A 60,456-nucleotide genomic window follows, 5' to 3' on the forward strand; every position below is an offset into this window, starting at 1 on the left:
AAGATAAAGATATAAAAATTGTCTCATAAAGAAACGAATATGTAAAAAGAAAACAATCCTTGTGTTGGTGGTGGGAATTGTAAATGTTTTGTATGTCTACGGTATGTATTTTTTGTGTTTTAAAAAATAAAAATGTATTTTTAAAAAAAACAGAATATTGTCCAATATTCATTCATTACCTTGGAAAATCAGATGAAAGCTCATATTCAGTCAAAGCTCATAAACAAAATTAGTAACATTTACTAAGATAAAAATTACCCAAGATCCCAGAAAAGACCATAATACTTGTTATATACACAAATGGCAGAGCACACATTTATAGGGACACTGGTAGGCATCATGCATAAGTACCCTAAAGGCACCAGATCCTGTCTGATCCTGGAGGCTAGCAATGCTGAGACCTGTCTAGCACTTGGGTGAGTGACCATCAATGAATACCAGGTACTGCAAGCTACATTTATGAGGAGGAAGGAACTGGTAAAACTGCCTCTGAGTATTCCTTGCCTAAGAAACTACTAGGAAATCGATAGAGTTGCCATTAAACAACAAGAGATGTGAAGGCACACATACACAACTTCAAGAGGCTTGGGAGGTGCAGTCATTTTCTTGAAGAAATCAATCTCCAATTTGCTTCCTTATTCATGTTCTTTTGTAGCCTGAGCAATGGGCAAAACATGTATGTGAACTATTCTGAACTTTCAAAACAAAGGACACATGAGGGGGGCACATGAGGCCTTCATGATGCATGGCCCTTCCCTCTGATTTGTAGAAATGTATCAGGCAAGTTCTTATTCAAATAATATACTTTCAGAAGTTCGCATCCATAATTTCTAAGCCACACTAGGACTTGAAATGATTATAACTTATACATTTCAGATTTGTTAATGTTGTGCAAATGGTTTACTCTATTATAAACATTAATTCCTTACACACAATATGAATTTCCATATAAAAAGTATATGTATAAAAAGCACTTATGTACAAACACTTTATATGATACAAAAGATAATCAGAAGGCAATCATGGCTCAAGTTTGTTAGGAATACTACTTGCTTCAGACAGCTGTACCAACTATCAAAACAAGTTGTAAAAGCAAATGCAAAAGATAACAGCTGCCTCTTAAAAATGAGTAAGAGATTACTAGATAGCAATCACCCATTTCTCTTTCATTAATGGCAGTTGTTTTTAGAAAAACAGTAGGATAGCTGTGCACTCACAAAATGTAACAATAATACAGTCAACCCAATTTATCCATTGATTCTCTATTGATGGAGTCAATCATCCACAGCTTGAAAATATTTTTTATAAATAATTTCAAAAAATAAACATTTATTTTACCATTTCATGCAAATGAAAGAATTTCATTTCATCATTGTATAAAATAAGACTTGAGCATCCATGGATTTTAGTACCGGGGGTGTTTTCTGGAACCAAACCCCAGCAGATACCAAATGACTTTTGCATGAAAAGGGACTTGGTAAAGCACTGACTACACAAATTTCCTCTCACATTTTTATTCAGTGATTATTCCTAGTTCTCCTGCTTCCAGAGAATGGAAAACCCCTAGTTTTCAAAATTGCTTTTGAAAGAGACTGTAATAAATACTATTTAATTCTACCAAATGATTAACCATAGACATTGATAGGAAGAGAATATTTAGAATGGTGTGAATTTCTACAGACCTAGTAAAATTACATAATCTAACAAACAGTTGATCAATTAAATGAGATGCTTTGTTCCTGCATGGCAGAGGGTTGGACTGGATGGCCCTTGTAGTCCCTTCCAACGCTATGATTCTATGTATTTCGAAAGGGAGAGTGTCTCTATTTGAGCCTACCTACAAATCAATATGGTTAGACAAGACTGGTGTTTTACTGGCTCTTTGAATAAGTCCAAAGAACCAACTTAGAAATTAGATACTACTTTTTAAAGTAGTAACATTAGAAATAAAAATGTATTGTCACATACATGCATTTATGTATCAGTAATTATACTAAAAGTGATGAACCTAAGATAGGTACAAGATAGGTGTCCTACAGCATAATGTCATATGTCAGAACTGAATTCAATGGGATTTATTCCCAGGTGTGTGCAGCATGGTACTGCATCTTTAGTCACAGTCTGCTCTCATGACAACTTTCTAAGGACAGTCATTACTGTCCTCATTTTACAGCAACATTTCCTCAACCAAGCCAGGTTGTCATACACATTATTAACTGAGGTGACATCATAATTGGCAGTTGCTCATTCATTCCAAAATCATCTGCCCCAAATAAACAATACTTGACAAATGAAGCAGTAAGTACACGTAGAAGAATAGTTGTAACAGAGGTAATAGAAAAAAAATTGAAATGCATTGAGTGTTATCAGTGTCATTACTGAAAAAAAGCTTCATCTGTATCATCGTCAATCATAAAATTAACATAACAGTTGTATGAAAATATGGTTGAAGAGTTGATTCCTTGTCCTAATAGTCAGAATAAAATGTTTACTGATGTGTAAGCCACGTATCCAAGGCTTCTTGAAAATGTAAATTCTATGCATCAGTCCAAAGATTTCACACCTTCTGGGATGCCTAATGTTGCCAGGCTTGTGACAGAATAAGATCTACAGCTTTTGTGCTTCCCATGAGCATGTAACATAATGAGTCAGATAGATTTGTCACCATCCTACTTCATTTGTACCACAGCAAAGAAAGTACTTTCCAAATTCCATTAATAGACAGAGGCTTATAAAAATGAAATAAATGCCATCGTCAGTCTGCTGAGTGTGTTGGTGTGAACGAGAAATGACGTAAATCTTGTAAATGTATGTTATTATCTCACAAATCATTTATTTTCAAAGAAGTAAATGAAAGGTTTTCATGAGACACGTTGTGCCACCATATATTTTGTTATTACAATTTATGTGTCTCTTATAAGGTTTAACTTCCAGGTTACTAGTAAAACTGAATAATAATAATATTAACCATTTTATTTCTATTCCGCCTCTCCTCACAGCTCAAAGCGGGTTACAGCATTACTAAAACATAAACAAATACATAATCATTTTAAAACACTCCATAAAATATGTATCAAAATACACAAAACAAAAACAAGGCATAGAGTGGAGTTTAAAATTCACCATTAAAGCTGTCTGGGTAGGCCTGCCGGAAGAGATAGGTCTTTACTTGTATCTTAAATTCCAACAGCTGATCCAGTTGTTGGAGCTCTACGGGCAGATCATTCCACAGTTGTGAAGCAGCCTATGAAAAGGTCCTCTGTGTGGTGGTTGTCAGTCAGGTTTTAGGTGATTACACTAGCACTCACTCTGTCCGCCTTCCGCAGGGACCTCAAACCTGGATGTTCCAGTGTGCGTTTGATAATATTAGGCTCCTGTCTATGAATGGCTAGACCAAACTGACCATGATAGTAAACTCAACACTTTACTCAAGCCCTATAAGCTGCTGCACAAGCCCATGCCCAGCCCTCTTCAATTTCTGATTTTGTCCATCTTATTCCTTGTTCTGGTTAAAGGTCATTGAGGTTTAGTTTCATTAAAATAGGTTGTTTTCATACTCTGCTGTTTTTAACCGTTTTAATCAGATTGCTATATGTTTATTGTGTTTTTTTAAAAAATATGTTTTTTAGTTTGTAAACTTTGTTGAGCTAGGCTTGGTCCCCCTTGTAAGCCACCCCGAGTCCCTCCAGGGAGATATAAAAATAGAGTTAGTATTACAGTAGAGTCTCGCTTATCCAACGTAAACGGGCCGGCAGAATGTTGGATAAGCGAATATGTTGGATAATAAGGAGAGATTAAGGAAAAGCCTATTAAACATCAAATTAGGTTATGATTTTACAAATTAAGCACCAAAACATCATGTTATACAACAAATTTTACAGAAAAAGTAGTTCAATACACAGTAATGCTATGTAATGCTATGTTGGATAAGTGAGACTCTACTGTATTATTGTTTGGAGTAACTGCCCCCCCCCCCCAGGACCTAAGTGTGTGGGGCAGATTGTAGGGGAGAAGCAGCACTGGGTCATTTTTTTTCGTGTCAGGAGCAACCAGAGTTGCTTCTGGAGTGAGAGAATTGGCCGTCTGGCAAAGACGTTGCCCAGGGGACGCCCGGATGTTTTGATGTTTTTACCATCCTTGTGGGAGGCTTCTCTCATGTCCCTGCATGGAGCTGGAGCTGATAGAGGGAGCTCATCCGCGCTCTCCCAGGGTGGGATTCGAACCTGGCAGCTTTCAGGTCAGCAACCCAACCTTCAAGTCACGAGGCTTTTATCCCCTAGGCCACCGGAGGCTCCAAGCACTGGGTCATGAAACGATGCATGCCCCAAAAGTGTGCAGCCAACATGAAATGCTTGGAAATCTCTGGATTAGGGACACAAGGAATGGAAACCTAGACAAGTTTGGTAAATTAAAAAAAAACCTCTCCATACACCTAAATGAAACAGCAGCTGAAAGAACAGAAGGGGGAAGAGAGAAAGTTTCATTCTACTGAAAAAGTGAAAGTGAGCGTCCCAGAAATAACCCCGCCCCCTGACGTCACCAGCCCGGAATGAATCCAGGAAGAGAACTGAGAAAACCCAGAACTCAAGTAATAAACATGAAGGGAAAGGGGGGGGGGGTACGGGATTCAAGTTAAAATACGTGAAAATGACAGCAACAAGCCAAACTGTAGGGATAACTCCCCCCCTTTCCAGAATGGTCTCGCCCTGGAGGCCCACTCCCACGCAGCCCCAGTTGCAGGAGGGCTCCAGGCCCCGCCCCCTCCAAAGCCCCGCCCCCGCGCACCAATGGTTCCTGCCCAGGCCCAGCGCTCCCCTCCCCCCGCCCCGCAGAATGGTTCCTTCCGCGCCAGGCCCAGCCGCCAGCCCGCCCGCTCACTCTCCCCTCAGCCAGGAGGACGACGCCTGCCTGCCTTCCTTCCTCTCTCTCTCTCTCGCCTTCCCCCGCCCGGGACAATAATACGCGGGCCCAAACATGGCGCCCGCCCAACACTACTCTCACCGCCTCCGAGCCTCCTGTGCTCTCACCTGAGGGAGCCGCAGAGACGCGGCTGACAGGCCCTCCTCCTCCTTTCGTGCGGAGACTAATGGCGGCGGCGGCGCTGCTGGGTCCGGGGAGAGAGAGGAGGAGGCGGTGGCGAAGGAGGAGACCGCTCCCGGCGGAGGTGGCGGTTGCTGGGTCCGGTCGCGGCGCATTCGGCAGAGCGCGTCGCGAAGGCCCGCAGTCCGGCTGCGGAGGCTCCTTCCCGTGGCCGAGAGCCTTCCCCCCCTTCCTCCTCCTCCTCCTCCTCGGCAACACACAAACAATGCGGCGGCCTCGGCACAGCGCTCGCGCCGGCAGGGGAGGGGTGGTGGGTGAGAGGGAAGGAAGGAGGGAGGGAGGGAGCGAACGCGCAGGAGGGGAGGGGGAGGGCGGGAGGAATCAGGCTGAGGCAGGCAGGCACCTCCCAGCCCCGGCGACGAGCACGAGCGCCTGGCCAGGACTCCCTCCGCGCGTTCTGTGGGCGGTGCCAGCGCGGGCTCCCCACAGGCCCCGCCCACTCGCTTTCGTAACCCACCCGCCAGCCAATCTCCGCCCAGGGACGCTCCTCCGCGGACCTGCCTCCCCGCCGGCTGTATAAGCTGCCGGTCAAGTTCGGGGAGAGTTTTGTTTGCTTCCTGCCCGAGATGGAGAGAGATCCGTCTTTATCTCTCACCGCTGGGATGAAAAGGAAGAGCCTTACGCTGCCATTTTAAGGCTTTCAAAACACCAGCCCGGAAACGGCGGCTTCCACAGCGCCTTGCTGGGAGATTGAATGGAACTTCTCTGTCTGTAAAGCGTTCCTACAGATAGTTCTCGCTCCTGTGTGTTCGGAGTTCGGTGGAACCCAAGGGACCACGATTCCAAGTTGGGATCCTGGGGCAATGGAATCATAAGAGGCACTGTCGGCCCCCTCCTTACTGGCCTTTCCTGCGCAAATTAAAACCTTTTTGGGTTGTTGTGTTTTCCGGGCTGTATGGCTATGTTCCAGAATCATTCTCTCCTGACGTTTCGCCCGCATCTTCAAAGGTTGTGCCCAGGGCCGGTTGTTACTAGGCGGCCGCTGACGCGGCCGCCTCGGGCGCTGGCTGCTAGGGGCGCTGTCGAGGCGTCGACAGCGACCCGTAGCGCCACCGACGCCTCCGGTGTTGGCGCGGGCCCGCGGGGCTTCAATCCCCGCGCCCGCGCCAAGCACCTAGGCCATTTTGCCCTTAGTAACAAACTAAGGGCAAAAATGGCCTATCTGTGCTGTGCGCATGCCATTCGGGCCTTACTTCCTGGTCGCGGCCAGGGCACGCTGGGCGGGGGGCGGGGCCAACTCTGGCCCCGCCCCCCGCACTATTCGCCCTGGCCCCGCCTCCCACACAGCGTGGGAGGCGGGGCCAGGGCACGCTGGGCGGGGCCAGGGCGTCGGTGGCGGGGGCGCTTTTTAGCACCCCCGCTTAACATTTAAAAATATCTCCGGCCGGCCCTGGTTGTGCCATAGATGTAACGAAACGCTTGGAGAGAATACTTCTGGAACGTGGAACCTTGTGACTCCGGCCATGTAAGCCTTCAACAACACATAAAACCTTTCTGTGAAGTCAGGCCTTCCCAGATGGATAATAGGCACTGCCAGTCTGATAAATATTTTGATATTTGACAAATCACTTCAGTGGCTGGAGGTTAGGGATATCTTGAAATGGTGCTTGATGTACATTTTTAATTGTTTTATTTGATATGTTAATTGGGTTTTTTATATCAGGCCAACCTAGCAGTTTGAAAACATGCCAATGTAAGTAGATCAGTAGGTACCGCTCTGGTGGGAAGGTAACGGCGCTCCATGCAGTCATGCCGGCCACATGACCTTGGAGGTGTCTACAGACCGTGCTGGCTCTTCGGCTTAGAAATGGAGATGAGCACCAATCCCCAGAGTCAGTCACGACTGGACTTAACATCAGGGGAAAACCTTTACCTTTTCCTTTTACCTATATCAGGATATGTTGTTTTAACTGATTATGTATTATGGTCGGCTGTACAGTAGAGTCTCACTTGTCTAAGCTAAACGGGCCGGCAGAAGCTTGGATAAGCAAATATCTTAGATAATAAGGAGGGATTAAGGAAAAGCCTATTAAACATCAAATTAAATTATTTTACAAATTAAGCACCAAAACATCATGTTATACAACAAATTTGACAGAAAAAGTAGTTCAATATGCAGTAATGTTATGTTGTGATTACTGTATTTACGAATTTAGCACCAAAGTATCATGATATATTGAAAACATTGACTACAACAATGGCTTGGATAATCCAGAAGCTTGGATAAGCGAGGCTTGGACAAGTGAGACTCTACTGTATTTGTATGCATTTTATATGTTGTACACTGCTTTGAATCCCACCCACAAGAGAAGTGGGATAGAAATGAAATAACAGCTGGAAGAGACCTCGTTGGCCATCCAGTCCAACCCCCTGCCAAGCAGGAAAGTCTCATCCAAAGAACCCCGACAGATGGCCATCCAGCCTGTTTAAAAGCCTCCAAGGATGACTCCTCCACCACACTATGAGGCAGAGAGTTCCACTGCTGAACAGCTCTGTTAGGAAGTTCTTCCTCATGTTCAGTTTGAATCTCCTTTCCTGTAGTTTGAAGCCATTGTTGCCCCACAAACATGCCCCTCAATATAAGCAAATTTACCAAGAAACTGAGCACTGGATCCCGAGTGACATCCATTTGGAATGCAGCCGTGAAACCAAATTACCAGTTTGGGAAAGGGTAATTGTAGGCTTACTTTTAGATCAGGGTGGAGGGCTGTCGTGTCAGCCCTAGTAAGCACTCATTACGGAAAGAGGGTAAAAGCTGCAGTTCTACATCTCCACATATTGCCTATACATGTACATATTTAATTCACACAGGATATTTATAAGGCAGGAAAAAACAGGTATTGTACAAGAACTGAAGCTAGAACTTCAGCTCCCACAGTTCTTAACAGCTGGTAAGCTGGCTGGGATTTCAGGGAGTTGAAGTCCAAAACACCTGGAGGGCCAAAGGTTGGGAACCACTGGCCTAAGGGGGCATCACTGTAGAATTATTGCAAGTTGACACCAATTTGGCCCATTATCATCATCACAAGCTATCACTCCTGGCCGAGTACGACTGCCTTCCAAGTGTAGGGTCTTGGCGGTGGGTCCATGCTACAGAATCCTGGGACCTGGAATTTGTTGAGGCATCAGTACTACTTGGCAGAGAAGGATAAAACAACTCTACAACTCCCACAGCCCTATAGGGCTGAGCCATGGCAGTTGAAGTGGTGTCAAACTGCAGTAAGTCTACACTGGAGATGCACCCCCTCCTTTCAAAATTGACAGTTATGGAGTGTTCTGAGGGCAGAAACATTTCATTTGCCTAACACTACTAGAACATAAATCATAAAACTGAAGGCAGCAGGATGGTGTAGAATTACTCCGATAATATATACGTACATAGTAAAAGGTAAAGGTTTTCCCCTGACGCTAGGTCATATATACCTTGAAATGGGTTTAGGAGAGGGGTGATGTGAAAATACTACAACATGGTTTAAGTTTGAGTTATGGAACTAACCAATTTCTTGACCTATCATATAATTTTTATTTCACGCTCTGATATAGGTACTTAAAATAAAGATACTTAATATTTATATAAACACCTGCTCTGCAGCATTAAAGGTGACATATGAGTATCATTTCAGATTTGCATGTTTCAATGTTTATTTATGGCTAATAGTGTGCCAGTTTGGCAGTCCTATGGCAACAATCTGCAAAGAATGTAGTGTGACAGACACAACTTAGCAAACACTGGGACTCGTAAGCAGAATGTGGGTATGCAACTACAATGCTATATACACAAATATTTGGTGGTAGATCTCAATAAATCCAGTGGGATTACCTTGTGGAACAAATTACATTGAACATAGCCTATTGGTTCCACTGACGTCACACAATGGCATGAAAAAATGACTTGAAAGCACTAATCACAGTTACTACAAAAGGGTATCAAGATAATGATCTAATCAGTTTGCAGCTCAGGTGTTGAAAACCTGTGGCCCTTCGGGTGTTTTCAGCTTCATTAACTTTCACAGTTCTTCATTTTGGCCTGGCGAATTGGTGCTTCTGGATAAAGCTAAAAGCCCCTAACCCTCCAGTGAAATAGTCACATTCCCATGTGAAGAAGGCATTATCACTAGTGTTGGTTTTCCCCTTCAAATAGTTTGATTTATGCTGACCCTAAAATGTAATACAGTAGGGTGTGTGTATCCATCCAGATGTGTACCCTTTGATCTTTAGGATGTGGTGGCCACTGGAATTGTGCAAGAACTGTTGCAAATGCTTCATAAAATTGCTGTTACCCCACTCATGTGCTTGCCTTTCAGTTATGAAGCAGATAACACCTCTTCATATACAAAGACATTTGTATGCCTGAGATTTTTTGCATACAAGTAAAGGTAAAAAGGTAAAGGTTTCCCCTGACATTAAGTCCAGTCATGTCTGACTCTGGGGTGTGGTACTCATCTCCATTTCTAAGCTGAAGAGCCGCCGTTGTCCGTAGACATCTCCAAGGTCATGTGGCTGGCATGACTGCATGGAGAGTTATATTTTACCTGGGTTATACAACCCAAAGTCATGTAACTAGTTCAGCAACTAAGGCTGCACCTACACAGGAAAATTAATGCAGTCTGACACCATTTGCTGCCATGACACAATGCTATGGAATCACTGAATCATGGCAATTGTAGTTTGACAAGGTCTTGATCCTCCTCTACCAATGAGTGATGGTGCCTCACCAAACTACAAATGCCAGGATAACACTGAGCCATGGCAATTAAAGTACTGTTATAGTGCATTAATATATTGTGGATACAGTCTAAATAAAGGGAGAAAATGTTGTTGAACATTATTTTAAAAAACTGCAGTTGTTAAAAGTTGGGGTTCATAAGTATAATACCCCACACCTCCTACAACAATGATCAGGTGCTGACCTGAGAAAAGTTTGGGAGTCACCAAACTAGCAACCTGTTAATTGCAAGGCTGAATCTAATCTGATGGGAGTCATGTAATATTAAGCCAACGTACAGATTGGAACAGTGAAATAGCTAAAGTTAGAATCGACCAATAATGATATAACATTCAACTGCAATCAAGCCTCCACATTTGTTGAGGTTAGGGACACAAGACCCGCCATGAAAGAGAAGCCATGAATAAAGCAATTGCTATTTGTCTAGGAATGTCTAGCTTTTCCAGTATGACTCTTTGGTTGACATCTGCTGCTAGCTGACAATAATAATAATTCCACTTGACAATAATAGAATCGCATTTGAGGACTAGAGGGATGTTCTCTTTGATGATCGTTATAACCTGGATGGAGAGGACTATAGAGTCACACTGGAAGACCTAGAGATTCCCAGAGATAACATTTTAATAAAATCCATAAATACTCAAATCCACAAAACTCAATACTGCAAATGTGGAGGGAGAACTTCTTACTATTCAAATGCTATGGAAGATATAGTGACATTTCTGCATCCTAGACCTCTGTCAAATACTGAAACTCTAAATATCTATGCAACTTAACACTGTGGAGTACTGATAGGATTTACTCAACAGGATTTTATCTAAAAGTAGGCATAGAAAAGATAACAGAAAACCTATAATAAAAAGTAAATCAATCACTTTTCTAAGGCAAGTTTTGAAGTCTAAATATTTTATTTCATTCATGAATGAGATTTGATTAAAATGGCTACACAGAAATCATATCGAAGTCACTTTTATTTTTCTGGAGATAGTTAATAACCATCAGGGAAAAAAAGGACTCAGAGGAGGAAAGGCTGGCAAACACATCCTATCACATATCCGATGTAACTCAGGGCCCTTCCACACAACCATATGACCTAAAATATCAAGGCAGATAATCCACAATATCTGCTTTGAACTGGTTTACCTGAGTCCACACTGCCAGTTCAATGTGGATTTCATACAGCTGTGTGGAAGGGGCCTCAATGTTCTGTACAACTTGGAGTTTCCAATTTAATGGAAGGGATCTTCATTGCAGTCAATGAACTGGCAACTGCCCACAAATCCTCACCTGTCAAGTGCTACATATAATCCAGATTATCAAATCAAATAATCCAGATTACCTGTTTTGACCTTGATTATATGAGTCTGCACCACCATATAATCGAGTTCAAAGCAGAAAATCTGAATTTCATATGGCAGTGTAGAAGTCGCTGGAAGTGGCCCTTTTCTCTTCCCCTTCTTTGCTGCCACACAGCTGTATAAAAAGCCACATCATCTGCTTTGAACTGGGTTATATGGCAGTGTGGACTCATATAACCCAGGGCTCTTCCACACAGCCATATAACTCAGAATAACAAGGTAGAATAACCCACAATATCTGCTTTGAACTGGGTTAACTAAGGGCCCTTCCAGACATGCCCTATATCCCAGGATCTGATCCCAGATTTTCTGTTTATCCCAGACTATCTGGCAGTGTGGACTCATATAATCCAGTTTAAAGCAGAAAACCTAGGATCAGATCCTGGGAAACAGGACCTGTCTGGAAGGGCCCTGAGTCCACACTGCCATATATTCCAGTTCAAGGCAGATAACATGGGATTTTATTCAGCTGTGTGGAAGGGGCCCCAGTTCAAGGCCAATATTGTGGATTATCTTTGATATTCTGGGTTACATGGCTGTGTGGAAGAGGCCAAGGACAAAAGGGAAAAGAGGGAGGAGAAAGAGTGGGAAATTGTTAAAAGAGCTGAAGCAGTGGGGTGAAAGAAGATGAATCCAGAGTGAACAGCTGAAGGGGGAATGGTGAAGCACTTTCCTTTCATTCTCCGAGATGGGTTTCTTCAATTCCTCCCTATCAAAGGCAAAAACGGGGGAGAGGGGGGAGTGACAGCCGGTTCTAGGGGAAGCAACCATTCCATTGGTGGGTTGCTGTGCATTTTCCGGGCTGTATGGCCATGTTCCAGAAGCATTGTCCTGATGTTTCGCCCACATCTATGGCAGGTATCCTTAGAGGCTGCGAGGTCTGTTGGAAACTAGTTAAGTGGGGTTTATATATCTGTGGAATGTCTAGGGTGGGAGAAAGAACTCTTGTCTGCTTGAGGCACCTGTGAATGATGCAATTGGCCACCTTGATTAGCATTTAATGGCCTGGGGGAATCCTTTGTTGGGAGGTGTTAGCTGGCCCTGATTGATTCTTGTCTGGAATTCCCCTGCTTTTTGAGTCTTGCTCTTTATTTACTATCCTGATTTTAAAGTTTTTTAAATATAGGTAGACAGACAGATTTTGTTCATTTTCATGGTTTCCTCCTTTCTGTTGAAATTGTTTACATGCTTGTGGATTTGTATGGCTTCTCTGTGTAGTCTGACATGGTAGTTGTTAGAGTGGTCCAGCATTTCTGTGCTCTCAAATAATGTGCTGTGTCCAGGCTGATTCATCAAGTGTTCTGCTATGGCTGACTTCTCTGGTTGGATTAGTCTGCAGTGCCTTTCATGTTCCTTGATTCGTGTTTGGGCACTGCAATCAGCCAGGTTTTGAAGCTGAAAGGCTGCAAGGCCATTCAATGCTTCACAGAGAAGCCATTGAAATCCACAAGCATGTAGACAATTTCAACAGAAAGGAGGAAATCATGAAAATGAACACAAACTGGCTACCAGTATTAAAAAAACCCTCTAAAATCAAGACAGTAAATAAAGAACAACACTCAAAAAGCAGAGGAATTCCAGACAAGAATCAATCAGGGCCAGTAACAGGTCCCAACAAAGGATTCCCCCAGGCAGCAACCAGCCAAGCTTTGAAGCTGCAAGGCCATTCAATGCTAATAAAGCTGGCCAATTGCAACATTTACAGGTGCCTCAAGCAGACAAAGGTTCTTTCTCCCACCCTGGACATTTCACAGATACATAAACCCCACCTGCTTAGGGCCCTTCCACACAGCCATATACAGTAGAGTCTCACTTATCCAACGTTCTGGATTATCCAAGCCATTTTTGTAGTCAATGTTTTCAATATATTATGATACTTTCGTGCTAAAATCGTAAATACAGTAATTACTACATAGCATTACTGCGTATTGAACTACTTTTTCTGTCACATTTGTTGTATAACATCATGTTTTGATGCTTAATTTGTAAAATCATAACCTAATTTGATGTTTCATAGGCTTTTCCTAATCCCTCCTTATTATCCAACATATTCGCTTAACCAACGTTCTGCCGGCCTGTTTATGTTGGATAAGTGAGACTCTACTGTAACCCAGAATATCAAGGCAGAAAACCCCACAATATCTGCTTTGAATTGCAATATCTGAGTCCACACTGCCATAATTTCCAACAGAGCTCACAACCTCTGGGCAGGGCCCTAGCCAGAAAAAAAATTCGGGAGGGGTTTTGAAAATTTCGGGGGGGGGGGGGGGTTGAACCCCTGACCCACCCGCCCCTCGGGTTCAGACCTGTCAATATCTGCTTGAGATAGTGCCTGGAGGGACTCTTACGTCTCATAGACTTAGCATGGGGATTTGGTTAACCAGTTAAAATTCATGAGTAAACCCGGTTTTTTTTTAACCTGAAAAATTTCGGTTGGGGGGTTTGAACCCCTAACCCCCCCCCCCCCCCTCGCTACAGGCCTGCCTCTGGGGATGCCTCCCACAGATGTGGGCGAAACGTCAGGATGGAATGCTTCTGGAACATGACCAGACAGACCGGAAAACTCACAGCAACCCAGTGATTCCGGTCATGAAAGCCTTCGACAACAAACCATTCCGTCGTTGCCCCTTAATAAAAACCCTCACTGTTAAACTGAAGGCCGAAACAAGGCAAATGCGAGTCTGTCCTCGAGGATCCTAACTGCGACGCCTCGCCTTGCCGTTTCCCAACTCTCAAAGCGGGCCTTGACCTCCCAGCTTCTCCTCAGCGGCGACCATTTTGTCGCGACGACGTCCTTCGCCTTGGTCGCCCTGAGCTCGCTCTCTCTCTCCCCCGCGGACGACGACGAGGATGGCTCGCGACGTCGCTGATGACGCGGCCCCGCTGCGCCGGCGGCTTGTGCCCGAGGGGGGAGGGTGGGGGCACGTGACCTCCGCGCGGATGTCGTGTCGTCCCACATGCCCTGGCTCCACCTTCCTCCCTCTCACAGTCCAAAGCTTGGCGCATGCGCAGCAAGGACCCGTCGCGCGGCCGAGCCGGGGTAAGTCCGAGCGTCGCGTCGCGGCGGCAGCGGGAGACAAAGCGCCGCCCGAAAGCAATGAATGGGACGGGCCCCTTGCAGCCCTCGCTGTAGCCGCGGACGGGGAGAGCGGGACGCTTCGGCGCCAAGGAGCCCAGAGGTGAGCAGGGAAACGAGTCTGTGTCGGAAGGGAGCGGAGCGGCCGTGTGAGGAGAGGCCAATAGCGTGTGCGTCCCCCCCCCCCCCCAAACAGAAAGAGCGGAGGCTTTCTTGAGCCGGGGCTGTGCTGAGGCGTGCGTGGGGATCCTTCCGCCACAGCCAGACATCCTTCAGGGGTCGCGGTAGGAGGAGAGGCGGCGGAGTCCAATGCACGGGCCTCTTCCTGAAGGGAGACCAAGCTGTATTGAACTCTGAAGAGAAAGTGGGGCTCCTCAGTCTTCCTCTCTCCTCAGTTCTTTCTCTTGTCCCTGTCTGTTTTCCGCCTCAGGAACAAGACCCTTAGAAAGCCGTTGGGCCGCACTTCCCTTCGTGGGAGCAGAACAGCACGCGCTTGGCTTTGTCTGGCTTCGAGGCGCCTGCTCTTCTCGCCCTCTCCCATATATATATATATACACACACACACACACACACACATGTATATCTCTCCCCATAACACACCTTTAGTGCCTCCAGAGTCTGTCACACTTCGCTGGGCTTCCTCACAGACACAGGCTTCAACCCGCCTCCTCCTTCCCCCATATATAATATTAATACAATAATAATAATTTTTGTCCAAGGCTTTCATGGCCAGAATCACAGGTTTGCTGTGTGTTTTCCGGGCTGTATGGCCATGTTCCAGAAGTATCCTCTCCTGACGTTTCGCCCACATCTATGGCAGGCATCGTCAGAGGTTGTGAGGTATATGGGAAAAACTTAATTAGCATTGAAATAATAATTTTTATTTATACCCCGCCCCCTCTCCCCTAAGGGACTCACGGCAGCTTAGAACAAGTAACAAATACAAAAATAATATAGTAAATATACAAAATTTATTTATTTACGACTTTTATATCCCACCCTTCTCGCCGCTCAGAGTGGCATACTAGTTATATGTACAGAAAATAGGTAAAGGTTTTCCCTTGATATTAAGTCCAGTCGTGTCTGATTCTGGGGGTTGATGCTCATCTCCAGTTCTAAGCCGAAGAGCCGGCGTTGTCCGTAGACACCTCCAATGGAGCACCATTATCTTCCCTCCGGACCGGTACCTATTGATCTACTCATATTTGCATGTTTTCGAACTACTAGGTTGGCAGAAGCTGGGGCTAACAGCAGGAGCTCACCCTGCTCCCCACATTCGAACCTGCAACCTTTCAGTCTGCAAGTTCAGCAGCTCAGTGCTTTAACACGCCCCACCAACCTCACCAATTTCGCTTGCGAAGGAAGTGGGACTCCCCAGCAGATGTTAAGGTCCCAGCAGGTTCATAGGGAGAAATGCGATCACATAAATAGGCAGGACCTATATACATACACACTCATATATGTATATCTCTCCCCATAACACACCTTGAGTGCCCCCCAAAGTCAGTCACAGTTCACTGGGCCTCTCCACAGACACAGGCTTTAACCCGCCTCCCTCCTTTTGTCTCCCCATACACATGCATATTTCTCTCACCATAACACACCTTTAGTGCCCCCAAAGTCTGTCACACCTTGTTGGGCCTCCCCACAGACACAGGCTTCGACCTGCCTCCCCCCATTTTGTCCCCCTTCACGCCTTCCTTTTGGCTTTGGGGAAAAGGGGAGGTGGGTTTGAGAGGGAAGGCTAGCCACGGTTGCCCTTTCTCCTCATCATCAACCACATTCCCAGCCAATTGCCCCTTCATTTATTTCATTTTGGAAACCTGTTCCCCCCCTTTCCCAAGGCGAAGAAGGCTGCTTTTACTAAGCATTTAATCCTCTTAAGAGGCAAAGCAGGAGGAGAGGAGGGACGTTTAAAGGATTGTTTCTTCTTGCTCTGTATGTCTTCAAGCCCCCCCCCCCCCCCCGTCAACTTATGACAACCCTATGAATTTCCTAGGCAAGGGCTGGTTTTGCCTGCATTTTCCCCTCTGAAAGGCAATTAGAAGCACTTGATATTGCTGGTAGTCTCCCATCCAAGCCCTAACTAAGGCTGAGATTGCTTCGCTTCCAAAACCAGGGTGGATCTTGTGTCTTTAAGGGATTTAGATGTCTTGTTTCCGCTGTATAGTTGGTATGCTCAAAGCGGTTCATAGAATCATAGAGTTGAAAGAGATCTCGTGGGCAATCAAGTCCAACCCCCCTGCCAAGAAGCAGGAAAATCACATCCAAAGCCCCCCAACAGATGGCCACCCAGCCTCTTTAAACTGCCTCCAAAGAAGGAGCCTCCACCACACTCCAGGGCAGAGAGTTCCAGTGCTGAACAGCTCTCACAGGAAGTTCTTCCTCATGTTCAGGTGCAATATCCTTTTCTGAAGTTTGAAGCCATTGTTCTGGGTCCAAGTCTCCAGGGCAGCAGAAAACAAGCTTGTTCCCATGACTTTGCACGTTTTTATATATGGCCATGATGTCTCCTCTCAGCCTGCTCTTCTGCAGGCTAAACATACCCAGCTCTTTAAGCTGCTCCTCATAGGGCTTCTTTTCCAGACCCTTGATCGTTTCAGTTGCCCTCCTCTGGACACATTCCAGCTTATCAACATCTCGCTTAAATTGCAGTGCCCAGAATTGGACACAGTATTCCAGTTATGGTCTGACCAAGGCAGAATAGCATGACTTTCCTGGATCTAGACACTATACTCCTATTTATGCAGGCCAAAATTCCATTGGCTTTTTTAGCCACTGCATCACGTTATTGGCTCATGTTTAACTTGTTGTCCATGAGGACACCAAAATCTTTTTCACACATATTGCTGTCAAGTCAATTGTCCCCCATTCTGTATCTTTGCATTTCATTTTTTTTCTGCCTAAGTGGAGTATCTTGCATTTGTCCCTGTTGAACTTCATTTTGTTAGTTTTGGCCTATCCTGTTAAGATTGTTTTGAATTCTGCTCCTGTCTTCTAAAGTATTAGCTGTCTCTCCCAATTTGATGTCATCTGCAAACTTGATGATCATGCCTTCTAATCCTTCATCTAAGCAGCACTTAGTATTGTTGGTAGTCTCCCATCCAAGTCCTAACCAGTGCTGACCTTGCTTAGCTTCCAAAACCAGGCTGGATATTCTGCCTTTAGGGGATTTAGGTGTCTTGTTTCAGCTGTGCGGTTGGGACATTGAAAAGTGCTTCATGTTTCTCCATTAAATGTTTCCAACATAGAGTTGTGTAGTATTGGGGAAAAGTCGCTGTCAGTGTGAGGGAAATGAGACATATATTTTTAAAAAAACCTAGTGATGAGAGATCAAAATGTTACTTAGCATTCTGAATTCTAGGCATCAATTCCCAAATTTAGTCCTTGCCGTCTTCAGTTGCAAACATCCAGAGTGTTGGGGGCCTTCCCAAAAGGCCCTATATCCCAGGATCCAGGTTTTCTGCTTTAAACTGGATGATATGAGTCCACGCCGCCAGATAGTTTAGGATAAACAGAAAACCTGGGATCAGATCCAGGGATATAGCGCTTGTCTGGAAGGGCTCTGGGTTGGGAGGAATCGGCTGGAGACCTTGGAAAGCATCTGCCAGTCAAAAGAGTCAGTAGATCGATGATTTGATTAAATGATGAAAGGTAGAAGAAGCATGAGCTGATAGTGTTATATGACTTTATGTGAACGTAGTTCTTTAAAAAAAGGTCAAATCAAATTGCATCTTATGAAGGCTGCCAAGAGACATTTCCCACTCCTAATCCTAGTGTTTGATCTATTTCCTAGCTGGTGGATTAAATACCTGTCGCACATCATGCATCCCACTGAACTCCACTGTCCCTTATCCAGAGTTCTGCAATTCATGGGGTGGAAGCATTATTTGCTTTCTTCATGGCATGTCATAATAGGAAAGTACTTTTTGGCAGCCTTCGTGTAGAGGAGACTGCAGAGATGAGAGTCTTGTTAACCCAGCTTTTGTATAAAACTATTTCTAAACTTTTGAATACAATAGTTTTGAATTTAGGAATTCAAAACAAATGTCAATAACAGCAATCATGATAACGTGTTCATTTTAATGCTAAACTCTCAACCAGAAATTGGTGCTGGATCTAAAATTAAAATGTATATTTTTTCCACAACAGTTTAACCGCATAGACCAGCATAAACCAACTCAGAATTATTTACTCCATTGGGTGGACCTTGGTATTTCAAACTACAGAACAATTTCTAAATTGAAAATTAAAGCATAGTACAGATAGTGTAATTAATGTCTTTTTTCACTTTGTATTCTAGATCATTGATTGTCTTTTCCTCTTTTGTATAATATCAAATGGTTCCAAGCTTGTATTTTGTGAGCTTGTAGAAAGTTTATAAAACCTTGAAATCTCTATTATTTTTTCATTTATTCTTAAGTAATAATATTTGAACGCTTATATGACAATTTCTGTGTTATTCTCATGCAGTACTTGTGTAAATTTCTGTCTAATGTACTGGCTGTGAGGCTCTATGATGTAATTCATAAAAGTGACCAGTGCTAATTGTCAAGGAAAAAAATTACAAGATCCAGGTTTCAGATGTGAATAGAACATTGAAAACAAGTTAAAACTGATTTCATTTAGAATTTGAAAATAACTTGTTTATCAAAATTCTCTCCTATGGATGTTCAAAGAAAGTATTGACTTTATTCTTCATAACTCTGATTCCATCTTACATAGTGAAAAATATCATACAAGTGAAATGCTACTTTTTGTGTTGTTGTTGTTGTTGTTGTTGTTGTTGTTGTATGTCTTGAAGTAATTTGTGAGTTATAGTGACCCTAAGACAAACTCATCATGGGGTTTGATAGGTAAGATTTCCTCATAGGGGCTTTGCTATTGCCTTCCTGAGGTTGAGTGTGACTTGCCCATGGCTGAGTAGAGATTTGAACCCTGATCTCTATAATCATAGTTCACTGCAGCTGTTTTATCAGAAGGACCATGTAGACAGAGGATGACAATGAGAAGAGTACAATTTCTCACTAATGAGCTTTTGCAAATGCTGAACATTCACACAATCCATGACCTCCATACATTTAAGGTTTATTGTCACTCACAGAAGACTGTGTTTACTGGGAAGTAAGCTCCATTGTATCTAGGGAGGTTTATATCCATGTGAGAGTGTAGAATTGAAGCCCAAATCCCACTGAAACTAGTAAAACAAGTTAGCCATGTGTAAATCAGGTCCTATTGTTTTAATATTTACTCAGATGTAAGTCCCAGTAGAACCTACTTCATGCAGCTTTAGTCACATATAATAGTACATAGGATTGAAACCTTGGTTACAGGCATACCCTAGCTGAGTTAGAGCCTTATTGCAATTTCAGAATAATTGAAACAACCCTCCCAGATTTTATATTTACAGTCATTACAACAGAACCCTTGCTTCACCCAAAATACACATTAAATTAAAAACAGCTGTCTATAGACATCACAGACCTATGCTAGTATACTTCAGAGCAGGACAGTTTGGGGAGGGAGAAAGGAACTGGCATCCAGTGTTGCCCCCAAACTGGTTGTGAACTACACAACTTACCCCCAATTTACTTACAGAATTTTAAAAAAGTGTTTTCACTTAAAAAAAAAAGTGTCCCGATGTTATTTAAGAGGAAATCAGCCTGATATTTATAAACAATAACCATAAAAGAGTCTGTTTCCCAGTTATATTCCTATATCCATTTTGTTAGTGACAGCAGTGGCTTCATATTATTTCAAGTGATTTTTGAAAACACTGCATATTATAAAAACATACACCAGTTGTGTGTACTCATCAGTTCTGTCCAAATTATATTGACTTGATTGATTAAAAGGAACCCAGATTTACCTCTTATGAAACTGTTAATCCATGGGTTAATGGACAGGGAAGGGTACCTATAGTGGAACCGCAAGCATATTGGTTGCAGTCGGGTGATACAATAACACATGGTTTATCAGAATGATATACTGTACAAGCCAGAGGAGACTACACTCCTTTCTATCGGAATAGACCCCAGTATGTTGTTGTGGTAAGGAGCCTAGCTTGCACCTATTTCTCATACAGCTGTGACAGAGCAGAAACTTTGTTTTAAAATAAACTACACTTCTATGCATTGTTCAAACCCTAAAGCATAGTTAAGCCAAAGAAATAACTGACAAAAGCTGAAGAAAAACTTTTTGAGCAGAGTGGGCCATATGAACCAGATTGTGGAGATGTTAGCGGAAATGGAAGGCAAGGTTTGTACTTAGTCTCTGAATGTGGTACTGACTGCAAGAAGAATGGTTGATATCTAGTATGCAGTGAGGTCAAAAACAGTGATCATTATTTATTTTAAAAAAATATTTATTTTCTTTTTCTCTCTGCAGTCCTCTTATTTTTCTCACCCTCACCACTCTCAGATCTGGAGATTCTCCCTGAAATGAAGCTAGGTAAAAGATAGTGAGCCAAATCGGTAAGTGAGTATTTTGACAACCATATACAGTAGAGTCTCACTTATCCAAGCCTCGCTTATCCAAGCTTCTGGATTATCCAAGTCATTTTTGTAGTCAGTGTTTTCAATATATTGTGATATTTTGGTGCTAAATTTGTAAATGCAGTAATTACAACATAACATTACTGCGTATTGAACTACTTTTCTGTCAAATTTGTTGTATAACATGATGTTTTGGTGCTTAATTTGTAAAATCATAACCTAATTTGATGTTTAATAGGCTTTTCCTTAATCCTTCCTTATTATCCAAGATATTCGCTTATCCAAGCTTCTGCCGGGCCTGTTTAGCTTGGATAAGTGAGACTCTTAATTTTTTTCCTATTATATATTTTTTCCTATTGTATATTCTTTCCAGTTAAAATTATGGTGATGTTGAAGATTACAACACTAGTGACGATGATTTATATCATATCATACTTGCTCCCAGAGTAGATAATATTCATGAAACAATAAAAATTAGATAATAATTAATTGTCTCATTACAGTTAAAGCCCTAAGATTCAAAAAGGCAGATTTTCCATTTGGGTGCTCTAGAGTTATTTTGTGAACCTTTTACATATTTCTTGCCAGAAAAATAATTGGACTGAAGAAATGACTATTGTTGCTCTAGGAATAGCAGCTCTCCATGTTAACAAGATACAGTTCTACTTTTTTAAAGAGCCTACAAATTGCCCCGAGAAAAGGTAGGACTGTACCTTCTTTGATTCAACTGTACTTTCTTCGTTCCTTTTGGAAAAACCAGAAATGGACAGAAATCTTCCTCCTGGATTTTGTAGTCATTGTGGTCCCTACCTCAGCAATCGGCCCCTTGCCTCCTAGAACTTGTCCATCTCCTTTTTAAAGTGAACACTTTTAGTATGTAATGAGTGAGGCTTTTGTGCTTCTCTTCAATTAACATGGTGTTTAAAAATTATAAGTGTGATAATCAAAATCATATATATGTTTGTGTGTGTATACTGTATATCTATCTATCTATATATAAAATGTAATGTTTGTTTTACTATGGAGTAAACAACAAAGCCACTGAATCAAATCACACCAAATTTGGCCACAAAGGACATAGTCATGCACTATATATCTTGCAATCAAAAAACCCTAGAAAAATAAAGCCCAAATTAGAGGATGAGAAAGAGTTGTTTTCCCCCTTTAGAAACGTCTCAGAAAGGTAGGCCCCATCCCCTTTAGGCCCTGCCCACTTTGTATCCTAGCAATTCCCTCAGTCAAAATGGTGCCCAGGGCACAGGCAGAGTGCACTTAGGCCTCATCCACACTGCCTATAAAATACAGATTATTAGATTTGAACTGGATTATATGGTAGTGTAGACCCAAGTCCCTCCCACACAACTATATAACCCAGAATGCCAAGGCACATAATCCACAGTATCTGGTTTGAACTGGATTATCTTGAGTCCACACTGCCATATAACCCAGTTCAGTGTGGATTTTATACAGCTGTGTAGAAGGGGCCTCATATAATCTAGTTCTAATCAGATAATAGAAGATTATAAATATAATATATAATAATTACTGTGGTATAATAATACAGAACAATATAAGCTCTAAAATCAGGACAGTAAATAAAGAACAACACTCTGAAAACAGGGAAATTCCAGACAGGAAAAAAACAGGGCCAGCTAACACCAACCAACAAAGGATTCCCCCAGGCAGGAAGTATCCAGGCGTTGAAGCTGCAAGGCCATTAAATGCTAATCAAGGTGGCTAATTGCAGCATTCATACTTGCCGCAACAAGACTATTCCCATTCAACCTGGGTAACCAAGGATTCCACAAGGTAGAAAGTGGCCAGGCTTGCAAGCAGCAAGACTATTCAGTGCAATTAAAGCTGGCCAAACAGTGATTCCCCCTACAATGCAAGTAGCCAGGCTTCAAAGTGGCTCTTTGATTGAGGGTGCTACTCCAGCTTGCTAAACAAGAATTCTCTTAGATATAACACAGCCAGGCATTGAAGCTGCAAGGCTATTCAGTTCAATTCAACCAGACCAATAAAGGATTAACCTTGGTAGAAGGCGGCCAGGCTTTGAAGCAGCGATACTACTCTGTACTATTGAAGCTGACCAACCAAAGATTTCCCTAGGTAGCAAGCAGCCAGGCTTTGAAGCAGCGAGGCTATTCATTGCAATTCTAGCAGCCCAAAAAAACAATTCCCCTAGAACGCAAGTACCCAGCCTTCCAAGCAGCAAGCCTATTGCACTGCATTCCAGCTCACCAAACAAGGATTCCCAAAAGAAGAAAACAGCCAGGCTTTGAAACTGCAAGGCTATTCACTGTTATTCCACCTAGCTAACAAATGATTCCCATAAGCCGCAGCAATACATGGCTGGGCACAGCTAGTGTGTATACCCTGTTTCCCTGAAAATAAGACATCCCCGGAAAATAAGACCTAGTAGAGGTTTTGCTGAATTGCTAAATATAAGGCCTCCCCTGAAAGTAAGACCTAGCGAAGTTTTTGTTTGGAAGCATGCCCGCTGAACAGAACACCAGAGCATGTAGGATTGGTAAATGTACGTACCATAGAGTGTTGTACATGGAAATATTGGTAGTAACAAGAAATTCTTGATAGGATTATGCTGGTTTGTGATGACAACTACTGTACAGTATATAATAAGTGTTCATTTTTTGTTCAACAATAAATGTGAATTCTTTTTCATGGAAAAATAAGACATCCCCTGAAAATATGACCTGGCGCATCTTTGGGAGCAAAAATTAATATAAGACACTGTCTTATTTTCGGGGAAACACGGTGTACATACATACATACACATATGTGGAATTATTTAAATTACAGTAGAGTCTCGCATATCCAACATAAATGGTCCAGCAGAAGGTTGGATAATAAGGAGGTATTAAAGAAAAGGTTATTAAATGTCAAATTACGTTATGATTTTACAAATTAAGCATCAAAACATCATGTTTTACAACAAATTGACAGAAAAAGCAGTTCAATACATGGTTACATTATGTAGTACAGTAGAGTCTCACTTATCCAACATAAACAAGCCGGTAGAACGTTGGATAAGTGAATATGTTGGATAATAAGGAGGGATTAAGGAAAAGCCTATTAAACATCAAATTAGGTTATGATTTTACAAATTAAACACCAAAACATCATGTTATACATCAAATTTGACAGAAAAAGTAGTTCAATACGCAGCAATGCTATGAAGTAATTACTGTATTTACGAATTTAGCACCAAAACATCGCATTGTATTGAAAATATTGACTACAAAAACATTGACTACTAAAAGGCAGACTGCCTTGGATAATACAGAACGTTGGATTAGAGAAGGTTGGATAAGTCAGACTACTTGTAAAATAATTGTCGCTGTAGCTTCTTTCTCTATCTGTGCATTGTGAGAGGAGATTTGAACCTTGCAATTTGGGGGAATTAACTGAAGTTTATACTTTCATCTAGACAGAGAATATGTTAATTAGTTGGCAAGCCAACTTATTGACTAGAGTTTAGTATCATTTGTGAAGTATCCAGGATTTCCTGGATGTTGTTGAAATGGAAAATTGTGCCTTGCTCCACTGTACCAAGTTTTATATCTCATCCACTTCCATGTGAAAGTAGGGATTTGTTGTTATATCTGGAAAGGACTATATAATCAGTAGTTGAGTAAACGTTCTTGCGTCAATAGTTGTTCAGCATATTTTTTCAAAGTAAGAAAATAAAGAGAAATTTATAACACTCCAAATAAATTATACTTTCCTTTTACTAGGATTTCAAAGAATGCTGGTTGCTTCAAATCTAGTTCGTGAAATTGCCATGTTTCTTTATTTATGTGGAGCTTCATTGTAAGGTAGGTTAAATACTGATTCTAGGAATTTTACTGAATGCAAGATTGTGTCAGACATGTTTCAAAACATTCCCAGTTTAAAGTTGTATTTCTAATTTGGGGGAAAAGTGTATTTTCTTTTGGTGATCTGAATTTGGTCATGTCAAAGCAGGAGAATGCCATAAGGTTTTCACTGTAGGATGAATGCCTACCTGTTTTGAACCAATTTTCTTTGTCTTATGGTATGCATGCTGCATTTCACCATAATGAACATCCTAGTAAACAGACTTAGGAAATAGAGTAAATGGCCTGCAAAGTCCACAAAACCAGGAACTTTGGCATGAAACAAGGAATTATTTTTTGCAAGAGACAAGACTAATAGCAATAAATCTGGTGCTAGTGAAGCTGTCACTTGCGAAATAGACCATGCCAGGGACAACCCAGCATTTCAAGCTAGGGTTGTCCCTAGGGTTTACAACATCCAACCTTACGTTTATCATTCAAGCCTAAGTTTCTTGTGACATTTAAACAGGAATGCTAAAAGCAAAATGCCTCTGTTGATCTGTATATGAAATGGTTAGTATCAAGGACGAAAAAAATCTCTATCAATAGGTTTGTATTATATGCAATTTTTAGATAAGGTTTGGAAGAGAGAATTCAAAAAATCATGTCAATTATATAAATTAACTGCAAAAAAATAGTTTTAGGGCTAATGAAAGCTCATTACATGTTTTTGCTTGGGATGCATATAGAATCAGATATTCCTTCAGACTTTGTTAGATGTTTAAGTCCCAGACAGCATAGCCAGTGTTGGAACATGCTGGGAGCTGCAACACAACAACATTTGGATAGCCACCTGATTTCCATTCCTGATTTAAGATGTTTGTTTATGTATCCAAGTGCGGATTAAAAACTTAACTTTTTTTATAAGAGCTAATGCCTACTTTGTACATACAGGATTAAATGTATAAATTGTTTCTGTGAATGTCACTTTTTCCATAGTTGCTCTTAACTAGAGACAGAGAATATATTTGATCACATTTTTAAAATTTATACTGTTTATTGATTTAAGTGCATTAACTAGGGGTGTCAAACTCAACGAAAGCCACATCAGCCTTATGGTTGTCTTCAAAGTACTTGTTGTAATAGTAACACTGTATAAGTGTTGTTCTGCCATTGGAAGCCTTGTGGGCCACATAAAACAATGTGGCAGACCAAATTCGGCCCACAGGCCTTGTGTTCAATGTGTGTGGTATAAACTGAACCGTTTTCACATTTTATTGTGCACCCACCTTAAGACATGCTGTACTTGCTAAGAATAAACCTTATTCACCTATCACCCAATTGTAGTTACCAGAGGAGTATGGAGAGAAGGAGTTGGTGTTTTTCTCATTACCTTAAATTAAGGGATGAAGGCTGCGGTGTAAGAGATGAAGATGGAAATGGGGGATAGCTTTTCAGTGAGCTGAGGTGATCAGGTTTATCTTCTGCTGTGGTACAGCTCTATACTGTTTTGTAGAGATGGACTTCCTGAATCTTAGTAACTCTAGTTCTGGTGAATGAGAGAGTATGGAGGAGGAGGGCTGTATGTTTTGCCATGAACTTCACTGAAATCAGAAGGGGAAAATATATATCCAGGAAGCAGACAGCTTAGGATTGGACTGAAATGGAAACAGATTGAATCTTATCCCAGTAACCACAAAAGTAACCTTGCCTGTTCTGCTTTCCCCTCCCACAGAAACTAAACAGATAGTTTAGTACTAATATTAATGTGCAAAAGTGCCTCAAATTATCACGCTTATGTCCCCTTGATGTGAACCTCATCATGGATCTATATTATGTGCTAAAGAAGAGTTTTAAAAAAATTTATTTGGTCTAGGTACAGAATGTTAATGGTGTTACAAGCAAATGATGCTGGGAGTCCAAAAATGTACATTTACTTTTTTTGAGACGAAGGTGACTTTTGGCTTATGTTTCTCAAATGTCAAATCACTTTTGTAAGTAAAAGTACAGTACTTTACATCTAGAAACGGTTTGTAAATTGGCCCAGAAATTTACTGGAAGCAAGGGAAGAGCTAAGGACAGGACTTTAAACAGCCAATATAGTTGTGGCTAAGCCTAAGCCTAAATTAGATAGCTGCATCCTAGGAAATAGAAACAGTATGTAATAATAGCTCTTCAAATGTATTCTCCATGCAGACTTTTGTAGGATCCCTTTTCTTCTGAAAGTTGAATTGCTGTTCCTTTTTTCCTTAATTCAGGGACTGGCAACTACTGGTTGATTTATCACAGTTGTAACCCAAATCACCTAAAGCAGTGGTTCTCAACCTGTGGGTCCCCAGGTGTTTTGGCCTACAACTCCCAGAAATCCTAGCCAGTTTACCAGCTGTTAGGATTTCTGGAGTTGAAAGCAAAAACATCTGGGGACCCACAGATTGAGAACCACTGGTCTAAAGTGTACAAGTAGTGTACCTTGCCTTACTTAAAAGAATTGTGATAATTATAGGCTTTACGTGGAAATATAAAAGGAAAATGTTTGGAAGTACTTTCATTTTAAGGAACTAAAGAAATCTTGCCTGCACTTGTGAATTTACATATTTTGTTTTATCTTGTTTCTAGATGATGCCAAGAGATGCAATACAATTGAGATGAGTATATAATTTATTTGGAAGAAACTCAACTTCTGTCTTCAGGCTTCTTCGCAGAATATGAAACGTTTACCAACAACACCTGTTAGAAATCATATATGATCTGAATATTTCAAAATCCTGGAAAGAAATGGAATTATTAAACAAAATGCTTTTTCATAAGTTTGTATAATATACATTTCCATCCAACTAGAATACAAACTTATGTTCCACACTTATATTCTCCTGCGTAATAGAAGAAAAATAATTTAAATAATTTCTAAATATTCCCTCAATTATGAAGACTCAGCAGGATTAATTCATCAATCATGAATACAAATAGGGCAGATTCTCTACAAATTGGTGATAATTTTATGATGGATAAGATCAGCAGTTTAAAAGTAGAACTCGAAGATGATAGCAATTGTGCTCTGGAAACAATTGATATAAAAACTGAGCCGGAAGACTTAAGACAGACAGACAGTAGTGATGAACAAGATGAGCAAGAAAGGAATTTCATTCATAGCAATTCAAGCAAATATATCTCTGCAGAAAATGAAGATGATTACGGATCTCTGTTTTCCCAGTACAGCAGTACTCTTTATGATGTAGCAATGGAAGCTGTAACACAGAGCCTTCTTTCAAGCAGAAATATAAGCTCCCGTAAAAAGTCACCTGCTTGGAACCATTTCTTTATATCTCCTAGAGACAGCACTAAAGCAATATGTATGTACTGTATGAAAGAATTTAGCAGGGGTAAAAATGAAAAAGATCTAAGTACAAGTTGTCTAATGAGGCATGTGAGGCGAGCTCATCCCACTGTGCTTATTCAAGAAAATGGAAGTATACCAACGATACCTTCTTTTTCTTCACCTCCATTATTAATATCACCTCAGCCTGTAGATGTTGGAGATTTAACCGGTGTGTTGGCCCCTATAAAATTGGTTAAGAAAGCAGCTTCTAAGATTCCATCCCCAGATCAAATAACTGAGGAATCTGTTCCTGTAATTTGTACTGAAGAAATGCCCTCAGATCTGTCACATACTGAAAAGAGCAATAAAGAGGAAGGTGGTGTGGGTTTATCACAACACTTTCCTAACAACCAGTGTGAAGAAACTATGGAGAATGTAGTGGAGAAAACTATTCAGGTACCTAAAGGTACATCTGGCTCCAGAAGAAGATCTGCTGTGTGGAAGCATTTTTATTTGTCTCCTCTGGATAATTCAAAAGCTGTTTGCATCCACTGTATGAATGAATTCAGCAGAGGAAAGAATGGGAAAGATCTTGGAACTAGTTGTCTAATACGACACATGTGGAGAGCCCATCGTTCTATTGTACTACAAGAGAACGGAGGTGGCTCAAGCATACCTCCTTTGTACACTGCTCCTCCAACCTTACTGCCACCTTTATTGCCTTCAGATGGTGATCTAATTTCTGTATCATCCCCTGGAAAAATGGCTAAAGAACCAACTTCCATATGCTCCTCTCCAGACAGAATGACTGAAGAAAACAATTCTAATGTCCCTTTGGGCGATACTCTCATGGAAGACTCCCCATTATTATCATCCTCTGAAGATGTAGCTGAAGCTTCTTTAGTTTCCTCACCCGAAAAAAGCCCTTTGATATTTGAACATGGCTCTGTTTTTCATCAGAATAAACGGATGATGCGAAAACTCAAATCAGAAGTATGGCATCATTTTTCTTTGTCTCCAGGGGATAGTCTAAAAGTTGTGTGTAGACATTGCAATTGTATGATCAATCGTGGAAGGAAAGGTGATTTAGGAACAAGCTGTTTGACAAGACACTTATATAGGCGTCACCCTGAAGTCATTGGGATCCAGAAGAGCTTTATAGATGTTAGTTTAGCAAATTCCCCGTATGCTACCTTGGCTTCTGCAGAATGCTCATCCTCAAAACTGACTGACTTGCCCAGAGTGGTTACTCATGATACTCAAGTTACTCAAGTTATCTTTCCTATCAGTAGCAAAAAGACCTCAAAACTGTGGAATCATTTTTCAATTTGTTCTGCAGATTCAACTAAAGTTATATGTATGCACTGTGGACGTACAATAAGTCGAGGGAAAAAGCCAACCAATTTAGGAACCAGTTGCCTTCTAAGACATTTACAACGGTTTCATAGCAATGTCCTGAAACCAGATGCCTCAGAGCCAGTATTGTCCTCATCTACAAATAGTCATGTACCACTTAACACTGATCTCTTAGGATCGTCATCTTTTGATGAAACCAGTGACAAGTTTTCTGACAGTCACCCTGTTGCCAAAAAAATTACAAGTCTTATAGCTGAAATGATTGCACTTGACCTTCAGCCATTTTCTTTTGTAGACAATATTGGCTTTAATCGACTGCTTGAATACTTGCAGCCTCAGTATTCGTTGCCTTCACCGTCTTATTTTTCTCGTACTGCAATTCCCAATATGTATGATAATGTCAAAGAGATAATTGTTTCACATCTTAAAGAAGCTGAGAGTGGAGTAGTACATTTTACATCTGGAATATGGATGAGCAATCAAACCCGGGAATATTTGACTCTTACTGCTCACTGGGTGACGTTTGAGTCTAGGATTCGACCACAGTGTGAAGATTACCATTGTTCAGCTCTCTTAAATGTATCACAGATTGATTGTGACTACAGTGGTATCAGCATTCAAAAGCAACTAGAATATTGGTGGGAAGCTTGGATAGCATCCATTGGGCTTCAGGTTGGGATTACTGTTACAGATAATCAGACTATAGAAAAAACTTTAAATGAAGGGGATCATTCAAGTGTCCAGTGTTTTGGTCACACCGTTAACCTCATAGTCAATGAAGCTATTAAAAGCCAGAGAATGGTACAGAACTTGCTTAGCATTGCAAGAAAGATATGTGAACGTGTTCATCGGTCAGCAAAGGCCAGAGAGAAACTGGCAGAACTGCAGAAAGAATATCACTTGCCACAGCATCTGCTAATTCAAGATGTTCCATCAAAGTGGGATACATCATTCCATATGCTTGAACGCCTAATTGAACAGAAAAGAGCTATTGATGAAATGTCTATAGAATGCAGCTTCAGGGAGTTAATAAGCTGTGATCAGTGGGAAGTGATGCAGTCTGTTTGTCATGCGCTCAAACCATTTGAAGTTGCAAGCAGGGAGATGAGTACACACATGTCTACTTTAAGCCAAGTAATTCCAATGATTCACATCCTCAACCGGAAAATTGAACTACTGTTTGAAGAAACAATGGGCATAGATACTATGCTGAAGTCCTTAAAGGAAGCAATGGTGAGTAGGCTGTCATCCACTCTTCATGATCCAAGGTATATTTTTGCTACACTCTTGGATCCTCGCTATAAGGCCTCCTTATTCACTGAAGAAGAGGCAGAACAATATAAACTGGACTTAATCAGGGAGCTAGAAATATTAAATGCTACCTCAGATGATGATAAACCTGTTTCCAATGGCTGTGGTATAGGTTCACCATCTAAAAACTCTTATGGGGAGAGTAATCTTTGGTCACTTATGGAAGATATGAAAAAAGCAAAAGTTCCAAAAGAAAAGGCCAAGTTACCCGAAGAAATGGTGCTTACATACTTGGAAGAAGAAGTTCTTGAGCATAACTGTGATCCCTTAACTTACTGGAACTTTAAAAAATCATCTTGGCCAGTACTGTCGAGGTTGGCAGTTCGATTTCTGGGTTGTCCACCGAGTATTGTTCCATTAGATAGATTGTTCAGTACCTCTAATGAGAACATCAACTTCGGTCAGTCAAGACTAGCAATGGAACACTTTGAAAAACTTATATTTCTGAAAGTAAATCTTCCATTGATATACTTCCAGTATTGAAACTAATGAACAAGCTGCCAGTCTAAAATTGTTTTGTTCACTGGACACTTACTGTATATACTCATGTGTAAGTCGCCCTCATGCATAAGTCAAGGCAGGTTTTGGAGCCTAAATTATGGATTTTAACATGACCTGTGGATAAGTTGAGGATATTTCACAAAGAAGGAAAAACAGCAGTGCTGCCAGTCATCCCTAGCAGTCACCACCATTTCCCCACTCAGGTGTTCAAAAAGACCAGAAGGGAACCAAGGCAAAGAGAGTCAAGGGAATCAATGTTTTTTTTAGGTTCTCCTGGAACTGACTAAGCTCTTGCCTTTTGCCACACTATTCCGAGAAGGAGTGGTTCCTTTTTCTTTTAACAAGAATTGGATTTGATTTACTAAAAATTTATAGACTTATACATGAGTATATAGGGTAATTGTATTTTTAACCTTCTATTGTTTAATTGCTCCAGTAGGGGCCATGTATGACAACGAATAAGTGACTGTAGTTCAAAAATTATTTTTCAGCTTTCTATGTGTCTACATGTGCCTTATTAATAGTCCTTCAGGCCAGATAATGTATATACTTGTTTTTTAAAGTTATCGTTAGAATTAGATTTGTGTTTGTTTGGGTGATAAAACAATGTAGCTTTTCCTTGAGAAGTGTAAATGAAGTTTTCAGACAATTTGAATAGAATGGCAAAGAGATGTAAACAATTCTATTATGTAGTTTTTTATTGAATTATGTAAAAATCATAAAGCAGGTACTGTATATTAGTTGATCATTGCTTTAATTGCAAGAACCATTTTGTAGCTGTCAGAAAAAAGCTGTATATAAAGGTGGAATTGAAGCCATCTTTCTACTTAGCAGGTTTTAACTGCAGACTCAACTTACTTAAAGGGTAATGTAATATTCAAGTATAACTTATGTACTGTGGGTGGGTATTGAATTAGTATTGACTGAACTAAACTTAGTGGTATTATGGAATATGAGTTATACAATAACCTATAATCTTGCCATTCAGTGGTTCCTATTCAGGTTTTTTACACTGTAACTGAATTAGAGCTTGAGTATTTATAAGGTTCTTTGGGATGTTTATTTTCAAAACTTTTCCAAGTAATACTTGTTATTTAATGCAGTATATTGAAAGATAAAATGTAAGCATTGGGCTAAAGCCTTTTAAAATTGAGTGGATAAAAACATCCAATATTCTTTGATGTAAAAATTAATTCCTGGTTTCTTATATAATTGAAAATTGTGTATGGCATCATCTTTCATTCCTCTTACAAGAAGCTGCTTCTCAATTTATAACCTTTTTAGATTGGTGTCCTACTAGAATGATACAGTAGGCTTGACATAATGGACAGTGTTTGTCAGGTCAATAAATTATAGAACCCTTCTAAATCTCAAACGGAGGTAAAAAAAAATAGCCAGCATTTTAATTATAGACAGTGCGATCACCACATTTTAAAAAAATCTTGAGATTCATTTCCCCAGTTTTGTGCATTGTTGAGATTCTTCGGGGAAATGAACTGACTGTGACTTTTAGGGAAGATGTAGTTTTGTTAAAATATTGTACCTCTGCTAATTTTTGCATTTACTATGTTTTAGTGTATTTATAAATGGTGAACTCAAGTTTTCTGAAATTAAACATCTTATTTGCAATTTTTAGAGTTGTATCTACTGTTTTCTCCTCAGGGCAGTGGGTATTGCTGACTTTGAAAAGGGATATGCTAAGAATTTATTACTTGATATTTTTGTGTTAGTCTCTATGACTATGAATTATGATTGATAATATTAGGGCTTGACCTCTGAATTTATCATAAATCTTGCCTGTATCTGAGAAAAGGAAAATTTCTCTATTGACCTTGACACATTATTTTGAAAAAAATCATCATATGATTCTGTTTATCATAACTTCAGCTGGGTGAGGAATAATCCTTTTCGTTTTAAGATATATTTATTTAATATACAGTCAGTGCTGCACATTTATAAGTTGAACCATCCATGGCTTGAAAATATTTTTTTTAATCCAAAAAGCCAATTTAATTACATAAGTGACAGCATTTTACTACATCATGGTATATAATGGGACTAGTGTCCATGGATTTTGATATCCAAAGGGTATCCTACTAATCCTCAGGTAATACAGCAAGATATGTTTTTACTCCGAATCAACAAACCTAAACAGTGATATCTCTTAAAGGAAATATTAGCAGCACGTGGCCTTGATATTTTTGGACACTCCTTCCCATCATGTTTCTCTGTGTAGCATGGGCTGATTGAAGTTTCAGTCCAGAATTTGGAGTGTCAATTTGATCATCTCTGTTTAAATTGATATGCTATGATGCGTTTGTATAATGGAGTCTTTGTCTTTATGAGGGCTCTTGTTCAGTCACTGGCACATTTCATTTGACTATTGGTTAACATGGCAGCACCACTGTCGCTTGGTATAAGAATGTGGGTTCTGTGGGGGGAAAAGTCTTCCGAAAGGCTCCATTATCGAAAAAGTTTTTTGAATCGCTGTCTTGGGGTACTGTAGTTTTCAGCGACAGCCATGAATATGTAGAAGCTGAACGAAATTAAAGTATGTTATGATGAAGATAGGTGTGTCTCACTACCTACCACAGCTATTGTAATCCATCAGCAGACCAGAACCCATTCAGTCTAACTCATGCTTGTCCTTGGAAAATTGTTATCTGGCTCTTCTTCAAACTTGAGATATGAAGGCCATCTCATAATAGCTAGCTAGGAACAATGTCACAAAGTGTGAACAAGGCTTAGTGTAGCCAAATGTTGTCCCAGTGCTGTTTTTGCGATCATTATGACCTCTTGAGTTTTGAGATTGCCCTCCCGCAAGTTAATTGCCCTTTCTGGAAGTCCCCAGGAGGGCAATTCATCCCTTAAATAGGTTGCAGCGCCCCTTCTCGATCGTTCAGCATTCTAATAAATTATCCATTTTCAAAAACTAGCTGTTTCTTTGTTCTACCAGGTCTACATATCTGAAAGTAGAGAAATTGAACTGGAGCCACCACAGTCCTCCCTCCATCCCATTATATGACATGAATCACTAACATTTTCATTGAGCTAAAAAAAGTGCAGAAAGATAGGAACAAACGTAGTCTCAAAACTAACACAAGGCTGTATGTACAGATTTATTTATGCATTTTCTATTTAGGCAGAAATGTAGAACTGCATTACTTATTTTGAAAAAGAGAGATAAGATCAGTTTGTGTGCATTTGTTTCAAAATAGATTTTAAGTTCACCCTCATACACATTGCCTTTCAAATATATCAACATACATAGCGTTTAAATTTTCCACATTTTGTTATTACAGTTTGGAATGGAAATTAACTGGCATGATTGCAACTCTTAATGTATGCAAGATACACAATACTGAATTTACTAAATACGTTCAAAGTGACACATGTTTGCATAGCTCCCCCCACCCCCTTGCTATGACATGTCTAAATTAGCTCTGGTGCAACTCACTGCCTCCAAAAATCACATAAGCAATTGAATGGAGTCCGCATGTGTGCAGTTTCAGTTCCACACGATTGCAAATTATGTCTCAGACTACATTGGAGAGTATTTGAACAAACCACTTTATGAGGACTAAGGAGCTACCAAAACAAGTCTGGGATAATTTGGAGAAGCATCAATTAGGGATGAGTTATTTAAAAATATCCCAAATTATGAACATCCTTCAGAGCACTATTAAATGCATTATTGCAATATGGGAAGTATGTGGCCCAATTACAAATCTGCCCTAGAGAAAACACTTCACAAAAATTGAGTGAGTGGGTATGGACGGCATGGTCAAAGCCAAGGAAAAAGCCAGTTTTGACTCTGAAGGAGCTTAGGACATCTGCAGTTGACAAGGGAGAAATTACATGGAATAACTGTACCCGGCAGGCTCCACAAAGTTGGGACTAAGAAAAGTGACCATAAAAATGTAATTACTGAAAAAAATCTATGTCAAGAGACTTTGCAAATGGCATGTAAGATGCAGAGGAAACCTGTAAGAAAAGTCTCTCTAATTTGAGAATACTAACAGTGAACTTTCTAGTCTCAAGTAGAAAGTACTTTTTCTAGTAATAAAGTGCTAAATTAACCATTCAATGCAGAGTTATGAGACTGCTTTTGCTCAGCATGGACTGGAAAATTCATCAGGATAGAGTCAATTCTAGGGAGGAAAAAGCTTTTTGTCTTCAAGGGACCTGAGACCATGGAAGAGGTTCTAGCAGGACAATGGCCCTAAGCATACAGCTAAAAGTAATATGGCTCTGGTTTTAAAAATCAAGAACTAGAATGTCTTAGCATGGGCCACTCAATGTTAGACTTTAATCCAACTGAGAACCTGTGACAAGTCTTGAAAAGCTGATGTACTGAAAGACAGTTGTTCCCCCATCCAGAAATCAGAGCAATTTTGCCAAAAGATGACAAAAATTAGTCCCAATGCGCGGAGTTTACCCAAGGAGACTCACAGCTCTGCTTCCTACCAAAAATGCTTCTACAAATTATTGATTTAGAGAGGTAAATTAATGCAGCCAATAAGTGCTGGTTTGTTCTTGTTCAACTTCCGGGCCACAATTAAAAAATAAAATAAACACCACCTTCGATGCTGAGTATTTTGTTAAATCATAGGGTAACAATGCCAATTAAATCAATTTCAGTTCAAGGTTCTAATGACCAAATGTGGAGAATCGAATGGAGACGAATACTTTGTCAAGACACTCAGTTGTATCCCACAAAACAGCATGATATTGGATATGGGTCAAAGTGACCAGTAGAATTAATAATCCCTCATTTGTAATGAAAGGATTGCTAATTATTTTATTTATCTGAATCACCAAATACTACCTGCCTTAAATGAGGCAACTACAAATGGCAATATTTGAAGATGTAGGAAGGTTTTTTAAAAAACAAAACAAAATGGCAACACTAACCTAGTTTAAAAATTAAAAGGATACACTGGTTAACAAGCATTTTGGTGCTTCAAATGTTAGTCCTGTTTCTGGTATGTTTGACCTGCCGATTCCAATAATGGCACCAGTTTTCTCCTATCGGCTCTCATTTTGAGATACATGCCATCTACTAGTCTTTATCTGCTTGCCCACAGAAGATCATAACCATATCAAAGAAACTAGAACTAATGTAGTCAATCCAAGGCATGAACAGGCCAAAAAATTGCCCCAGATAACCACATGAACAAACCTAAAAACCAAGGTACCATGATTTTTAAAAAAATTGGGTTGTGTGTTACATGAATCTGAAATAAATATATGACACTGTCTTATACTGAACCCGAACCCTGGGCAATTTAGCTCAACGTGATCCATTATGCCTGGAAGTGAACTTACTTCAATGCCTTTCTCAACTATCTATAGGGTGAAGGTCAACCTGGCTTGACTTTGCTTGGGTTCTAAAATTGGGTACATTCAGGGCGATATGCTAACACCAAAGTCATGAATGGGGACTGCTGTAATTGCCTGCCCTGAGTGGCACCAGCCCCTGATGAATACTTGAATAAATACACTTTACATCAAGGAAGGCATATTATGGTACTCTCTTTTGATGAGCAATAAAATTGATCAAACGTGGCATAATATGCAGAAGAACTGCCTGGCAGTGTGGATGAACTGGTTTTACAAGCTGTTATTTACTGCACCAGGTAAATCTGCAGCGTATTCATTCTGTGCCAGACTACACCCAACATTATGAACAGCAATGCTTTCCCCCACATATAACATATTAATGCAATGGATAAATGAAGGAAATACGTTTGTACCAAGTACTTGCTTTTGGGGGTGAGCGGTGCAATACTAATACTTTCCATTATCAGCCACAGAATATCACAGCTCTTCTTATGAATCCTTGAAGATTTACATGAAGCAGTGGTCCTGAGAAAACAATATATAATCACACAAGTGGCTTCCTTAAAAAGATCAAATCACATGCCTGTTCTGGAAGTTTGCCATCACATAAAACACACTGAAACATTTAATTAAAATTAATTAAATATCTATTTATAGAAAACATTTTGGGTTAAGTATCAGTTCTTTGAATACTTAAATTTTTCACATTATTAATGTGGCATTCCTAAAATGGCTTACAATGTTTAAAACATTGTCAGGCAAGGACAGATTGTTCTCACCAATAGGCTACATGGCTTTGTTTTAGTTTAAAAAACAAACAAAAAAAACCTATTTCTCACACTTTTGGTGACCACTTGATTCCAGTTATAAAAAGGAAGGAACATCAGTGAAAAGGAAATGTGGCAACACTATTAAATCAATTGAGTTTTATTTTAGCATCACTCTTTGTGGCTATATACCCAGTTCATCTGCAGTACCAAGTGGTCCAAAGAAGAGGGTTGATATCTGATTGAACCCTCATGCTAAAACAAAAACCAGTTAGTCTTAAAGGTACTGCCACACTTTTTTCTCCCTTCCTCTCTAACCTTTTGTGCTTAAAAGTGCCTAACAGGATGACTTTTTTGATCGCCAAAGAATGGCCATTCTATGAAGAAATAGTGAAACAAGGGTTCAAACATCTTACCAAATGGAAGGCTATATCCATCCCCTATATATAAACATAGATATGCATGCAAAACAGCCCATCCCCAGATTTTGTGGGAAACATTAAATCATGCTGCTTGGGCATAGATACTGATTGAGAGAGGTGAATATATATACTTGTAAATTATATTACACCACATGACAATTTTTCCCTTGGTGTCTAGGTTTTTAGGCCTGTTCCTGGGATTATTTTTGGAATCAGCCAACCAGACCCAGAAACTGAGTTAATGTTTGAGGTACCAAAATATGTGTTGGTCAGTGTTATAGACAAGTATATTATCAAAATTATACTACAGTCGATCTTCCATATTCATGAGTCTGTATATATAAATTCAATCAGTTACTGCTTTATGTTTTTAAAAATCCAAAAAGCAAGAGTTGTTCGTAATTTTATATTAAAAAATATTTTATTACAAAATTGTATAACATAATGGGACTTGAGCATCCATGGATTTTGGTATTAAAGGGGGGTCCTGGAACCAAACTCCAGCAGATAACAAGGATCCACTAAATGTTTGGCTGATGCATGCTGGGCATATCACATGTAGGTGCTATTCAAGTGTGATGCCTGCTTCTATGTTTCAAACACTTGGCAGGTAGTTGTAATTCCAGTCCCAAAGTATAGCTTGAAAGAAAAGTGCAAAGAGTCCAGAGTGGATTACCTGTTGCCCCCAAAGTAATATAGGTTTTTTTCCTCTAAATTATGGAGTATGGGGAAAATACTAGAATTCAGTTCAACCACATATACATACTCACAGAGGCTGAATTATGTAAAAAGAAACATCAAATGTATTTCACTAGGTTAAGTTAAATTATACCTCCCCTTTTGCAAAATACATGGTACATAGTTCTTCTGCATTCTTTTTTAAATCAAAGTTTCATTTCATTGAAATATATTTACACCATTGTGTGTCCATGTGTGCACACACGTGTATATCTGACACAATACAAAGTGCCAGCTGTGTATACACAGACCATAAAAAATGAATGAAACTACGTATGTAGTGTTCATAGCCAGTGAGTTATAATTTTACATCAAATACAATTAAGTTTCAGAAGAAAATAAAGGTCAAGTCTCTTAATGTTTATGTTCCAGAAGAAGTAGGACGCTTTTCCAGTAGTACTAGTTTGGATTTCAAGTTCAAAGTAATAGGAGGTAGTGCAGTAAAATTCAGTCCAATTCCACTGGTGCCAGGGATGTGTGCCAGGACTCTGTGGGTCATCTTATAATGCGATATTTGAACAGGGTCCATTTCCATTAGTAAATGTGTATACAAAAACATGTCGGGGTCACCTGGTTTAAGGTCTTCCCTTTTGTCATACCTGTAAGAGAACAAATAATTAAAAGCTGTAGTAAAGATGGATACATATATACACATGCAAATACACACACCAGTTCTCTCAGCTGGGTTCTCTGTGCACAAGGCATGGCAACAATGTGATAATGTGTCTTTTGCTCACAATAGCCTCCCCACCATTATCTTAACCCCAATATTCAATTCTATAGAATCATAGAATCATAGAATAGTAGAGTTGGAAGAGACCACATGGGCCATCCAGTCCAACCCCCTGCCAAGAAGCAGGAAATCGCATTCAAAGCACCCCCGACAGATGGCCATCCAGCCTCTGCTTAAAAGCCTCCAAAGAAGGAGCCTCCACCACGGCCCCGGGAGAGAGTTCCACTGTCGAACAGCTCTCACAGTGAGGAAGTTCTTCCTGATGTTCAAGTGGAATCTCCTTTCCTGTAGTTTGAAGCCATATGTGTGCTTCATAGGCTACATGAAGTCCTAACCCTGTTTTTATGACACCCAAAACACCTCTAAGGAACCCAGATGCTCCTACTTTCAAAAAGGTTCAGGCAAAAAATTACACATCAAATATGGGTGGTGTCCCCTACTACCACTACCACCATGAATATCCAAATGGCCATATCCAATAAGAGTAGAAAAACTGGCCATTTAATATTTTATTCCGGTAGCTTGAGATGATAAACCGGGCCAAAGAAGATAATGTTGCACCCAAGAGTATTCCAAAATGTAGTGGGAATGCAATCTATTGATCATCCCATTAGGAACCATCAGTCCACAGTGCCCCATGTACACCCAGAACTCTTACTTCCCTTTATTGACCCTAATTCATTCAATTACTAATGAATGCAACTATTTAGCACCTCCTTGGCTTCACCTGGTTCACATAATACGGACCAAGAAACAGAGCTTGATATCATCAGTCTATAGATATCTTATTCCAAATGCCTGGTCAACTGAACCAGCAGCTTCACACAGACGTTAAAGAACATATAGCCCAAATGCTACAGAACCTAACAAAAATTATTTCACTTTGGAAAGTGCTACTTTCTAGAACTGTACCTGCAGGGATGTGTGAGCCCACTGTATCTCTATGGCTTCCTACACATTTGAGCCTAAAAATTATAATGGTTTATATCAAAACCAGTTGAAAAGTCAAAGGAAACGAACACCAACAAAGGGTGACCCAAGTTGGTCCTCATACTGCCTCCCAATCTAAACCAAGATGATTCCAATGGGATATAAGTTATTCTATTTGATCTCCCAGCATGCATGGCATGTTTGACATTTGGCAGCTGCAGAAATAGGTGGAGGGGATTGCAAAGGCCATGCTTAAGGGCAGCTAGCAAGAGTCTGTTTGTCTGGCTCCATTTAATCACATGAATTAATGCCTCCAGTGCAACCTATATGTGGCACAATTAACTGTCCTGTAGCCATCCCTATTTATTTATTTACTGTTTAATATGTAAGAGTCTGAAAAGCACCAGATCATCAGAAGCTCTAAGAGAGATGACAGCTCTTTGTCTCTACAAGAGACGAGAAAACAAAATTTAGCAAAGCAAAGATGGGAAACATGTGGCCTTCCAGCAGCTCTCATCATCGTTCATCTTTAGCTATGCTGAGAAGTCTTATGGAAGTCCAGTAACACCTGGATGGCCAAATATTTCCTTCCTATTTGTAGAAAGACAACAATGTACCACCTGTCTTCGTTTTCAAATATAGCATATTCCTTCCTAACCATACACAATAGGCATCCCCTGCTTTTTAACAACCTGCTTCAAAGTGTTTTTTAACCATTTTTAATTATAGCTGGAACCTACATATTCAACAGTTTCCTCTTTTGCCATTTATTAAAATAAAGCTGAATGAAATTTCAACAAATTTTTACAATAAAACCGAATTAAACACTAACCAATTTAAAGTACTGTACATACTCACGTACAAGTCTAGAAAATTTAGCCAAAAAAATCAGGCCAAAAACCCTATGGTCAACCTATCTACAAGTCAATATAAGAACTGTACCGTAACTCCTATTAAAAGAGAGACCACCCCCTTTTCTGTAACGAAAGGTAAAAGCTTAGTCCATCTTGGGAGAACTTCAATGTATACATAAATATATACGGTATAACCAAAATTTTAAAAATGAATTAAAATAAGATTGAATTAAAGTGGGGAAAAAATGGCAGAAGCATCCACATTTTGACTATTTCCATTTTTGGAGAGTACTCTGGTTCCTAAACTGTTCAATAAGTCAGGGTCATCAATATAAGATAGAGCACACCCGTAAAGGCTTTTGTTCAAGAATGGACTTTTCCGCACTAGCCTCCTTTCCTATCCTCTTCAGAAACTATAAAGTGATTATCATAGTTTACCAGAGTTACATTGTTTCCTGGGAGATTCTGGGAACCAGCCCCACCACTACCACCCCACCAAAGTAACTTTGCCATGCTCCTCTCTTTACCAGCTGACCTATTATTTTAATTATTAAAATTAAACCAGAAAATCTAGGATAGCTGCAGGATAAAACTAAACCCTTGGAGAACCCTTCTGGAAATACACCATTGGCTATTGAATAGCCTATTATTAGGATGCAACTTTTCCCTGAATATTATTATTCTAAAATCCCCTGCAAGTAAAACTCTATTCATCCTAATTCATTGACGGCAGTGCCAAGTTTATAGAGCATGCCTACATTTGAATTTATGACAAGCTTACAGCAGTCAGTCTTGCAAGAAAGATAATGAAACGTCTGGCATTTTCTTAAGGCAATTTTAGTCATGGCAAAAGAAAGCTAAGTCAGGTTTGAGGGCCCATATGAGTCATTTAGTTTATTGAGGAGTCAAATCTTAAATGCAGGCTGCCACTAATGCATGCTCTCATATATATTAACCTTCTTAGCATATACTCAATTTTAGTGGCAGGGCTACTTGAAAATTTTAGGAAAGTTCAAAACATGCATATAGATTCCTATTAATAGAAGTTAAGAACATCCTATGAGAATTCTGATCAAAATGTATACAGCTATATTTCCCTCCTCTAGTTTGTGATTGAGTATTTCCAACATCTCTAAAGTTATGCCTTTGGGGCATTCATATTCAATTTGATCCCAGAACAAAACATGAGAAAACTATTTCGTCAGGTTAGGGTTATTTTCCAGTTTCTAGACATAACAAAGCAGAAATATCTCATATCCATATTTAATAAAGTTGAACATTTATTTGTCCAAAACAACATTGAATGTTTACCCAAATATCACGAGTTCTTTCCTTGTTATTGCCTTGTCGTATCAAAGAAACTATAAATGTTGAATTTTAATCTTTAGCTTCTTAGGAGGTAGTTAGAATGTAGGAATATTAATTCCATAAGGAATGGGCAACTAAAATTGGAGTAGAAGTCATTTAACACTCATCTCCCTCCAAATTTCAGGCATCTGGTGTAACCTCCAACCATAGGCTGAAAATTAGCTGGTTTTCTGGCATTTTTCCTTATGTGATTGAATCAGGTGAGAAACAAGCAAATTTTCCACCTTCTGAGATTATTATTTTTTGGGGGGGGGGGGGGGGAGAGAGATTCCAAGTTTTGGTAATCTGCAGAGGGTTGTTGTGGATGCCGCACAAAACTATATAAATGGAGCTGTAGGCTGCATGCAATTCCCAGACGACATTTTCCACACCCCATATAACATAAAAGCATTAAGTATTTACTCTGGCTAAACATATCCTATCAATTGTGAAGATTATACCAGGAACACTGTTAATTTAACTGGATTAAAGTAGATATCGCTGTGGAGGTTTAGAGGAGGCTAGAGGGCACCCCAGTTGTCTCACCATTTATGTAATACTCATGGCAGGGTCATGAAAGAAGAATAAGAATTTGAGACAAAATTATTATCTATCTTACCATTTAGCAGAGGAAGACAACATGTGGCCCACAACATATGTAACACTTGACAGGACCTTCCAGCACTCATCTACACACAGTATTTAAGAATATCTTAGAGCAGTGGTTCTCAACCTGTGAGTTCTCAGATGTTATGGCCTTTAGCTCTCAGAAATCCTAACAGCTGGTAAACTGGCTGGGATTTCTGGGAGTTGTAGGCCAAAACACCTGGGGACCTACAGGTTGAGAACCACTGTCTTAGAATCTCCTGGGCTATATACCCATAAGAAGATCTAACCTTTTCACTTCCTTTGTAATGACCCAAGCTCCTGGGAAATGGCATATATTATGCCAAAAGCAGTGTATAGTGGGGTGTCAATTCTGGAGTATTTCTGGCTGACACCATGGCCATTGGCCTATAGAGTCCCCTAGGGATTTGTTTTACCTTCCACACTATTTAACATTCAGATTAAATTGATAAGAGAACTCATCCAGAGTTTTGGGGTTGGGATGTCACCAGTATAGTGATGACATCCAACACTATCTTGAAGTTGCATCTATTCCCATGTAAACTGTCTTAATCCTAAAATCAGTATCTGTTGTCAGCAGTGGGGAGGATGAGAACAAATAAATTGAAACTTGATTCAAATAAGATAAAAGGTACTTTTGATGAGTCAAAATACAGTTAAGAAAATAGGGATTCCACCCATTTTGGACAGGGTTACACTCCCTCTGAAACTGCAGGATCGTTGCTAAGGAGTAACCCAGGACTAAAGCTTGGACTTTGATGTCTGGGTCCCAGTGGTGGCTAGAAACTCATTTACACAGCATCAACTGCAAGCATTTCATGAACTGTCTTGAACAGAAACATGCCTTGGGTACATCCCATATGCGTTATTGTACTGCACTCCATTAGAAGCTTCAAGTGCACCAAAATGCTATGACCAAGATGCTGATTGGAGCTGGTTTGGAGGATGGCTCCTCAAATGGCTCCTCTGACTACTGGTCCATTTCTGGACAGAAATATAAGTGCTGGTCATGACCTTAAAAGCCCTATACAGCTTGGGTCCAGACTATTTGATAGGCCCTATCTCTTAACATGAGTCTGCCCAAAATTATATGATTTTCAGAGGACAGCTTTCTCTCAGTCTCACCACCATCACAGACACATTTGGTGAGGGCAGGGACAATAGCCTTCTTGGTAGCAGCTCCAAAATGGTTGAACTTCCTTTGTTTTGTTTGAACATTGGACTATGACTCTGGAGAGAGGGGTTTAAATCCTCACTCAGCCATGGAAACCCACATGATCACCCTGGGTAAGTCATATTCTCAGCCTCAGAAAAAGGCAATGACAACTCCTCTCTGAACATTTGTTGCTAAGAAAACCCCCTTAAGGCAGTGATAGCGAATCTTTTAATGATGGAGTGCCCAAGCGGGGGGCGGGGGGGGGGGGGGGGGGGCGGGGACAATTGAAGTTGAAAATGATTTGAAATGACATGCAACAACAACAACAACAACAACAACAACAACAACACTGTTTTGGGAGAAAGGTTTCACCTTGTCTATTTCAGATTCCTAGAAAAATAAAGAAGGCTTTCCCGGGATACCCAATACCTCCTGGACCCTGATTTACTTGTAGCATTCAGACCCAGCAAGGAGCAGAAAGTTATCTTTGGACCCCAGTGTAAGTGACTGATATACTACCAAGAAGACTCATGCATTCAAAATGAGAAAACAATGGTTCCAAAACCACACAGTTTGGAAGGATTCTTTACTTCCAATTCGAATTGACTTCTAAAAACCGAGAAACTCCCGTCTGTGCTGCAGTCCCATCGATATGGACAGAAACGTCTGAAAGGAGAATAAACAATACTGTTAAATAAACAGCCATTCCAGCTGAAGATACCTGAAAGCAAATAATAAGATTTGGACTTTATATAGGCATGAACAAACTAATCGGCTCAACCTTGTTTTCTACAAGAATTTTCTGATAACTTCTACTGGGGACCAAGTTGAAAATAATGGCTGAAAGTAAGATTGAGGTTATACTCAAACTGAAATAATTTGATATCTCGGAGCATAAACACAGCTTAAAACTAAACCAGCCATCATCTCTCAGGCTAACATATCCCATAGGCATAAGTTGTTAAGTATAAAACAAGATGGGAAAGAAACATGTGTGTTAAATGCAAGCAAGGCAGGATAAAACTCTAATAATCAGGAGGGAAGTTATTGGACATTAGACTAAATGAACACTTTTTCAACATTGAGGTAAGGCTGGAAGTCTTCTTCAGGAACTTAGTTACTAGGTTCACACTGAGGCTGCATCTACACTGCTGAAGTAATGTAGTCTGACACAATTTTAACTGTCATCGCTCAATACTATGGGTCCATGAGAGTTATATTTTTACAATATTTTCAGCTTTCTCTGCCAAAGAGTGTAGGTGCTTCACCAAACGACATCTCTCACAATTCCATAGCACTGAGCCATGGCAGTTCAAGTGATGTCAAATTGCATTAATTCTACAGAAGAGATCTTCAAGAATCTTACTCAAAACTGCTGTTTGCTGTGTTCCTGCTAAGAGATCTTGAGAGAAATACCCTCTCCAACACTGACTTTACACACTTTGTAATCTTCTCCGAAAAGTAGCAGTTAACTGCAACACTTTTCAAATGCCCAGGAAAAAAAACTTTAACACCTTTCTACCTATTCTGGCAGTCCATTTAAACATAGTGATCCATATTTCCATTTTTGTAATTACTGCTGAAGATGGTAATTATGCAATGTATATCCCAAACCAAATATGCCTCCTCTCCCGACAACAAAAGGATGCAGCTTTAGGAGGATTTCAAGTGAGGAAGGAGTGAAGTGTCATTTCTCCGCTCCAAACTGCCTCCTCAAAAGAAACTTGCCCTCCCAGACCGGGTTCAAATCGCTATTCAAAATGTGTAGGTACATGTAATGTGTACCCTGTCCAACATACTGCCTGAGGCACAGTGCCCCAAACCTATATTTTATATGCTGACTCAGCTTGACTCACCTGCTGTTGGAGGTACTAATTGGTGTAGTTTTTGGATGGCAACTCCTCCAGGGTAATTGAAGTGTGAGACATAGAGCGAAGCTCCTGAGTAAGCAGTATTAACGAAGAGGTGCACTATCACAAAGAGAGAGCCTAATTTATATAGCCAAGATTTCTTGTAATTGTTAAGACTGTGAAGAAAAAAAATAGTATGACACTCAATGTCTCATCTGTAATGTATCTAGTTTTTATATTTCCTTTATTTCTATTTCGCCTTTCTCCCAATATAGGAACTCAAGGCAGCTGACTATAAAAAGGACACATGCTAAAACAATGTAAATGTATTACAACATGAACATAAAAATAAAAACAATTCAACCCTTGTTGTCATTATACCATTAAGCATAAAAATATTAAAATGCATTAAACACTATACAGCCACCCCAAAATTCCAAATCACACCATCTAATATCTGTATATCCAACTCAAATATCAGAAGCAATTAAAATGGTTTTATCTGCACCTGGAAAGAATGTGAATGACTTTTAGGGAGCATCTACACTGTAGAATTAATGCAGTTTGACAACATTTGAAATGCCATGACTCAAAGATATGGAATCCTGGGATTTGTAGTTTGGTGAGGCACTGTCACTCTTTGGCAAAGAAGGCTGCAGACTTTGTGAAACCGCAACATCCACAATTCCAAAACACTGAGCCATAACAGTTAAAGTGGTATCACACTTCATTCATGCTTAGAATCTATTGGAAAGCAACAAGTAATTAAAACTAGGCATTATGGAAGTTTTCGTCCAACAAATCTATATCTACATCTATATATAGAAAATGAGGATTGAATGAAGCAGTCTATCGTGTAGACCATTTTAATTTATCCCTATAACAAAGCTGCTTCTCTGACAACTTCTCTTCCCATCCCAATGTTAAATTCATAGGTTCAAATAAAAACTACAGTTTTGCATTGCAGATTTCTAGATCTTCTGATTCTCTTTCTAATCTGAGCCATCATGAGGAGACGGCATAAATTTACATCTTAGTGTTTGGCCATTTCTCTCCTTGGAGGCCTTAAGGCCAATTTTACAGGCTTCCTAAGTATCAGACAAATTAAAAGCCAGTTTTTCTTGATGGAAGACAACTATCAATAAGGTCAAGATACTGACGTATTATAAAAACAGAAACTTACATCCGTGAGCAGCCTTTGGCGGCCACTATATTGAAGACTGGAAAAGTGTATATAATAAACCGTAGTTCTTTGTGGGGCAGAAAGGAATACAGGAAAACAAAACCAAGTGCCGGTAGAATTAATATTCGAGTTCTTTTGTCTCCTGCACCTAATGGTATAAAAATAATGCTGCATCCCATAGCACGAGGCAAGGCTGAATAAAAATACCACAGAAAAGGAGATGTCTTTAAAGAGAAAAAGAGTTAAGGATGATTATATTATTATTATTATTATCATCATCATCATTATTATTGATTTGATTTAAAAATTCTTTCTAACTTCTGCCTGTCTGGCACATTCTGGAGAATCATAAATCACAGGATGAGGAATATATGCCCTTTAGAGGATTTGTTGCTGATATACCCCATTGAGTGATGGCTAAGAGTGATGGAAGTTGTAGTTCAACCCCATCAAAATGCCACTCATTCCCCAATTTTGAGGAGCCTAGTTTCTCCTTATATAATATGTGCAAACTTCTCATGTTGACTGCCGACAAAGATGGAAGACATATTTGGTAGAACACAGAAACAATCTTCTCATTTAGTATATATGCCATCCAAAGGAGGAATATAAATACACTCACAAGAGCATGTTCCTAATTTTATCCATTTCTGAAAGAACAAAGTACATCTAATGGTCAACTGAACTCAGTTTCAGAGTGTGGATCCGTATGTATCCAAAACATTAATATCCACAAGAGGGAGTATGAACAACGTGGGAATTTCAATGCCTTCAGGATGTACAATGCAAACTTCTTTGGTTATGATGTTGTTGTGTGCATTCAAGTATCTGACTTATGGCAATGCTGAGGTGAAACTATCATGGCAAGTTTTATTCAGAGATTTGTACAGAGGGGGTTTGTCTTTGCCTTTCAATAAGAGAGAGTGTGATGCTCTGGCAAAACAGGCACTTACACCAAAAGAAAGAAGCAAACTCTGCTCCTCCCAAGTGTTTTAGGCTTCAGATCCTAAAAATACCAGCTAGTTTACTAGCTGTTAGGAATTGTGGGAGCTGAAGTCCAAAACATCTGGAGGAGCAGTTTTGGAATCTCTGGTTTAAAGAATACTTTGTTGAAACTATGAAACCTAAATCATTTAGGCATTCACCTTCAGGTTGTGCAAAGAAATGTCAAGGTCAGTCAATTGATGCTTTATAAAGGGTTTCCCTTGACATTAAGTCTAGTTGAGTCCGACTCTGGGGGTTGATGCTCATCTCTATTTCTAAGCATAAGAGCCGGTGTTGTCCATAGACACCTCCAAGGTCCTGTGGCCGGCATGACTGCATGAAGTGCCGTTACCTTCCCTCCGAAGCGTTACCTATTGATCTACTCACATTTTCATGTTTTCGAACTGCTAGGTTGGCAGAAGCTAAGGCTAACAGCAGACACTCATTCCACTTCCCAGATTCGAACCGCCGACCCTTCAGTTGGCAAGTTCAGCAGCTCTGCAGTTTTACTCACTGTGCCACCAGGGGGTGCTGTATATGTATTTAAATATTATATTATTCTTGTCTACCAGCTTTCTTATACCAATTCAGATTCTAGTCTAGTTTTATCTGCACTGAATGGCAGCAAGTCTCTAGGATAGGTATGGGCAACTTCTGGAAGCCCCATGTAATTGCCTTGCCCCCCACAACACACAAGCAGTCACAATTCACCACTACCAATTGATCACAGAGCAAGAAAAACCTCCACATGTGTGTTTGTGTGTGTGTGTATAAAATCACAGCTTCAGAATTGCGTGCCTTGTTTTTCAGGATAATTGTGCTCTAGCAGTTTTTCTTCAAAACACAAGTGTGTGCCCACCTCATGTCTTGCTTACATGTTAAAAATGGTGGGTCTTATTGTCACTACAAAAAAAATTCTCTGGTGGTAGCAAAAGATTCCTCAAAATATCCATCTTCTAAATGGAACACTGTATGTGACCAACTGTCCTTCCAGTAATTGGAGTCTCCTTTAAAAGAAGTCAGGTTGCCCCTTCACACCATGTTTTACAAGTGGGTGGAAAGCACAGAAAGACTGGCAAGGACCCACAGCAGCACTTGGTGGTTGTGCGTGTGGACAAACAACCACAACCACAATAGTTATCCATAACCACAGTTGAAATTTCACTTTCATAGGTTTCACTTAATGAATTTGTTTATTATTTGCAGATTTTTAGCTGTTGCCTCAGTTGCTGCCCTATGCCATTTTTAATAGGGACTGCAAACCTCGCATGATTGCAGGAGACTGCGGAAGCTTGTACATCTCTACAAAAATGGCTAAGGATAGCAGCAGAGTCAGTAGATAGAAAAAGACAGAGAAAAGCAAGAAGAAAATCAGGCATCTAGATCAGTGGTTCTCAACCTGGGGTCCCAGATGTTTTTGGCCTTCAACTCCCAAAAATTCAAACAACTGGCAAAATGGCTGGGATTTATGGGAGCTGTAGGCCAAAAACATCTGGGGACTCCAGGTTGAGAACCACTGATCTAGATGAAGAAAGGCAGCGAGTACTTGGGCTGGCAGAGACAGGAAGTGGCACCCAGTTCCTCCCTTCCTTTCCTGGGCAAAACTAAAACATATAGCACACAACAATGTGTGTGCAATACGTTTTATAGCACAAACATTCCTGTGTGTGCTATAAAAGAAAACTGGATAAAAAATGATCTCAGATGATTTACAGTCTTTGATATTGCAATGAGCTGTTGTTATTTAGAAAAGATTGCTGGCCAAAGGGTCAGTGATTTGAATCCAGGGAGCGGGGTGAGCTTCCATCTGTCACCTCCAGCTTCCCATGTGGGGACATGAGAGAAGTCTCTCACAGGATGGTAAAACATCAAACATCCGGGTGTCCCCTGGGCAATGTCTTTGCAGACGACCAATTCTCTCACACCAGAAGCGATTTGTAGTTTCTCAAGTCACTCCTGACACAGAAAAAAAATAGTAGGGATGAAAGATCAAGAAAGGCTTCTTGTGTACCAATCATGTCAAACATCATAACTAAGCTAGACCACCAGACTCGACTAATATTGCTAGAGATATCTTCTTGCTCAATATTTAAAGGATACTCCCCAATTGGAACTTTTATTTAAAACTGTGTTATACCAAAGCACCTTCCCCTCAGGCCACAAAAGCTGCTTCCAAAACACAGAATCCAAGACCACCGTAATTCCTGAAAGAAGAAAATATCCTAGAGTAAAACCAGAAAATGTTTCTTATTTATTGATTTAGGTATAGGTTGAGCATCCCTTATCTGAAATCCAAAGCACTCCAAAACTGTCCATATGGGTGGCTGAGATAGTTACATCTTTGTTTTCCGATGTTCCAATCAAGCACAGAATGATTAAAAATATTGTGCATAGTATTTTGGTAATGTTATGTAGTAATTACTGCATTTATGAATTCAGCACCAAAACATTGCAATGTATTGAAACCACTGACTAGAAAAACATTGGCTACTAACAAATTGACTACAAATAAATATAGAATTGCATAAAATGAACTTACAGTAACAACATTATTGGAAGTTAAATCCATAAAAAGTTCAGTCTTTGCTGCCTAGAGAAACAGCTGTGGATCCAGGCAGGAGGCAGACTGAGTTGGATAATACAGAACGTTGGATAAGTGAAGGTTGGATAAGCGAAACTCTACTGTATGCATCAGGAACTGGAGTTTCAGGAGTGCTGATTTTCTTTAAAATTAAGACCCAGGCTCTCCTGGACTTTCTTTTGCCCCAACCTGTCCCCTCAAGTAAAGCCCCTCCAAAAGAAATCTAGCTTCTACCTTCTCCCAATCATTCCCCTCCCCTACCATTTTTAGTTTGCTGGTGGGTCCCACAAGTGACAAAATGACCACAGAGCCCTGAAGTTTGGTAGCCCATGGTCTAAACTAGTCAACTCATTTGGTTGGGGGAATTGGACGGCATGTGTTTGAGTTTAAGAGAGAGAGAGCTCATGTGTATATCTATTTCTTTTGCATATGCAACTGAAAAAAAGCTTTTTTTCTAAAACACATTTAAGATACTTATTCATTTCAGACTGAGCTAAGCATCTTCAGAAGGGGCACTTCAGAAATATTTCAAGTGAGTTCAAAAGCACTTTAGGAAACTTACCTAACCAAAATGTCCCTGCAGCAATAGCATAGGAGAGCATTTTCACAAAGGACAGTCTTCTATTGAAGAGGGCCAGAAGAAGCATAAGGCCCAGAAATATGCAAAGTTCTGATCTGAAGACAATAATTGCCAAAGCTGAGAACCAGATGAACAGATGGTGCTTTTGCTGTATCCAATATGTAATTGCCAGTAGAACTGGTAAATAAAAAAACACATCAGCCACTGAATACACTACATTGTGAGGTCAGGGATCGGAATAAGATGACAACTAAAAACTAGTTAGTCCCACTCACATACATACAAATGTACATTATCAAAACACATTACAATGATAAAACAGCAAATATCTCATTCAAATTAGCATTAAAAACCAAAACAGGTGGGGAATGTATGGCCTTTCAAATACTGATGGACTATCATTCCCACTATTCCTGACCAATGTCCATTAGAGATGGGGCTGATGGAACCTCAAGTCCAATTGTGGAGCTTGCTTCTAATAGGTAACAAATCCTTCAAACAAATTCACAGCAATCAAAAAATGCCGAGGATGTGCATTCCTTTGCTATAAAATGCAATTTTCCAAGACCTGTACCAAAGCAATTTGATACATTTTAATAGTTTTGATCTGTACATAATATTCTGCTTCTAGCCAACAATGTGCTGCCACCAAAAACTCATTTTTCAAAATATATTTTGTACCTTTTGAAAACAAACTTCACAATTAGATCTGGAGGATCACAGATTTGCCAGCCCTGAATAACAGTGCAGATCTATACATATTAGAATCATAGAGTTGGAAGAGACTTCATGGGCCACCCAGTCCAACCCCCTGCCAAGAAGCAGGAAAATCACATTCAAAGCTCCCCGACAGATGTCCACCCAGCCTCTGTTTCAAAGCCTCCAAAGAAGGAGCCTCCATCACTGCTGAATAGCTCTCGCAGTGAGGAAGTTCTTCCTAATGTTCAGGTGGAATCTTCTTTCCTGTAGTTTGAAGCCGTTGTTCTGCATCCTAGTCTCCAGGGCAGCAGAAAACAAGTTTGCTCCCTCCTCCCTATGACTTTCCCTCACATATTTATACATGTATATCATGTCTCCCCTCAGCCTTCTCTTCTGGAGGCTAAACATGCCAAGTTCTTTAAGCCGCTCCTCATAGGGCTTGTTCTCCAGACTCTTGATCATATTATAGTTGATATGATATCCACATTCTCCAAAAGCAGCCAAGATGGCATCCTCATAATTGTTCTTACCATTTCTACAATATTTCAGGCGCAACCAAGAAAACCCTGCTATATGTGTCCATCCATCCCTCGATCTCTCCATGCAAAAAATGAGTTTTTGCCTGTTCATAATTTTAACAGATGGGTTGACTCACAGTCCCTGATGGATTGAGTCAAGCTGGGTTTACAAGTGGCAAAGAGGACCTCAGATTCAGAGCCACAGCCTAACAGTTCCTGATGCAACTAAATATAAAAATTAGCTCAATGTGCTTGTGCCTTTCCACCCTTTTCACTATGTGGAAGAAGTTAATTTATTAACACTTTCCAAGTGTATCTCTGCAAAAAGGTCCAGTTCATGATGTAGGTTCAAAATGTTTTTGTTTACTTATGCAAGGCTTACCTGACTTGGCAGTTTCATTTCACTTGTGCCTATTGCTAGTTTTGGATAAAACATTTTCCGAAACATCTTGAGTTGCTTTTCTTTTCAGGAGTGCAGGACCCTATCTCTATATTTTTCTTGTTTGTTTCTGCCTTTGATACTAAATCTGCTAAATCGCCAATGCTCAAGAACACATCTACTTCATTAATTGAAATAGACCTGCACTATGTTTTATGACTGTGTACTGATAAAAAGGAGAAGCTGTTTCAATTTAAAAGCAATGCTCAGTGTAATTACTTACCGATAGGAAGTGCAAACACATTAGGGAGAGTTCGAGTGCAGTAAAACATCAGGTGGAATTGAGAAGCAGTTATCAGACAGAAGATCAAGGACACTGTTGAGCCAAACTGCTTTCTGACTTCTTTGTGCAACCGCCACAAGGCATAAATCACACTCAAGCCCAGGCTTCCTCGGACTTAGGTTAAAATAAAGAGAAATCTATAAATACATTAACATCTGTAGTAGAGTCACACTGAATGTCATAATGCAAGAGGGGTAATTTACTACATAGAGGGTCAAAGGCCAAAACCCACCCACTGCAGCACAGTACAATGTCAGTTACATAACATTCCAATTTATTTATTACTTTTTGCAGTCATTTATTAATAACCTTTTGACCTACAAGGGTCTCCAAAGCGATGTTGTCAGTTAAAAATCACTTCCAGTTTCATTTATTGGCCAGAGATCACCTTTATTCACTCCTCTTTTTGTGTGTTGAGGGGCTTGACCAAATCACAATATCACACTAAGTGTAATTTTCCTTTCAAGTTCATGGCGGCATCCTATGGAAAACTAGCATTTATACTTAAAGAAAGGGGTTTTTGGAATTTGCAGCCAGAGAATTCTAGGGCCTCATCGAGCCACAAATCCCAGGGTTCCACAGGATCTTCCCATGGCAATTAAAGGGCAATCACAACACTCTAATCACAAATTATAAATCTTAAAAGTGTACTTTCTAAAATTAACCCATTGATCTCATACCTATCAGCTGGGAGTAAAATTTAGACATTTGCAGCTGGGACAACACATATATGGCTGGGCTGGAAAGCAAAGCAACAAAAATCGGACCAAGGAATGTTCTCGGGACGACTCCAGGAAATTCATGATGGTCATACTGTAGTTACAAAGGGAGAGAAGGGTAATACAAAATTATACAGAAGTACCATGTCATATATTCAGTCTGATTAACAATCCAACCAAAATAAAGGAAAAATACAAGAAGTTGATTTTACACAGATGAATAACTAATTAATCTAGCTTGACGGTGGTAACGCCAGGTATTCCTATGCATCTGGTTCTGCTGCAGAAACAATATAAACATCAAAATCATAGAGAACATGGTATGTGTAGAGTATGCATCCTGTTTTCTGTGAGAAGTGAGCTATTAACTGCTGCAGAGAAAACAATATCAGAAACAAGATGCACTCTCTCTGTAGATCATGATTCCCAGTAGGAGCAATAGGATATTCTGCCAGCATTGGGAAGATGTTTGCAGGAATGGGATAAGAGTTTACCCGATGGGTTTCTCATTTTGATCTACTTGTTTTCTGCACTGAGTGACAACCTAGTACTTCAAACAGTAATCTTTGTCTACCTGGAAAAGCCAGGAATTGAATCATTATTGTTCCTTTATAGTGCACCACCAAGGCACATGTTGTTTTATGAGTAAAACAAGAAAAAACAGAGTATGCACACATGCAAACAGAGGAGGGAAAGGAAATATAAAATATAGAACTACACAATCGGGAGTTTTGTTTTGGCATGCGTTCTGCCTGAGTTGCAGCCCATTCTATGTCTTATCTTTGCCCTACTGAGATTGATAAAAGGTTCTTCCTTGAATGAAGACATCTTTCTCAGTAAGCTTCACTGAGATCAACAAAGCATAACTCCACAGAAGTAACTATAGGAATCTTCACCCAAGGAACAAGATGTACTCTAGATATAAATCCCTTTCACAACCTCTAGGTACATGAACAACATACCTCCTCCCATTTTTGAGCTTTCACAATTACGGAAAGCAAAGTGGGATCTACTCTTGTATGCCTAAGTCCCCTTCTACACAGCCATATAATACTGGCTCATTTCATACAGCTGAATAAAATCACACATTTTCTGCTTTGAACAGCAATATATGGCAGTGTGGACTCAGATACCCCAGTTCATAGCAGATATTGTGGGATTTTCGGCCTTGATGCTTTGAACTGAATTATATGAGTCTACACTGCCATAAAATCCAGTTCAAAGCAGATAACCTGGATTTTATATGGCAGTGTAGAAGGGGCCTAAATAACTTTTCATTGTAATCACTTTACCCATGTTAGATTCCGGAGCAAGCTGGCTTCAGGAAAGGCAAAAGCTGCACAGCACAAGTGTTGACTCTGACTCAGCACATAGAAGATGGGTTTGAAAGGCAGCAGTTTACAGAAGCTATCTTTATAGACCTGTAAGCAGCTTATGACACTGTAAACCATCGCCTTCTCCTGAGAAAAACTTATAATATCACAAAGGACTACCACCTCCCCCACTTCATAGGAAACCTGCTACAAAACAGGAGCTTTTTTGTTGAATTCCAGGGTTGACTGGAATTCCAGAAGCAGCTGGCAAAAACAGAGTGGAGCGTGCTTGCTCCATCAATGTTTAACATTCACACAAATGACCAGCCACTACCAGAAGGGTCAGAGTGTTTCATCTATGCTGACGATCGTGCCATCACCACCCAAACAGGGAGCTTTGAAGCTTTCCGAAGCTTTAGGTGTTCTTACTGCCTATTACAGGGAAAACCATCTGATCCCTAATCCATCTAAAACACAGACGTGTGCTTTCCACCTTAAGAACAAAGCATCTCCAGCTCTGAGGATTAGGAATCTCACTGGAGAACTGCAGCATACCAAATTACTTGGGAGTTACCCTGGACCGTGCTCTGACTTACAAGAAGCACTGCTTTACTATCAAGCAAAAAGTGGGCGCTAGAAATAACATCGTACAAAAGCTGGCTGGCACAACCTGGGGATCACAACCTGACACAGTGAAGACATCTGCCCTTGCGCTTTGCTACTCTGCTTCTGAATATGAATGCCCAGTGTGGAATACATCTCACCACGTTAAAACAGTGGATGTGGCTCTTAATGAGACATGCTGCATTATCACAGGATGTCTACATCCTATACCACTGGATAAATTATACTGCTTAGCCGGCATTGCACCACCTGACATCCGCTGGGAAGTAGCAGCCAACAATGAAAGGACCAAGGCATTGACATCTCCAGCCATCCTCTGTTCAGATATCAGCCAGCACGCCAATGCCTTAAATCAAGAAATAGCTTTCTAAGATCTACAGAGATACTCGCAGAACACCTCAGCAAGCAGGCTAAAGCCTGGAACCTTAATCAGTGACTGACGCCGGATGAGAGACTCCCTCCTGGGCACACAGAAGACTGGGAAACTTAAAAGGTGCTGAAAAGACTGTGCTCTGGCACCACGAGATGCAGAGCCAACCTTAAGAAATGGGGCTACAAAGTGGAGTCTGCAACATGCGACTGTGGAGAAGAGCAAACCTCACACCACCTACTGCAATGCATTCTGAGCCCTGCTACATGCACAATGCAGGACCTTCTAACAACAACACCAGAGGCACTCCAAGTGGCCAGCTACTGGGCAAAAGACATTTAGTATTAATGCCAAGTTTTTTTCCCTTAAAAAAACCTCTATGTTTGCAAATCCATTACAACTTGTACCCTCGGTTTGTTTCTGACATGAAAAAAAACCCCCAACAATACTTCTAAGAAACAGAACCTTTGGTCCTCCATATTATTTAGACTATAAATCCAATAATCCCTTAAAATTTTATACTCATTAAAGCTTCTGGCAGCGGGAATCAAAACTCCTTGAGGGACCAAGACTCCCCATTTCTGGTTTAGACAGAGGTTATTCAAATATAGGCACCTGACCTTTGTTACTTTCAATCCAAATGTTTCAATTTAGTTCAGTGTGCTGGGTTGTTCATAGTCATTCCCATAAATATAACAAGGAACTGAAATTTCCTTGTTCCTCCATATGGACAAGACATAAGAAGTATTTGATCAGCCACAAGTTCTGGTTAATACACTCAAGATAACTTTCATAAACATATAACAATAGTTGTCAACATATCCCAGGCATGGGCTTACGTAAACCAAAGCTGAAGATTTTGCTGGAAAAGGCACAAAAATGGTTTTTCCCCAAAACAATTGTGTAACAACAGTGTATTGATCATCCAAAAAATGTATCATCAGACAGGTGATTCAAGTACCCAAACTATTAAGCTTTGTCAAATGATGAAGTATCATTTGTTTTTCCTAGGTTTGGCTTTTTGATACAGCATTAGAAATAAATTTGTTTAAAAGTCTGATTATAAATGTGGCTTTGGATGGTTGTTTTTAATTGCAAATATAGATATTACTAAACTAAAGACAATTACACCTGATACCTTCAACTCATAGGCTGTACCTGACTGACCTATAGCCTACTCAAGTAAACTGCAGCTGTTTTTATTCTTCCACATTCATAGTAGTCATATGGGGTTTTATTGGAGTGGGGCTGGTTTTTAAAAAATGAGGCATTTAAAGATGCTATTAGTTATTTGGTTATGAAAGCGATCCTGACCTATTCAAAACTGACTCAACAGCAGCCTAATCTATACAAATAATAAAAGTGAAAATATGTAGGTGTTTGGGATGTCAACTTACACAGATATCCACTTACACAGACAAGCTCATGCTGCCTCAAACAGCTATAGCTCCCACTGCTCAAGAGACACCAGTGGTCCTCCCTCCAATGATATTGCAGGTTATAATGAGCACCGTGAACATGTCCAATAACCCTGCCAAAGTTTTCCACAAACACCATACTGCCCACCACCCAGGTGAAGGCTTTCATACGGGGACAATTTCATCCTAGATTTTAAGTGTTTCCTCCACCACAGACATCCCAGTGTTTCTTACACTCTCCATTGGTGTAGAATTTGCATGACCTGTCCCACTGCCTCTCCCTTAACCCTTTCCTATTCTTTTCTATGGCACACAGCAAACAGAGGAATTGATCAGCAACTGAACATACAACTAGAGAGTTTTGGGAAGAATTCACCATGATTTATAGGAGTTGTAGGTACTAAAATGTATAGTTCACCTGCAATCTAATAGCACTATAAACTCCACCAATGATGGACCTGGAACTAACTTGGCACACAGAACTCCCACAACCAGCAAAAATACTGGAGGTCTTTGTAGGGTATCTATAGGAGTTGTAGTTCACCTACATTCAGAGCACAATATGAACCCAACAATGATGGATCTGGATCAATCTTGGCATGCATACCCGATATGCCCAAATTTGAATACTGGTTGGTTTTGAGGAGAATTGGTCTGGACATTTTGGAGTTGTAGGTACTGGGATTTATAGTTCACCTGCAATCAGTGAGCACTCTGAAATCCACCAAAGATAGCGTTGGACCAAACTTGGCACACAGAGCCCGCATGACCAGCAAAAAAATACTGGAGGTCTTTGGGGGAATTCACCTTGATTTTGGAGGAATTGTAGTTCACCTACATCCAGAGAAACTGTGACCACCACCAGTGATGGACCTGGACCAAACTTGGCACACAGAACCCCCATGACTAACTCAACCTACTGGAGGAGTATGAGGGGACTGACTGACCATAGTGTGAGTTGTAGTATACCCTACAGCCAGAGAACACACTGAACCCCACCGATAATGCATCTAGAGCAAACTTGCCCAACATAACAATCTTTAAGTACTGATGCGAGTTTCTCAGGGCTAACCTGGCATGATACGAGTTGTAGTTAATCTACAACCTTATACATTTTGTACAATTTTAAAAATGGCTTTTTCAAATAACCCAGGCAACGCTGAGTACGCAAGCTAATCCTACATAAAAGAAAGTTATGCCTAAAGAATAAAACCCATTCACCTTCTCCAAGTCCAGCTTGTGATATAGGATGTCATGGATGGCCTGTAGATTAAAACTCTCCTCTACTTTTGTAAAGGGACAAACGGCTAAGTGCGTGAAGGCAACAGCGATGATCAGCAACAGCAGGAGATGCTGCCCTCCTGAAGGTTTCTTCTCAGCCATTCTAGATACAACAGGATTCTTCCTCTAGTTGAGTCTAGTGAGAACAAAAATGGGGGAAATTTTATTTACAGTATTTATTTACAAATCTCAGATTTATTATGGAATAGTGGGAGCTGTGGTTTGGTGAGACACCAGCCCACTTTGGCAGAGGAGGTTGAAGATGCCATAACACTACAGCTCCCATGATGCCACAGCACTGAGCCATGGCAGCTGAAGTGCTGTCAAATTCCACAGTGTAGGATAGTTTTAGCATTAGCACTTTCCCTTCTTCCTCCTTTACATCTCCAATCCGGTTCTTCGCCCCATTGACTCCCAATAAAGGAAGCCACTGCCTACTCTGGTCCACTCTGCCTGCATTTGGGTCACTTCCTCCTCTCGCGCGCCCAAAGATTCCGGACTCACCCGCGGCACATCCACGTGGTCTCCTCTCAGGGCAAAGCGGTCACGTGACATGCACCTTGGCGGCCGGAGAAAAGGGGCAGGGTTATCTTGCCAAGGAGTGGCAAAGCAACTCGGAAGTAGGGAAGGCGAGTCCCCGCAGCCATCTTGATTGAGGGCAAAGAGTTCTACCGCTTGCCTTTGTGTGGTTAATCCTTTTCCGGTCTCTTCGACCGATCGTTCGCCATGGCTTTGCCAAGTCTAAGGACAAACTCTGGAATGTTTTTAAAAACCTTTGCCGTGGCTTAATATGGGGATGCATCTACATCGTGGAGTTTGATGGCATTCCATGATTGTATTTTATTTTATTATTTATTTTATTTACATCACTTTTACCCCGCCTTTCTCTCCGAGGGGACTCAAAGCGGCTTACAGTAAACAGGCAAAAATTCAGTGCCTAAAAACAATGTAAAAACAACAATTCATATAAAACAGATACCATTACAAAATAAAATCACATTATATAAAATGTTAAGCATGTCCAAGATTAAAATCCATTCATCCAGAATCCTCAATATGTCTTTGTACAGGTCATGTGAAGTCCATGTTCTCATTCATTAAAAGCTTGCGTGCACAACCATGTCTTTAAGGCTTCCCTGAAGCCTAGGAGAGTTGGTATCTGCCTTATGTTGCTGGGGAAGGTGTTCCATAGCCGAGGAGCCACTACCGAGAAGGCCCTGACTCCTGGGAGTTGTAGTCTGATCAGGCCCCAGCACTAATCAAACTCCAATGATTCCATAGCATGCAATCATGGCAGTCAGACTGCATTAATTCCACCATATCGAATAGATGCATCTTTTGTGTCCATATAAACTTAAGCAGCGACAGTAGGCTGTTAGGGATTGTGGGAGTTGAACTCCAAAACACCTGGAGGGCCGAAATTTGCCCTTGTGTTATCTACTCTGTAGAACTAAGGCAGTTTGACACTTTAACTCCCATGGAATCATGGGAGTTGTAGTTTGACAAGATCTTCAGGCCTTTCTCCCAAAGAATGATGATATCTCACCATCTCACCATACAGAGCTTGCAGTATTGGAGACAGCAACTTCTTAAGCCTCCTCTATGCCATGTTTTGTCTCTTTTGTAATGTGTCGGTTTATT

General features: G+C 40.3%; 3 protein-coding genes across 13 annotated transcripts in view; 1 reads left to right on the top strand and 2 right to left on the bottom strand.

Annotated features, from left to right (window-relative positions):
- The window catches only part of brd1 (bromodomain containing 1), a 51,656-nt gene extending 46,327 nt beyond the window's left edge, over positions 1–5,329 (bottom strand). For 4 of the 8 annotated variants that reach the window (XM_003224972.4, XM_008117114.3, XM_003224973.4 and 1 more), the window contains exon 1: positions 5,028–5,328. The gene's annotated coding sequence lies outside the window, so the exon portion shown is untranslated. Of the gene's footprint in view, positions 1–5,027 lie in introns of all 8 variants that reach the window. The other 4 variants (XM_008117113.3, XM_008117112.3, XM_008117115.3 and 1 more) reach the window with 4 other exon arrangements.
- An 8,835-nt stretch (positions 5,330–14,164) lies between these two features.
- On the top strand, positions 14,165–32,689 carry zbed4 (zinc finger BED-type containing 4). Of its 2 annotated transcripts, XM_008117117.3 has the most exons (4): positions 14,165–14,363; positions 20,648–20,733; positions 24,513–24,593; positions 27,189–32,689. In XM_008117117.3, the coding sequence occupies exon 4, from the start codon at positions 27,526–27,528 to the stop codon at positions 31,036–31,038; it is 3,513 nt and encodes a 1,170-aa protein (XP_008115324.1). In that variant the 5' UTR covers positions 14,165–14,363; positions 20,648–20,733; positions 24,513–24,593; positions 27,189–27,525; the 3' UTR covers positions 31,039–32,689. The 2 variants fall into 2 exon arrangements, with proteins under 2 accessions (XP_008115324.1, XP_003225019.2); XM_003224971.4 differs by lacking the exons at positions 14,165–14,363; positions 20,648–20,733 and adding an exon at positions 21,006–21,455.
- A 1,467-nt stretch (positions 32,690–34,156) lies between these two features.
- On the bottom strand, positions 34,157–59,464 carry alg12 (ALG12 alpha-1,6-mannosyltransferase). Of its 3 annotated transcripts, XR_010006664.1 has the most exons (10): positions 59,320–59,464; positions 58,756–58,951; positions 53,771–53,903; positions 53,031–53,204; positions 51,134–51,328; positions 50,091–50,194; positions 47,007–47,230; positions 45,830–45,999; positions 44,493–44,639; positions 34,157–38,925 (listed from the first exon to the last, which is right to left on the bottom strand). XR_010006664.1 is itself a non-coding variant. In XM_003224969.4 (9 exons), exons 1-9 carry the CDS (start codon positions 58,915–58,917, stop codon positions 38,688–38,690), a joined length of 1,476 nt encoding a protein of 491 aa, XP_003225017.2. In that variant the 5' UTR covers positions 58,918–59,300; the 3' UTR covers positions 34,157–38,687. The 3 variants fall into 3 exon arrangements, 1 of the variants encoding a protein (XP_003225017.2); XR_010006665.1 differs by lacking the exon at positions 59,320–59,464 and having other exon boundaries at positions 58,756–59,300; XM_003224969.4 differs by lacking the exon at positions 59,320–59,464 and having other exon boundaries at positions 44,564–44,639; positions 58,756–59,300.
- Between the last annotated feature and the right edge of the window lie 992 nt (positions 59,465–60,456).

The sequence above is a fragment of the Anolis carolinensis genome, chromosome 5 (genome assembly GCF_035594765.1).
Source record: "Anolis carolinensis isolate JA03-04 chromosome 5, rAnoCar3.1.pri, whole genome shotgun sequence".
NCBI classification, from domain to species: Eukaryota; Metazoa; Chordata; class Lepidosauria; order Squamata; family Dactyloidae; genus Anolis; species Anolis carolinensis.

What these genes read in the sequence shown, in the direction of transcription:
- zbed4 (XM_008117117.3), top strand. Translation starts at nt 27,526, where the DNA reads ATGAATACAAATAGGGCAGATTCTCTACAAATTGGTGATAATTTTATG.
- alg12 (XM_003224969.4), bottom strand. Translation starts at nt 58,917, where the DNA reads ATGGCTGAGAAGAAACCTTCAGGAGGGCAGCATCTCCTGCTGTTGCTG. An exon ending in ATTTTACTCCCAGCTGATAG is followed by an intron (nt 53,205 to 53,770) that starts GTATGAGATCAA and finishes TTTTAACCTAAG; the next exon opens with TCCGAGGAAGCCTGGGCTTG. An exon ending in TGTGTTTGCACTTCCTATCG is followed by an intron (nt 51,329 to 53,030) that starts GTAAGTAATTAC and finishes TTTATTTACCAG; the next exon opens with TTCTACTGGCAATTACATAT.